Raw genomic sequence first — 58,477 nt, forward strand, 5'->3', positions numbered from 1 at the left:
CCCATTGTCAAGGTTTTCAATGATAGTACCTGTGTCCTTTCACCAAGTTTACTTACAGCTTTCATAATATAATACTAATCCTTGAAATGCTTGGTAAATTTGCCAATTCTGGGTACAAATGAATCCTCCACTTCTGAAGGCTTGGTGTGGACTCCGATTTAGGTCTCCAATACATGTCCAGCGATTTTTGGTGCCCTTTTGGGAAATACACCACTTGGCATGATCCTGATAAGAACTGAAATAAGAGTGTCGTGATAATTTAATTGCTTTTATATTGTAGACATGGTAAGGAAGGGAGCAGTTTGAAGGAAGCTCTTGTCTTTTTCGCTGCCAGGTTTCTGTTAACAAGTGTGTCTTCAGCCGTTGAGCCATCCAGGCTGCAAAGATGTCTAGGGTTTAGGAGGAGAAAGATAGTGAGGTTGGTATTTACACTTAGATTAGTCCCTGAAAATATACTCTGGAATGGAAATCATCTTTCACCCCTGATATGTGGATGTCACGAGCATAATAATAACAACATAATTGAGATAGTGGATGAGAAAACATTTTGTAAATGCTAAAGTGATGTGCAAATGTAAGTTATTATCATCATTACTATGATGATGTTGGTGTTTGCAAACATCTTCTGTTCTATAAAACGAATGAAGCAATATATGTCTTTGTCCTGGAAAGACCTTTGGAAAAAATTAGTCTAGAGAAGGAATCAGGGCCAGTTTCTAGGGAACTTTGTAAATCATGCCAAAGGGTTTGGATTTTCCTGAAATCAGTGGAGAGTTTTTAAAGGAATGTTAGTAAAGAATTAATAGAAACTGGTTTATGATCATAAATATCAGTTGAGAGGCAATGGGCAGGATGAATTGGGAAGGACAGGTTAGAAAGAAGAAAGGAAAAACATAAGGCTGTCATAATAACTTTGTCAATAAACACAGGTGTGACCCATGGCAGTGGCAAAGAGTTTGGAGAAGATACAATACATGTGAGTGTTATTAAGGATCTGGAACTGACTGAATTTGATGGTTTGATAGAAGGGTCAGAAAAAGAAGAGATGGGGAGTGACTGGTTAACTATGCAGAATACAAGAAAAAGTAGATTTGTAGGGGATGATGACGCAGTGAGTTTGGCATGTTGAACTTGATGTGGCTGTACCACCTTCAAGTAGAAATGTCTCACTTGCTGTTAAATACATCAGTCAGTATAGAGGTCTGGGGTAGAGATCAAGACTTGAGAATCATTGGAGGGCTTGCTGGAATTGCCCAGCATGGGTATGTAGAATGAGATAAGGAAGGGTAGGGGCCACATGGCAACCCAGTCACCTAAAGAGTAGTCAGAGGAAAAGGACCTGGCAGAAGAAACTTAGAAGTGGGAGAAAGACCAGGGGACTGCGTATTCCCCAAAATCAGTGAAGGTGAGAGTTTCAAAAAGGAAAGAATTTCAACAGTGCCACATTCTGCAGAGACTGTCTCTGTCCTGTCAAGTTTGAGATCTCTAGTGCCTAACACAGGGCTTGGCTAGTAGTAGGCATTCAGTAAATTTTATTCAATGTATAAAGGAAGGAAGCAAATAAGCAAGGAAGACAGTGAGGTCATCTAAGACAGCCATTGGTGACTGGGGAGAGATTCAAGTGTCTACAGACAGAAGCAAGACTGCAGTGAAGGAACATTGAGCAAGTGAAGGCCCTGATGAGTTTTAAAAAAATAAATCTGAAAGAAAAGGAAAAATAGAGCTATAGATGCTTTTTGAGGGAGGGTTTTTAGGCATGTTTGTATGTTATGAGAAAGTAGCCTGGGGAGTGGGAGAACTGAAATGGAACACAGAGAACAGATCAGGTGGACAAATCAAGGTATGCTGAGGCTGAGATAGGTTTCAGAGCATAGGGGATGCATCACTTCTTTGGGGGTGGGAGAAACCCTGCAAAAAGGAAGGAGAACAGATAAGATTGTTGGAGGGGTGGGGGGGGTAGCATATTGAAGTGGTTTCTCCCTAGTGAACATTGTTCTATTTATGAAGGAAAAAAGGAAGCTATGAGTGAGGGTGCAGAGTAGTGTAAAGGGCTTGAGAGTAAAGAAGGCTTAAAATAACCACTCAGGGAATGGAAGAAATGGAGATGGCTATGGCCCCTTGCCAAGCAGAGGATGGAGACTGTGAGTTTTCACTGGCCTGTGGCTGGATGGTTGTGAGATACTTTTGTGGTTGACTCAGCAACCTGGTTATTCAAGTATAGCCGGCTGATGTTCGAACTGATCCGTGACTTTCCTTTTTCCTTTTCTTTTGCTCCCTTTTTTCATCTCTCTTTCTCTGAATACTCAAAATATTTCTCTAAGCTATCCCTAGTCAGTTCAACAGCAGAATTATATAGCATGTTGTTTGATGATGGTCTTTCATACCGTCAAGAAAAGAATCCGACTTTGCAAAATGGAGGAATTTTTGTCCCTGGGCTGACTGAAGTGTGGTGAGGAGCCTGCCAGGAATCTCTGATGAGCTGGCCCTGGTGCACAGCTGGGGCATGTGAATGAGCTCCTGGTGAAAGGTGGCTGGGATGGAACAGCTATAGACGTTGGGGTTGCAGACCAAGAGCTGAGAATCTGAATCAAGAAACAGTAAAGAAAAGTTGAGAATTAAGACACAAATGGAAATACCTGCTGTTATTAAAGATCTTTTTGTGGATTTAAAAACAAAACAACACAAAAACAAAGGCATTTCTTTCTTTAAACCAATAGCCTTCAAATAACTTTTTGTTTAAATAACTGACACCTGTTAAGCACTTCCTAGTTTCCAGACATGGTCCTATAAGTTGTACATGGGTTTATTCATTTAATCCTCACAGCAAACATATTATCAGGTAAATTCTGTTGTTATCATTATCTTTACTTTATAGATGAATTAACTGAGAATTTACATCACACACCCAGGATTATAAAGTTTGTAATTGATGAAATTGATATTCGAACCCAGGTAATCTGGCCTTGGAGACCATATATTTTTTCTTCTAAATGTACATATACATATACAAAAGTTGAGAACTCCATGTACCAAAAAGCTTTAAGAATCATCAGCTCCTCAGTGTGCATGCCTAATCTCTGTGATATTCGGCATCATTACATGATTTCAACTAGTGAGACTAGAGCTTGACTTGGGTGAGGAGCTCAGTGATCCTTGCCATAAGATGGAAATTTGATGAGAAACATTTTCTAAATCTCCTGTTTCTATAGGCAAGTTGCTTTTCACTACTATTTAGCTACCAACCTGTCCCTACTTCTCCTTTCCCACCACAGTTTGCCAAATCTAAGAATTTTTCACTGAGCTTGAAATCTTAAAAGGAGATTATCTGGCTCAAAGGTGTCATGTTGGTGGCCTACAAAGAACATGTGGCCTGGAAAACTTCAAAAACAAAATTAAGATTGAACTCATATTTGGAAATCAGTTTCTCTCTCTCTCTCTCTCTCTGACACACACACACACACACACACACCCTAGGTTTCCGGTACTTCATGAGAAATAAGGAGATCTGTAATCATTAGGCTTGTATTCCTGTAGAGCCACAGTATGATGGAACTGAGGCTTTAAGGGAAGCTAGGTGAGTCAACACCCCAGTTCGTCACTATCCTCACTTCCCATGTAACATGTCTGTTTCACTCATATATGTTATCTACCAGGCCCCTGAATACATTTGAAACTACTGCCCTGATCAAGTTCAACAACTGCACTGGTAGATTAAGAGCCAAAGCCCAGTAAGCGAGCCTGCCCAAGACCTCACCATGGCAAAGCCAGTATTAGAATCTAGGTATCAGAGGGTCTATGAATAGATTAACAAATGAAGTGACACATTTATGAATATATTTCCAAATCTTTTCTTCAACATAGTTATCTGTTTTTTTTCTCACATACTTTAGTTTTACCTATTGCCTCATACTGGTTGTACTTGAAAGTTATGCAGATGCCACTTTGTCCATTTCGTCTCCCTGTGGGTGGATAATCATAGCCTTCTTCCGGAATTGGAGGAAACTGAGGGATGGAATGAATCAGCCAGAACCCTTGAACTCTGTTCCACAGCAGTAAACCTACCAAAGACACATTTAACAAAGATAAATCAGAAAAACAAAGCTTCTTTTATAATAGGGTTCACAGTGGCAACATTTAAGCCCATTTATGCTTCAGACTAGTGCTTTATTAGGCTAATAATCACAGGATCATGCTTATTTTTCAAAGATTTCAAATACAATTCTGGCACATATCACATTGCCTGATTACTGATAAAAAGCCACCACGAAAAGGGAACCAAGGTAGCCATCCTGTGAAGAGTTAAGAGGAATTTCATTTTGAAATCACAAGGAAAATTTGTTTTGGCAGAATGCAAATTTGCTAAACTGGAATTGGACCTTGTTAAACTATACAGTCACCTAGCAAGATTTAGATAGTGTCTTCACTGCTAAGCAGCTAGGCTCTTTTCAAAAGCTGACTAAAAAACAGAGTTGAAAGAGAAAATATCAAAAATAAATCATGCTGCTATAAAGACACATGCACACGTATGTTTATTGCGGCATTATTCACAATAGCAAAGACTTGGAACCAACCCAAATGTCCAACAATGATAGACTGGATTAAGAAAATGTGGCACATATACACCATGGAATACTATGCAGCCATCAAAAATGATGAGTTCATATCCTTTGTAGGGACATGGATGAAATTGGAAACCATCATTCTCAGTAAACTATCGCAAGAACAAAAAACCAAACACCGCATATTCTCACTCATAGGTGGGAATTGAACAATGAGATCACATGGACACAGGAAGGGGAATATCATACTCTGGGGACTGTGGTGGGGAGGGGGGAGGGGGGAGGGATAGCATTGGGAGATATACCTAATGCTAGATGACGAGTTAGTGGGTGCAGCGCACCAGCATGGCACATGTATACATATGTAACTAACCTGCACAATGTGCACATGTACCCTAAAACTTAAAGTATAATAAAAAAAAAAAGGGAAAAAAAAAAAAAAAAAGAAAGAGAAAATATCAAATGAAGAAATGTACTCACAATAATTTGTTATAAAAAACTGCTGCCCATTTATTGGCAGAAGAGTCACTATTTCTACAAGCCCAATAAAAGAAGCAAAGAGAAAAAAAGGAAGCTGTGCTAAAGCATCCTAGTTAATTACGTTTGTAAAAATCTCTAGAGCAAAATAAACAACTTGAAAGCCAATAAGGAAGAAAATAGAAAGATTTTTATCATTTTGTGACATACCAAAAAGAACTTTGTAAAACAGACATCTGACTATTTTTGTGTTTAGAAATTTATCATGGTAGGTTTGGTATGATAGCTAGACTTTCCAGTTTGCATATGACTATGCAAACATAAGATTCACTCGTGTTTGCCTAATTGTTAGATTAAAAACCAAATGCCTTCTAGTTATTTTTTTTTCAAAGTGCCTATTTTAAGAAAGCATACTGTTGTTCTTTGGGTGGAAATAGAATCAATACCTGTGTCAAGGTGGAAAATATTGAAAGTTCTGTGTGTAACAGAACTGGATAACCTTCAAGAGTTCTCCTCTGTGCAGATGAGTGTGCCAATTTGCTGGAATCCTATCCTCCTGGTACAAATGCCATAGGATATTAGGGCATCTGTTGGCCAAGAGAACCCCTCCACTTGATATTGTGCCCTACTTCTTTAGAGCCATTTCCCCAAAGCCTTGTGGCAGTTAGCAGGGTAGAGCAGGAATGGTGTGGGAGATTGTTGGAGGAGAGGTTGAAGAATGTAGCATGTTATGAAAATTGTTGGGTGGGATCCCAGTAAATAGGGCATTCAGGAGAGCAACTTTGCTAAATAAAAAGCTTTCAAAGTTCATGACCTTTGTCAGCCATTACAAACTATATTCTAAATCAGAGGCTGCAAACTGACATCCTCTGAGCCAAATCCAGCCTGTGGATACATTTTATTGCGCTTGCAGAGTATTTTTTAAACTTTGAATTTAGTGCCAACATTTAAAAACTGGGGAGTTTTTCCACAAATATTAATTTTCAACATCTCCTGGAAAATTGTGTCTGTATCAGGCAAGTTGAATAGTAACTGCCTCCTTTCACTTGCTGACATCATTTGCCTGCTCCCTTGAAGGCATTTGAATTTGGAATCTTCTGAATACTTGTTGCCATGGAAAGTTATTTATGATATATGAAATTGAAAAAAGGTTGAAAAATAGTCATTACAGTAGTTTTGTAAAAATGTTTTAAAATATGTATTTTAGAAAAAGTAGAAAGGATTAAATATGGTTTATCTAATGGGCATTAGGATTATAGATTTTTTTGTTTACCTGTATTTTGAATTTTTCTGTAGTTCACAAACACATATGCAAAGTTTAGAAATAAAAAAATTGTGAAAGGATAATAAAAATTATATGTGATAATGTAAATAACATGATAAAAATTAATATAAAAAGCTATTTAAAATACTTTTTCAAAAATGTATATTTCCAAGGGAACTGTATGTTAAGAAGAGCTTGTTTTACTCTCTATAAATCATACTTCAATAAATCTGACTAAAATGTGTTTGTACATATATACTACATGCACATATACATATATACATATTCATGTGCATATATATATATATATATATATATATATATATATATATAATTGCTGGTGTGTGTGTGTGTCCTCAGTATCAGTACCTGGATTCCTGCTGCTGCAAAGCAAATATTTTTAAATATGTTAAGAAATAAAATGGGATTTCTAAAAATGAGATTGCCAAGTCAAATCATATAATTATATTATAACCAGTGATATAGAAGTCATACATTTCAATAACTCAAATAAACTATTAAGAAGAAAGGCTATCTATTTAGTATGGAATATAAGGATATTCAAGATGAAATATTTAAGAAATTGTTGATTTCCAATAGGAAAGAGAAACCAAGAATCTTTGTCATACCTTTGGTGTGTCCATACTTTCGGCTGTAATTCACAGGTTTAGGGACTCCATCATTGTATATTAGATAGGCTGTGTTGTTACTCTGCAGGAATATATTAGGGTTATAATGGCGTAAATCTTCCACTTACAAACGCCCACAACATTTCTACCAGCTACCCAGCCTGCAATACATTGCTTTCATTAATACACATGAGAAGTCATCTATTCCCCTAATAGGCAGCTTCCCCATCAATATGAAGCCTGTGACATGAAAGACAGGGGAAAGAAAGTCCATTTTTAACTGTGCATGATTTTTACTCATGTGACAGGAGCCCTGTGCATTGTGATCTGTGTGTGAGGGCAATGTTCCTATTTCTCTTGGTTGTTTTGGAACCAAGTTTCTGATTAAGCAACCAGTGTATAATAAAGGAGTACTGAATTATTTGTTCAGGAAATGAAGTAGGAACAACCAACCAAGGATTACATCTGAGGTTTTTTCCATTGATATTATAGGCACAGTGCAGAACTGGCTGTCAGGATCTGATTTTCTCTGCACACTTTGTGCTTCACTTCACTGCTGGGTAGTAGCGTTGTGTTTAATCAGGATTCCTCATTATCTGCTCTCCCTTCCTCCCATTATGAGAGGATTTTTCTGCAATCCATTTTTCAGTGTCACTTCACCTTTCCAACTTGATATTTTCCTGCTTAAAAAAAGTGGTGAAATTTACTGTGTGATATTGGATTTCCTCTGTTAAGGCCAAATATGAGTCAATTTTCAAACAGCCAAATCTTAGAGCCAAAATAAAGCTATTATTTTGATAGTGTCTATTTTTCATGTTTTAGAAACTTGCTAATATTTGTTCTAGGTGGTTCCATTTAATTTGTGTGATGATACAACTTTAATTGAAGCCAATAATGTCAATATTAAAAAAATCTGAGTGACATAATTAAAAGCAGGAAAGGATAACCTATGTCCTTAAAAAAGGCCCTTGCTTTTTTCTTAGAAAACAAAGTCAATAAAGAAGCCTCTCATAGTTGCTTAATTATATGATGTGATAAAATTTTTTTTCAATGCACAACATAGTCTGTTGGAGCATTCTTGTCTACTGTGCTTAGGAATGCCCCGAAAAGTAAGCTGTTTTCTTACCTTCATTTTCCATAATTGATCATAGCTACTGAATGGCATTCATATCATCATTTGGAGAACTCTGAAGAGTTAGTTACTCTGTGAACCTGCATTGAATGTGGTAAGGAGGCCATTTGTGTGCCTTTGGGGTACAACATGGAGGAATTCTGGGATGATCCAGTGAGGAATTTATTTTTTATGATAAATGAAGTTTATTGTTCTAACTGAGTGTAACTGCCAGCTGAGGTTAAGTGGATTGTAGCCTTAGTTGGAAGAGAGGCTATTGATAAAGGGAAAAGATCATGGACTTAAGAGTAGGTAGATGTAGGCATGTGCCTTTGAATAGCTTTATTCCTTTAACACATATGTTCAGTATTGTTTTGACTATTGAGTGTTGAACAAGAGGGGTACAGTCTGTGCCCCCTGTCTAGCAGAAAATATAGTCACACAAGTGCAGGCAATATAGTTTGATACATGTTTATGAAGGTACACGGAAGATTCTTATTTGTAAAGGCAAGAGAAGGGAAACAATTCCAAATGTAACCCAGCTATTGGCCTTGGTCACCTTCACATTTGAGATTTAAACCAGTCGGTCTAATCTTGCATTTCACTCTCTGTCAGAGGTTCAATTCCAGGTCAGGGGGTGGAGGAGTAATATTCTCACAGTCACTTCTGGCACATAATTCCAGCTTCCAAAGAACACTGAGTCATACCTGGATATCACCAACTGCTGTTGCTCTCTTCTTTTGGCTCTATGCCAATCAGGCATGGAAATCAGTCCCTTTCCTGTCATTTTCCCCCCAGAACCAATCACTCAAGACATTGCATGTGGCAGGTTTTACTAAAGGTAAGAAATATTGAATGGTTTTACATCACCATAAGGCCTTACCCCAGTCTTTCTCCATGTTTCTTATGCTTTTTAATCCCTGGCTTCTTTCTGTCCCTTTTTTGTTTAGCAGAGCAGTTTAACTGTGTCTCCCTGCTAGGGTGTGGGGCTACCTTTGCACCTTCAAAGATCATTATTGTATTCGGCCAAGTGAAGGCCTATCTACTCCAACTAAGGCAAATGATAGAGGCTTTACAATGTTGCTCTTTCCTTCTTCCTCCCCTAGCAGTCTCGTTGATGTGGAAAGGAACAATGTAGGCATTATTTTCCCACTAATAGATATGCTCCTGGTCCCCATCCCCAACCTGGAAAGCAGAAGCAGCTGCAGGCGTTTTCATTTTATATAATACAGTTGGCCCTTGGGTTTGAACTGCATGGGTCTATATGTATGCAGGCCTTTAAAAACATATGTTGGAAAATTTAGGGGGAGATTTTTGACAATTTGAGAAAAAAAACTCACAGATGAACCACATAGCCTAGAAATATTTTTAAAAATTAAGAAAAAGTTAGATACGTTATGAATGCATACAATATATGTAGATACTAGTCTATTTTATCATTTGCTGCCCTAAACTGTGCACAAATCTATTATAAAAAGTTAAAATTCATCAAAATTTACATATACAAACATAGACCAAACATGGTGCCATTCACAGTCAAGAAATATAAACAAACATAAATATGCAGTACTAAGTCATAACTGCATTAAATTAACTGTAGTAATACTATACTACTGTAATAATTGGATAGCCACCTTTTGTCACCATTGAGGTGAGCTCAAGTCTTGTGAATATCTGCTGAAAATGCCACATGACACTAACAACCTCCACGTGAGCAGTTCTCTCCAGTAAATTGCATACTCTAGTCAAAAGTGATCTCTCACAGCTCTTGCATATTTTTCATCATGTTTGGGGCAATATCAGAAACCTTGAATAAAACCATAAGACCTATACTGAGTGCCACTGCTGTTGCTGGAAATGCTTCTAACAAGCAAAGACAAGTCACGACATTATAAGAAGATGTTGAATTGCTTGATATGTACTGCGGATTGAGGTCTGCAGCTTCAGTTGCCTGCCATTTCAAGTTAAGTGAATCCAGCATAAGAGCCATTGTGAAAAAAGAAAAGGAAATTTGTGAAGCCCTCACTGCAGCTATGCCAGTAGGCATGAAAACCTTGCACTTTTTACAAAATACATTTATAGCTCATACTTAAAATTAAAATGCAGCTTTTCTATGGGTGCAAGATTGCTATAAGAAAGGAATACCATAGACTCTAATATGATTTGAGAAAAAGTGAAGTCACTATATGACAAAGCAGAAGGAAGGTAGATCATCTAAAGCTGGAGAATTTAATACCAGCAAAGGATGGTTTGACAATTTTAGAAAGAGGTTTGGCCTAAAAAAAAAAAAATTAAGATAACAGGAGAAGCAGCTTTTGCTGACCAAGAGGCAGCAGATGAATTCCCAGATGCCATCAAGAAAATCATTGAGGGGAAAGAATTTCTTCCTGAGCAGGTTTTTAATGCAGATGAAAACTCCTTATTCTGGAAAAAAGTGCCACAAAGGACATTTATTGGTAAGAAAGAGAAGCAAGCATCAGGATTTAAGGCAGGAAGGGACAGACTAACTCTACTGTTTTGTGCAAATGCAGTTGGGTTGATAATCAGGACTACGCCTATCTATAAAGCTGCTAACTCTTGAGCCTTGAAGGGAAAAGATACATATCAGCTGCCAGTTGTACAATAAGAAGGCCTGGGCAACAAAACCCTTTTTCTGTATTGGTTCCAGTGATGCTTTGTCTCTAAAGTTAGAAGGTACCTTGCCAGTAAGGAACTGCCTTTTAAAGTTCTTTTGGTATTGGATAGTGCCACCGGGCACTAAAAGTCCCATGAGTTCAACACCAAAGGTGTCAAAGTTGTCCACCTGCCCCCAAACATAATGTCTCTGATTCAGCCTCTAAATCAGGTTCATAAGAACCTTTAAGGCTCATTACATATGGTGCTCTCTGGAAAGGATTGTCAGTGCTATGGAACACATGATAGAACACATGAAAGGATTACAGCGTTGAAGATGCCATTTCTGTTATAGGAAAAGCCATGAAAGCCATCAAGCCCAAAACAATACGCTCCTGCTGGAAAAATCTGTGTTCAGATGTTGAGCATGACTTCACAGGATTTATGACAGAGTCAATCAAGAAAGTCATGAAAGAGATTGTGGATATGGCAAGAAAGGTTGGGGGTGATGGATTTCAAGATATGATTCTTGGAGAAATTCCAAAGCTAATAGACACCACACTAGAGAAATTAACAGAACATAACTCAGTGGAACCAGAGCCAGATGATGAGCAAGAAGACATGGAAGAGATGGTGCAAGAACACAAATCAATATTAGACGCATTCTGATCATTCAAGACTGCTTTTAGGCTGGGTGCAGTGTCTCATGTGTATAATCCCAGCACTTCAGAGGCCAATATGGGTGGATTGCTTGAGTCCAGGAGTTTGAGACCAGCCTGGGTAACATCATGAAACCCTATCTTTACCCGCCCCCTCCGCCAAAAAAAAAAAAAATTAGCCAGGCATGGTGGTGCATGCCTGTAGTCCCAGCTACTCCAGAGGCTGAGGTGGGAGGGTCACCTGGGCCTGGGAGGTCGAGGCAACAGATAGCTCTTATGGTGCCACTGCACTGCAGCCTGGGTGTCGAATGAGAGCCTGTCTCAAAAGAAAAAAATAAAAAGATTGCTTTTAACTTCTTTTACAACATGAATCCTTCTGTGATACGGGCACTGAAACTAAAGCAAATGGTGAAAAAAGGATTACTACTGTATAGAAACATTTTTGGAGAAATGAAAAAGCAAATAGATAGAATTCATTATGTATTTTCATGTGAAAGTTACACTGAATATGCCTGCCTCTCTTGCTTCCCCTTCCACCTTCCCCACCTCTCCCATCTCTGCCACCCCCGAGATAGCAAGTCCAGCCCTTCCCCTTCTTCCTTCTGCTCAGCTGACTCAACAGGAAGATGACAAGGATGAAGACACTTATGATGATCCATTTCCACTTAATGAAGAGTGAATATATTCTCTCTTCCTTAATGATTTTCTTAATAACATTTTCCTTTCTCTAGCTTACTTTATTGTAAGAATATAGTATATAAGATATATAACATAAAAAATACATGTTATTCGACTATTGATGTTATCAGTAAGGCATCCAGTCAAACAGTAGGCTGTTAGTAGATAAATTTTTAGGAAGTCAAAAGTTATACATAAATTTTTGACGGCATGAGGGCCGGCACCCCTACCCCAGCATGGTTCAAGGGTCAGCTGTCGTCTGTTTATTCAAAGCAGGTTTGTTGAGACAAATAATTTTGAAAAGCATCTAGAAAAGTGCTTGGCACATCACATGTTCTCAAATAGCCTACAGATAAGCTTTAACTTTGTAGCTTGGCTCTGAAGGCTAGTCTTAATGGCAGGTAAATAACATGAATATTACCACAGACCATGACAGTTCCGTGTGTATTTTGAGTAAATACTCAGATACACATGTGCAGTGCCAGAGGCTAAAACAGGATTGTTGTGGGCATTAAATTACTTGACATATGTAAAGGCCCAGCATACAGTCCAGCATATTATAGGAACAGAGTCATGTTATATATTTACTTGTCTATAAGTTATTGTTAGGAAATGCATACATGAGTATAATTGGATGTTAATCATGGCTTGATTTTACTTGTCACTCCTGGTTGGAAAGCAGTATCTTGAAACTAAGCAACAGATGATGCCTAGAATATTGGGAGCATGCCCATAATAAGCCAGCAGGCCTACTTACCTGTGTCTCTTTGGCTGATTAGCTCATTGCCTGATAAAGTCCAGATATAGCAGGGATAATCTCCATCCAGGCAAGTTAGTTCTAGGGCCTTGAACTAGAGTCCTAGTTTTCAACATATCATTTTGAAAACAATTAATTAAAAGGAAGATCAAGTAGAACCCTTTACTGAGCTCACCACCACTGATCAACACCATGATATAAACAATCCATAACTCATAGCATGTTAATCACAGTTCTGTATTGCCCTGTAACAGCAGAGGCTCCTCTCCCTATTTCTATTAGATGAATAAGCAAACTGACAGACATTTTGGCAGCCAGAAGACTTCAATATACAATTAATTCACACCTTGCCTAGTGACACCACTGGACATGGTGCCAAGTAAATTTGGCATTGCTGTAGAGTATGATGACATGTTTCCTCAGGTCTTAGTCAGATTGACTCAGATAGTTGTCTTGAGCTGGTCCTGAGCTAGCTCACTTCAAGGTGCTAGGATTGGGGGTTGTTGGGTGGGTGAACAGAAAACTCTGGTGAAGTCTTTGGATTCAGTTTTATGCTTTTTATATTATTCAAGTGAACAATTAACTATATAACATACCTTAGAGGCATATGCTTCATATAGCTGTTGTAATGTCCTTCCCAAAACACTCTTGGTGTCATTCATTAGTTGCTCACTCTTCCTCCAGCTTCTAGTTGTAGAGTCTAGGTACAGGTACTCTAACCCAGTCTCTCCACTTTCCTTGTTTTGTCTTTTAGGTAACTTATAAAAAGTAAACCTAACAGACAAAATGATTGTGAATTACTAACATTTATTGACTGTTTTCCTGTGGCAGTTATTGTATTACACACTGTAATATATCTCTCATTTATGTTTCACGGAAGGCCTCTAAGGAAAGGGATTTGCTCAAGCTCTTTGCCTCTTTCTTCACTCTTATCTTTGCTCCTCCAGAGAAGAAAATAAAAATCTGATTGGATATGTTCTAAGACCTTGGTTATACTGGTGGGTGGAGTCCCTGAAGTGGAAGTCCATATACATTGAGAGTGGCTCTTTCTGTTGCTTCCATGATCCATGTGGCTACAGTGGAGAGAAGGCCAAGGCCCAGACCATGCAGTTGGCTGACTGGATATGAGATTTGGGTTTGGGCTTCAGGAGAGGTGGAAGGTACTTTGAGCCCCTGTCGTAAGCTGCATTCCTCAGCTCAGTTTATCAGAATACTCTGCCTTGATGATTCAGGGCTAAAACCAAGTAATTAAGTAGGCCCTTTCCTTCTTTTACTATTGTTTTCCATTTGTATATCTCCCTTGGATATCTCACAGGGAGGAGAGGTAGCTCAGCCAAGACAGCATTAAGGCATTATTGGATTACCTAGCTCAGCGTCTCTCAGTGTGCTCTATTCACATTTTCGGCCGATCATTCTTTGTCGTGGGAGCTGTCCTGTGCATTGTAAGATCCCTGCCCTCTACCTATTAGATGCCGGTAGCACTGCCAAGTTGTGACAATCAAAATTATCTCCAGACATTATCAAAAATCCTCTGAGGGCAAAATTACCCTCGGTTGAGAACCACTGATCTAGCCAAATACTTTCTAATAGCATGAACCCCACCATTAACTCCTAAACACTCACAGTGCACCAAACATTATAATATATACACTATTACCATACAACAGTGTCACAAACCCGTAAAAGCTGCACACTCTTCACTTGGTCCCCTTTGGTCTTATACTTAATTTAAGTGAACTCTTTCCTGCCCTGCTTATGCTTTCTTACAGGGTCAGGTCCTCACATGTGGCAGGAAACATGAAATTATTCTTTGGTGCTGACTTGATGGTCTCTTTCCTTACCTTTCTCAATAAATGTTAGCAGCTTGGCAACAAGTTGCTTATATTCTCTCTAACAGACATTGCTAAGTAATATGTCCATTCACTTGTGGCAAAAATGATTTTCCATATCAATCACAATTTGGTGGCCCACCAGTGAAGGGTTTGTGAACTATCAGTGTGCCGTGGCACACCAGTTGAGAGCTAGTACTTTTAAACATTTTTCCTGGGTGACTGTCTCTAATTATGTACTCAAGAGTCCTCAATCTGTTTCTAGCCCAGACCTTTCTGCTGAGGTCCAGAGAAACCTAAACTCAAAGATGTCCCATTAACCCCCAACTCCGTACTTTTGAAACCAAATTTATAATATTTTGCTCCAAATCTGCTCATCCCACACTATTAGGGAACATATTCATGCAGTCACAGAAGCAGAAGCCTAAAATTATTTCTTTCTTGTTTTTTTTTTTTTTTTTTTTTTTTTGAGACAGAGTCTCATTCTTGTTATTCAGGCTGGAGTGCAATGGCACGATCTTGGTTCACCACAACTTCCGCCTCCTGGGTTCAAGCAATTCTCCTGCCTCAGCTTCCCATGTAGCTGGGATTACAGGCATGCGTCACCATGCCTGGCTAATTTTGTATTTTTAGTAAAGATGGGATTTCTCCATGTTGGTCAGGCTGGTCTTGAACTCCTGACCTCAGGTGATCTGTCTGCCTAGGCCTCCTAAAGTGCTGGGCTTACAGGCGTGAGCCACCACGCCTGGCCAACCTAAAATTATTTCTTAACATCTCCCTTTCTCCTACCGGCTGCAGCCCATCCATCACCAAGTCTTCTCAGCATGTCCTTCTTTCTATTTCCATGACCGCTTCTTTAACTCAGGTCCACACCTCTTCTCACCTGTAATGCTGCAAAAGTGCTCCTGGTCTCAGTGATTCTAGGCTGCTCCCCATCCATCCAGCCCTCATAGTACTGCCAATGGGTTCCCTAAAGTGCAAATCTGACCATTCACACCCCTGCGTGAAGTCTCCAATAGCTCCCTTTCAATGTCAAGTTCAAACCTTGTAGCTCAGCACACAGACCCCTTGGCCGTCCCCATCTTTCTAACCTCACCTCCGGTCATCTTCCTGTATTCTGAAGTTCCAGCAATACCAAACTACTTTGCAACTCCCAAATTTCCATGTTGCTTCTTGCCTCTCTACCTCCTCATTGCTCCTTCATTGGCCTGAGATGCTCTTGCACATCCCTTCTTTTTCCAGCTACTTCTTAATTGTTCTTAAAACTTAGCTCAAAAATTACATCCTTAGAGAAGTTTTCTGGGCTCTCTGTTCCCCAGTGTTCCACCTATGCCCTTACCACATAACTGTGAGGTCCTTGAGGGTAGGAACCATGTTTCGTTCATATTTATATTTTCGAAACTCCACACAGACCTCTGTTGAGCTCAGTAACTGAGGAAAGACTGACTACTGCCTTGAGTATATCTGTGTTCTCTAGCCTGAAGTTTACACAAAAAGCTTGACACCAACCATTATGGCACACCTAAATATCCCAATTAAAGAGTGAAAAAGTAGTTAAAGCTTTAGGAGAACCCATGACTATAATGCAACACAGCATTTAATGTCTTTGACGCTGTACAACAGGCCAGTGGCCTACCTACCAATCATGGCAACAGCTGCCTCTGCTTCCAAACAAACCGAGGTTAGGCAAACAGTGCTGTGTGTGACCAGGTCCCCCTTCTCTTTCTCATAAGGAGCAGCACATGCTCCATTTTCAGAAAAAAATAATCTGCCTTCTTTACTCTGTCAGTCTTTCAAAGGATGTTGGAAATGTTCTGTTAGGAAAAGCCATGATGTAATTGAAAGAAATTGCCAGCTGACAGAAGCTGTCAGCTCAATCCCACTTCTGTGGCTACCAGCCTTGCCCCGCTGAGAACAGTGAATCAGGCCCAAGAGGGGCTGCTCAGCTCTTTTTCAGGGGGAAACTCCGTCACTCAGAAGCCTACCCCTGCCTGGGAGTTTGGCCGATTTGCACACTTTAACTTCCTTTATTTATAAAGGGAGGAAAGAGAGTGGACATTCCCCTTAGGAACTTCGCAGTGAGCCAGGCCAACTCTGTACCGAGGCTGTTTGCATGCAGCAGTCCTTCCATTTCATTTACCTACCAGTCCACAGCTTTCCCTTCTTCATTTCTGCATGAAATTGTTGCTGCCCCCAGCACCCCAAAGAGGCCAAGGAAGAGCAAAGCAAAGGATGTTCTTAGCAGTCTTGCCATCATTTTCTGTTTCATTTATTTCATGCCACAGCAGGACACTTTCCCCATAGATTGTGGAGTCTGAGTTTCAAGGCACTCTCAGGCTGTGCTGGCTCTGATGTTTGATTTGATTTACCTGTTCTGTTCGCTGTTCGGGGCATTTTCAGAATGGGATGGATCCCATGTAATTGTGCGATTCTGTCACAACATGCCAGCGTGACTCTGGATGCCTTTGTGCTGAATTGTTGACTGGTTTGCAAAGTCATCAAAAAGTTCTGCAGAAAAAAAGGGAAAGATAGTTAACCCTTTGGAGTGAACATTGTTGTATGAAATTCAGTGGGCAGGGGGACTTCATTTTAATAAGTAGATGTTAAATATATTTCATGTCTTCTCCTCCTGTTTGACTCAATGAATGAGAGCAAATGCAGGTGGTTCATACATTAAACAGAAATGATAAAACCTTGTGTCTTAGTAATAATTAGGATCTGTCACTTATAATAATCTCTGTCTTAAGGAACCAGTTGCTAAGGGATACTTCAAAGGGTTGCTTCAAAGTAACAGTAAATTTAACTGTATTTTACCAAAGATGTTTACATATTCTCTCCATCTTCCTGGTTTTAGCCACTCAATGTGGTGCTTCACTTCAAAGAGGCTTTGGTGTCCAGTTGGCTGCTATGCAATAGGTAAACATATTGATCACCCACTCTTCAGGTTAATAAAAAATGTTACAAACATCTATTTTGCCCAAACTATGCTTTCTCATTCTCGAAGCTGAATCTGAGTAGAAAACCAAAATAAAATGGCCCACTACCATAACAACTATAAAAAGGTGAGACCAATTTCTTTGTGAATCAGGGAAGGAGTAGATAGACATATGAAAATAATTTCTTTAATGCATACTTTTGCATCAATTATTAAAGCTGCCATCATAATAAATAGCAGTTTACATCATGCCTGGAAATAATGCTGCCCCTAATCTGTCTCTCTGATAATCACAATGATAACTATAATAGTTCCAGATCGGAGGATCCAGACCAAACTGAACCCTTGTAAATCAGATTACCTCTGTGGTTGCACTAGAACTGTTCACAATTCTCAGGATTCATAGAAAAGGGGAAGGCTTGTGTCTCTATCCTAAGACAGAGTTTTGGGAGGAGGACTCTGTACCACCTGCCCAATTACCTGTGGTGCCTGCAAAAAAGGCAGAATTCTAGGACTTATTCCAAACCTGCTACATCAGAATTCTTCCAGTTGGGCTCAAGAATCTATATTTTTAATAAGCTTATTGGTGATGCTGGTGTACCCTAAAGTTTGAAACTCACTGCCCTGAGGCCAAGACTGTGCTGTATTTGGTAGATTCACAGCTTTCTGCAGGTTAAATGAAGAAATATTTTTCTTACCCATTCCTCCATTGGTATTATTATTATTATTATTATTTTGAGATGAAGTTTTGCTCTTGTTGCCCAGGCTGGAGTGTACCCACCTCGGCCTGGGAATCCATCCACCTTGGCCTCCCAAAGTGCTGGGATTACAGGCATGAACCACTGTGCCTGTTCTCATTTTGTTTTATATATTTTCTTCCTGTGTTCAGAAAAAAGGATTTCAACAACCCCAACCTTTTTGTCAATTTTTAAAAGTTTTTAAAAAAATTATCAGCTAGACGCAGTGGCTTATGCCTGTAATCCCAAAACTTTGGGAGGCTAAGGCAGGAGGATTGCTTGAGCCCGGGAGTTCAAGACCAGCTGGGGCAACATAGCAAGAACGTATCTCTACAAACAATAAAAAAAAAATTAGTTGGGCATGGTGGCACATGCCTGTAGTCCCAGCTGTTCAGGAGGCTGAGGTGGGAGGATTGCTTGAGCCCAGGAAGTGGAGGCTGCAGTGAGCCATGATGGCACCATTGCACTTTAGCCTGGGCGACAGAGTGAGATTGTCTCAAATATATATATATATATGTATGTATACTCAGAGAGAGAGAGAGAGAGAGAGAGAGAGAGAGAGATTACTCTTCTCTGTTAAAGTAAAAACAGAGTCTTGCTGTGTCGCCCAGGCTGGAGTGCGGTGGTGCAATCTCAGCTCACTGCAACCTCCGCCTCCCACGTTCAAGTGATTCTCCCACCTCAGCTTCCTGGGTAGCTGGGATTACAGGTGCCCACCACCAGGCCCGGCTAATTTTTGTATTTTTAGTAGAGATGGGGTTTCACCTTTGGCCAGGCTGGTCTCAAATTCCTGACCTCAGATGATCTACCCGCCTCAGCTTCCCAAAGTGCTGGGATTACTGGTGTGAGCCACTGCACCCGGCCAAAATAATTTTATTTATTTACTTATTTATTTATCTGTGGGACTTTTTGGTATTACAACTAATAATAGAAACATACCAGTAGGATTCACTGATGCATTTAGAGAATGTAAGCAAATTGTTTTCAGTTATGTAGGGCTAAAGACAGTTTGTTGAGTAGGATTTAAAATCATTCCTATTTTCTTCTCCTTATTACACTTAGCACAGTGCCTGGTAATAGTAAGTGATTCATAAATGTTAGCTAAGATTATTCTTACTACAACCTGAGCTTTTCCTGTAAGGTGGTTGGGGGACATCTGTATTAGAATGATATTTGCTAAATCCAATTTTATTTCAAGGTCTGGAAAGACACTGTTAGGTTGGTTTCTTTCAGATGTCACTTTCAATAAACTTCCTTATCTCCCATTATTGCTAACCTGATCATGCTGGTTGTCAGTCAACAACCTTTCTTATGCAATCACTACTGTGTCTAATATTGTACCAGACACTGAAGATCTCCAGGGATTTCAATGTTACCTAAAACCTAGAGTCCAGTCTGTTTCAGTTTTTACTAAAAACAGTGAAGTAATTTGGAAAAAAAACCTATGAATTTGGTGAGTGAGGAAAATGCAAACTGTGCAGAATGTTTTTCATAATATTATCTGCTTTTGAAGCCCAAGAAGTATAATGTTATGCAAGTGCCATAGTTCCTTCATAACCTGATTGCCTCTAAAAACAGTAGAAAACGCCTTCATTGTAACTTGGCCAAGTACTATATAGTGTACAAGTAAGAATTCTTTCTAGGTAATGGGCTTTTAATTTCATGATTGAAGTTTCGTAGTCACCCAATTATTCTGGAAAATCTCAGTCTTGAGCTCTTCAAATAGTGCCTTTTCCACATTCTCTTTATTATATCTTTCTAGTACATTTTATGTGTTGTTCATATATTCTAGCTCCTTGTATGTCTGCATTAATCCTTATGATTATTTATTTAGATCTGTCTTCCAGTTCTCTAATTCGCTCTTTGGCAGCATTAATCTGTTACCTAATTTATCTCTTCCAAATAACTAATTCTTTTAAAAAATATTTTCTTGAAAAATCTTATTTTCTATTTGTACATTGACAAACTATACTTACATATATTTTAATTCTTTTTTTGAGTTATGTTTAATGTGTTTCTTAATCCACTTATTAATGCATTTTTACAAGTTCTATTTTTTTTTTTCAAATTCGCTTGGTCTTTCTTATGGTCTTTTTTCTTGCTCGTACACCCAATCTTTTCTTTTATTTCTGTAAAAATATTAAATATATTATTTTATATTTTTGTATCTTATTCAAATACCTGAAGTCTTTGCAGGTCAGACTTTGCTATATGTTATTTCTGAAGCTCTTTGTTATAATACCTTGCTATTGTATGTACTTTTGATTTTTGGCTATGAGTTCACATTCTGTGAGGATTTTTGGGGGTTGAGATAAAGTTGGGTTTCTCAAGAACCTGGTCTCTACTGGCTTCATCAAAGTTCAGTTGTCCTTTGAGGACTCCTGGGAGTCAGGATGCTGGCTTTATTTATTTATTTCCAATAGCTTTTTGAAGTATTATTTACACACCATAAAATTTATCTGTTAAAGTTCAGCTTATTTTTGTTCAGATTTTTAGAAGACTGTTGATGGATTGAGTAAAATCTAGAAGTTGACATACTGAAGGAAAAAGCTGATGTACTTGTTGTGGGAGGATGGGGAGAGGACTTGAATTATTTTGATGAAAAGGAATGAGACAAGCAAATGATTCAAGTATTTATAGATTAAAGAATTTGAAGATTAAAAGAATTGTTACCGAGAAATGCAGTTAAAGGAAAACATAAATACAGTAAGTGGAAGAGGACCAGAAAATTATGTCTGGTTAATTCCTACTCATCCTTCAGGTTGCTTTGAGGATGCCAATTCTTCCTGGAAGCCATCCTTGATCTCTCCCAATCTGACTTAGGTGACCCTCCAATATATTCCCAGATCTCACTATTTTCTCAATTAGAGTAATTATTACAACGTGTTGTTAATTACTTGCTTACCTTTCTGAGTCTTCCTCTAGAGAGCAGGGGTCAGAAAACTCCTGTGCCTATTTTTGTAAAGTTTTATTGGAATACATCCACACCCATTCATTTATGTATTACTTATAGATGCTTTTATGCTACAATGGCAGAGTTTAGTTGCAACAGAGACCCCACAACCTAAAAAGCATACAAATTAACTTCTGATTCTTTACAGAAGAAGTTTATTCTAGTCTATGAAGGCAAAACAGTGCCTGGCTTGTTTACTGTTGCATCTCCAGCACATACCACAGTGCTTGTCACCTAGAAGGAGCTAAATAAATACAAGTGAAGATACTGATTGAATGAAAAAGTTTTCAGATCCTGCTGTGATTGAGTCGGGGAAAAAAACAAGAAAAAGTTTTCAGAGACATCTATTTTGGGGTTATATGGAACTTAGAATGAATTTAATCAGAAGATATATAAAAGTGGGTATATAGTAGGTAAAAATCCCATTAGAAAGAATTTTAATACAATGTTTATAAGTCAGAGAGGCAGCTAAGCATAGTAAGAAGAATCAGCCAGACCTGGGGTCCATGGCTGCCTCTCACTCGCCATGTGGTTTCCATCAAATAATCAACCATGTTGAGCTTCAGCTTCCTTTTCTAAGGGTGGGGCTTATGATTTCTACCTTCATAGAGTGCTCTCAGGATTCAGTGAGAGGCTATGTGCACAGTCCCTGTCACATAACTGACTCTCATAAATGCTGGTTCCTTCTCACTTGTTTCCTTTCCTTCCATGACAAAGTAACTTTCTTTTCCTTGCAGATAGACTGGAATCAGTCCTTTGGTGAGGTTTTAAATGACCTCAAGCCCAACGTTATTTGCGTTTTCAATGCTCTTTATCAGATAAAAGTCTGTGTTCCACTCAAATGAGTGCCATGTTGTTGAAGGCATGAAGCCAAAGGGGCAACCACCCTAAGATTTTCCTCCTGTTTCACAGCTTAAACCTTCCCACCATAAACACAGAATTCATCTGAGTTCAGGATCCTCTGTAATTAAAAAAAAGAAATGACTGAAGTGCTAGAAAAAGGGATGGTTTGTGCAGGGGCAGCTCTTGGTGTGGGGTAAGTTCTGCCTAGCATAGTGTCTTTTCCATCTCAGCAGGACTTTTTCCACTGTATCAGTCTGCCTGTCATCTGTGTGACTTTGGATAGCTCACTTAACATCTCTGGGCTAGTTTCTTTCTTCCTTTTTTTTTTTTTTTTTGGAGATAGAGTCTCTCTCTGTTGGCCAGGCTGGAGAGCAATGGTGCTATCTCGGCTCACTGCAACATCCACCTCCTGGGTTCAAGTGATTCTCCTGCCTCAGCCTCCCAAGTAGCTGGGATTACAGGCATGCGCCACCACATCTGGCTAATTTTTTTTTTTTTTTGAGACAGTCTCGTTTTGTTGCCAGGCTGGAGTGCAGTGGCGCAATCTCGGCCCACTGCAACCTCTGGCTCCTGGGTTCAAGCGATTCTCCTGCCTCAGCCTCCTGAGTAGTTGGGACTACAGGTGTGTGCCACCATGCCCAGCCAATTTTTGTGTTTTTAGTAGAGACGGGGTTTTGCCATGTTGGCCAGGCTGGTCTCCTGGCCTCAAGTGATCTACCCGCCTTGGCCTCCCAAAGTGCTGGGATTACAGGAGTGAACCACCGTGCCTGACCTCTCTGGGCTAGTTTATTTTCAAATAGAATCTCTCTACCAAATCACAGGGTGCTTGTGAGGTAGATAAGGTAATATCGATCCCAGAGGGTGGAAATTTTAAAAATGGTAAAGTGGTATAGAAATGCAACTTTCTGCAGCAGCATGGCCAATTCCCTGCTTTGCTGGAATCAGAATAAATGCTTCCTTTCTTTCCCTAATGAATGCAGGAGCCAGCCATCAAAGTGGGTGTAGGGCCTATGATGTAGTGGGAAAGAACATGTCATCTAGGGGCACATGGGCTGAGCTCTCATCCTGTCTCTGTCACCTAGTAACTATGTGACCTTGGGATATTACCTAACCCTACTGTCTTTTTTGGTCAAAGTTGGATAATAATACATATTTTACAGGGCTTGTCAAGAAGTAGAGGAAATAATATATGCTAATTTCTTGACATATCAAACTCTTAATAAATGGTTGTTGCTATTTTATTTTCAAGACATACATTAGGAAACAGACATCTTTCAATGTATGAATTTCAGCAAAATGTTCTTTCAGCTGCGTTTTGGTGGTCTCCATCAATTCTTTATTGTGGGATCTTCTGCCCCTAATCCTAGAAGCTCCTGTGGGCCTTGTTCCAGGTTCAGTGTCCTAAGCCTGTTGGTGCTGTGGAAAGGCTGGCAAGAAAATTAGTATTTCTCCCGGCAATTAGCGATGAGTTTCTCTTTCTTAGTAGTAGGTGAAAGAATGAAAAGAAGACTCCTGTAAACGGAGTCTTTATTAGGTAACAGGTTACCGTTTCTGCCATAGTTATGCAGATGAGTTGTTATACTGTTCTTGAAACATCTGCTTGACAAATCCCTTTAGAGTCACTCTTTGAACATAACATATATCTTCCCCCATGATAGCAATAATAGGCCACTCTGCAGGTTAAAGCAACATGCCATTCCCTACTGGATATCAATATTTTCTCATCAACATTTAGTAGATCCTAGGCAATCAAAAAGATACCAGCTGTCACTAAGATTAGCTACCATTATTGTTCTTATCATTATTGTGTATTGTTAAAATCTACCAAAGTGATATTAAGATTGTCCACATGAGTGCTCATTTTTCTCATGTTAGCTCAGCATTTTTCTCTGAAGTCTTTTTGTTCGTGAATGCCCAAAAAATAGCAGGCAAAGGAGAAACCTGGGAAAATAATTGGAAGAACTTCTCTACCACATTCCAAAGACAAAAGAGGCTGTCACCATGAATAATTTTTCCTTCTATCATGGCACACTGCAACTGAATTGATATTTATCTATATGTGATGGGTCCTACATAGCTAGTATTTTTGTATTTCTCTCTATTATATAGAAGAGAGATGATGCTTTAGAAGCTAAGACTTGAGAGAAAATTCTAGTCATTTTAAAATTTACATTTATAAGTTTCCCCTTATCTTTCCTAATATTTTTCCAGTCATTTTTCTCTAATTAAAACTACATACATAAACACACATTTGGTGAACATACACATACACCAAATGAAAATTCATATGTAAGTATTGGGAAAAGCTAAAATTAAACACAACAATAACCTTTAATATCTGCCTTTGCCAGCAGAGTAGAGAAATTTGATGTTGAAGAATGACATGCTAGAATCAAAAACATAAGACTATAGCTAAAAGAAGCCTCTAAAATGAGGCAGTTCTGTGCAAAAAATAAATGAATATGTGCCAAAGGCTTAGGTAGTTGGAAACTGTGTTATAATATTACTACCTCTGCTAATATTTAATAATATAGAGGCCCATGGATGGTTTCACAAGGATTTTTATTTTCTGAGAATGATTTTGAGCTCACAAGCCACAAAAATCAACCTTATTTCTTTTCCCTATAAGAGTTATTGTAGGAAAATATGTACTGATATAGGCTGAATCTCCTTATACCCCTCCACCTCATCCTGTAACTTGAAAATATGAACCTGAGGCTCCATTGATGAATGACTTAGAGCTGAAAACCATGTTTTTCCTGCCAAAATAAAAATGACCTAAATTTTCTGAACTAATCTGCAAAATGAGGAAGCTTGTTTCTTGGACAAATAATTTATGACAATTTTCAAAGCACTGTCAAGTGCTATGGGCAAATATAAAGATGACTCAATCTTGCCTTCAAGACATTGATATTGGGAATACTAAGACATGTACACACATGAGAATAATAAAGAGTGACCTCAGCAGCTAGTAACTCTTCACCTAAAGTGCACTGGAAGTTCAAAGGCAAGAGGTGTCATTTCCTCTTGGGGGCATTGGGAAAGTTTTATGGAGAAGGTCCAATGTGGAATGAACCATGCTCTGCGGAGAGAGGGCATTCTAGGCTGAGGGTAAGAGTGTTGGTTGGTGGTTAAAATCACAGAGACTTGAAGTCAAATCTTGGTAGTTTGGCCAGAGAAATGTACTTCTTTCTGCCTCAGAGTTTAACTAGAAAATGGAGAAATTCATTTGGTACCTGGTACATGTAAGTACAAATGTGTGAGTGCTATTATTAAAAGGAAGCATGCATAAATACGCACATAGCTAAAAAGTATGGCCCATGGGTGGAGAAGAATATTAGCTTTATATAATGATTTGCCCTCAATGTGTATAAGCAGCTAGGATTCATTTAAAATACAATTAGTATTGACAAGGATTTGTTTTATTAGTTGTACATCTATAGCACAAAACAGTGTGCACCTGTGTGGGATCCTCAGTCTTCTTTATCAAAAAGAGATGAAACTCCTGTACTAATCAGTAGTGGGATCACACCTGTGAATAACCACTATGCTCCAGCCTGGGCAACATAGTAAGATCCTGTTTCTAAAAATGAAAAAAAAAGAAACAGATAAACAAGGATGTCTCCCTACCACTTACTGATGGAACTGATTTGAAATATCCTTTTTTTTTTTTTTTTTTGGTCAAATTGGCAGGTCAGATAATAATAAGAGCTAACATTTACTGACACCATGTACAAGTCACTTTCAACCTCATGACAATTGTGGGAAACAGCTGCTGTCATTACCATATTTTACAGATCCAAAGGGGAGGGAACAAAAAAAATTAAGTAACTTGCCTAGGGCCATACAGCTAGCAGGTGGTGGAGGCAGAAATTAAACTCAGGCAATCAGACATTAGAGCCTTCACCTTTACAATACTGTTCCATTGCAGTTGTACACTGAAATGACCAAGTCTTCTCCCTCCTGCCGCCTCATGGCTAGTTGTCAGACCATGGCAAAGTCAGTTTGATCAAAGTGATCCTAACAATTTGGACACCAATTACACAGAGCAATGGTTCTTAAACTTTTATAAGTCATGAGGCCTTTTGGAATCTAATGAAATTCTACGAATGCTCTCCCCAGAAAGATTCACCTCTCCCCTCCCCTAAACAAATAAACTTTTAGTTACAACTTCATGGACTGCACAGTTCCAACCCAAATCCATCTACTGAGACTTCTGGAGGCTAAAAGACTCTAAGGTAAGAACCCCTAGACCTGTAGTGACATCTATATCACTTTCATTATGGCCTGAAAATAAGAGAACACTTACTATCTTATTGCAGAAGTGAAAATACATGAGTCATTTAAAATCCCTGAGAGCTCTCCCCAACATTACTTGCAGACAAGTAATCCCTTTACATTTTAAGACATGTGTAGAAAGGGGATTTTTCTTCTGTAGAGCCAGGTAAAGATTTATTCCTGGCTGGGCATGGTGGCTCACGCCTATAATTCCAGCACTTTGGGAGGCCAAGGTGGGAGGATCACTTGAGCCCAGGAGTTTGAGACCAGCCTAAGCAACATAGTGAAATCCCATCTCTAAAAAAAAACTACAAAAGTTAGCCAGATGTGGTGGTGTACACCTGTAGTTCCAGCTTCTTGGGAGGCTGATGTGAGAGGATCGCTCAAGTCCTGGAGGTTGAGGCTGCAGTGAGCTGTGATTATGCTACTGCACTCTGGCTTGGGTGACAGAGCAAGACCCTGAAAAAAAAGAAAGAAAGAAAGAAAGGAAGAAAAGAAAAAAGAAAGAAAGAAAGAAAGGGAAAGAAACAACAAAGAAACAAAGAGAAAGAATGAAATTATTGCTGCTAATATTTTTTCCAGAGTATTATTCTAGGAAATCGATTCACTTTTATAACTTCTCAAACCATACAAGCCTGAGGAAGGACAATCAAAGGGGTGAGTGTCAGTAATCATGAACATTTAAAGAAGGCCAATGTACCTGAGGGTAGGCAGGCAGAAGTAGGCCTTATCATAGCAGCAGCCCTTTGATTTGACCACTCCAGCTCTCGATTGGTGTGCACTCTAGGTATTTATCTCTGTCAGTAACTTTATCCTTTAATGCAAAATTTGACGAGTGATTATTATTTATCAATGATAATTATGGCTAATAAGTGCTGATTAATCAAGTGCTGATTATTGGTAAAACACTTTTCTAAGTTCTTTATATTTTTTCTCATCCTCACATCAATCCTCAGAGATGGGCACTACTATTATTCCCATTTTATAGATGGAGAAATTTGCCTCTGTTCAGAGCTAATTTGTGGCAGAACAAGGATTCCGCCTGGGCTGCCTGACTGCAGAGCCCAAAGCCTGTCCTTTCAGCCACCTGCCCACTCTCCAGAAGAGAGCACCCTTTGTATTTTACCGTATGAGATCTCTGCACCATTCCCTACATTCTACACAATGGGGCTCTGACACCTACTTCTGATTTATCTGATTAGAGAACTGGGGGAGAACAGCCTCGGTTATGGTCCAGGCCATTATCTGCTCTTTGGGTGCAGAGACGCTTTTGGGTGTCCCACGCCAGGCTTGTTCCACCTGCTCCAGGATCAGATGATTGGTTCCCTTCATACAGACTCATTGCCAGTAAACTTGATTACTCAAACTTTGCTCAAGGGCCAACTCTGCTTAGTCCAGTCAGGGTCCTGCAAAGGAGCGCTGACCTGTCCCGCACACGTCTTGCATGATCTCCGGTCTGGGATGGCTGTGCTGCACTGGAAGGCTGTCTTATTAGCCATGTGAACACTTTGTGCTGCCTTACCGACTCTATACTCAATTCTGCCCTTCCTCGGCTTTTTGTTCTTTGGCCAGCTGTGCCTGTGATCTCCAGGCTGTGGTGATCATTGGGCATAAATTCCTTGCCCCACTTTCCCAGGAAAAGGACTTCCTAATTGGGGTCTGAGCTGAAGTGGCTCTTCCTGTATTGAAATCCTTTGTGTGTTTTCATTAACTATGCTGTGTCATCACACAAGCAGTGGAGGTGGTGGTGGCACCATCCATTCATTCATGACACATTTATTAAGCACCTACTTATGTTCCAGGCATTGTGCTGAGTGCTGAGGTTGCCATGGTGACCAAGATCAAACTTGTTCCTGCTTTCATAGTTTACTGTTTTTGAAGGAATCAGACACATAAAGAAGCAGGTGCAATACAATTTGATAAATATTCTGATAAGGCAATAACAAATATTTTGAGAGCACCTAAAAGGGGCAGCTATTCCAGACTTGAAGGGCTGGGGTGGACCCTGGGAGAAGTGGCATCTGAGACCTGAAGGGTATCTAGAAGAAGCTAGGCAGGCAAAGAGGTTGGTAGTTGGGTAGTAAGGAGGAGAAAGTGTTCAAGAAAGACGGAATAGCAAATCCAAAGGCCAACAGACAGAAAAAGCATGTAACACCTGGGTAGCCGTGATTAGATCAGCATAGCTAAAGCAGAGTTTGCAATGACGTGTGGCCAGATATTATGCTGGTGAGCTGAACAGGAATGGGGATAAGAAGGGTGGCTATCATTTAATCTTTCTATGTACCATGTAGGTACCACTTGCCTTCATAGGCTAAACTACTGTTGCTTGAATATATAGGGGCAGGGGTGAGGCTAAGGGGTAACATTTGTCGAGTCCTGGTACATGTTGGGGATGATGGATGATCTCAGAGACCTTTCATTCCAGACTCCAGCCCATACCACTCAAGGTCCCCAACCCAGCCAAATGCCTTCCTCCTTCAGGTAGAGTCCCTTGTGGCTCAATATATACCAGAGTCTTCCACCTGTTACTGCCCCCAGTGCTGTCCACTCTGAAAACTGGTGCCCTTAATCAAGGTCCCCTCTGCTACCTCTGCTGCTGCTGCTTCCACAGCCAGGCCTGGCCTCTATTGCTGGGATAAACCTCAGTGTACCACTAGCTACTGGGAACTAAGCCAGGCCTTTGACATTCACCAGCAGCCCTACAAGGTAGAGGTGCTTCTTTCCATTTGCACAAATGGGGAAACTGAGGCTCAGAAACATTAAATTACTTGTTGCAAGCCACAAAGCTTTAAGTGGCAGGGTTGAATTTGAACTTCGTTTAATCCCAAAGCCACTACCACACAACAGTTTCTCTTTCCCCGACAGTCTTGTAGTTCTTACTGAGATCCCTTGAGTCTGCTCCTTTGGTTTTCTTATTGACCCTTTTCTTCAGCATGAGTCCCCAAATGTTGGGCCAGAGGCTTTTCAGAGGCCTCTCCAAGAGTTTTCCTTAACCTCTCACAAGAAAGAACTGAATTCAGACATCTCAACCCCCGAGGGCATGTTCAATGACCAACAATAGCCTGCCCTGCCCAGCTCTATCTCCAAGATTGGAGGCAGCCTCCCACCCCCTACTTTAAGAACAGCAGTACTTTCTGACTTTGGCTAGTATTCTTAAATTCCCCTCAGAGGGTCTGGTGATTTTTTATTCAAATAGATATTTAGGCAGCCCTTGGTACACCTGAACATCCTTAGTGTGATTTGCAGATGAGGTTCCTTCTTTGTCTCCTACCCAGACTCTCACTGCATGCTGTTTTTCATTTACTTTTATTTTTGTCACCTTCTTTCATTATCATTTTAATGTTCAATTTCTGTGCTAAATAAAATAAGGTTTTTCTGTTCTTCTGCTCCCTCCTGCCTCTTTCCTCAAACACCAGTAAAGCTCAGGGACAAATCTTATGGATTCTACCAGTGGAGATGAATGTGTTCACTAGCCAAGGCTCCAGCTTCAGACAAGAGTAGTAATGAATCAATCACCAGGCTTTTATTAAGTGTCTCTTCACTAAAAGCATAGCTCTTCCTGCAGCCAGACAGCCTTGGCTCTGCACTCCTGAAGGTAATCTGGACCCTGTCACTAATTACTCTTCTTCCCGGCAGCAAGTAGAAAAGGCAATTTTCAAATTGTTTCTATTGATCACAGGGCATTTTCTCCAGAATATCACTCTCTATAAAAAGGGCATGCAATTATTTCCAGGTCAAGATATTTTATAGAAGAAAAGCAGTTCACCTACTGGCCATTCTACAATTTAGAGTCAATAGACTTGAGTGCAAATCCTGGCTCTGTCCTTTACTAGCCGTATGAACTAGGGCAAATCACTTAATATCTTTGAAACTCACCTTCTCCCTCCATAAATGGGAATATTAATTCCCATTTTACACTGGGATTATAAAGATTTTACAGTGCTATTACAAGGATTAGGTTAGTGGGGATTAAATAAAACAGTATAGTTTTGACCCAGGAGGTCCTATTAATGTATTTATTATTATTATCAAAGAAGCCCTGTACCTGTCAGTCTTCAGAACAATCTGATATATTTTCATTTGCTGCTTGGGATTCTCTTTTTCCTATACAAGTTCTCATTCTTCTTCAAAAGCAGAATGTGATATTGCTTCCATATATACTCTGAATCTCATCTTTTATAATTGTATGATATAATGAAGGTTTAAATAAATTTCACCTAACTTTTGGCTTTCATTGAGCCTTCTTCAATAAGATGCCTGTGTTTTCGTTGCAGAATGATGAGGTGGAGTTTGTCCGAACTGGCTATGGGAAGGATATGGTAAAAGTTCTCCATATTCAGTGAGATGGAAAATATCACAGCATTAAAGAGGTGGCAATTTCAGTGCAACTTACTCTAAGTTCCAAAAAAGATTACCTGCATGGAGATAATTCAGACATCATCCCTACAGACACCATCAAGAACACAGTTCATGTCTTGGCAAAGTTTAAAGAAGTATATGTCATTCTTCTTAGATGCCGCCTATCTTGATGCAGAATTTGCTATAAAACAGCATGAAGTGTTACTTGCTTATTTCCAGTTCCCTTTGCATTTTAATCTATTTTTACATTTAAGCCATTTTTAAAAAAACTGTTCTTTTCTAGCCTAAAGGTCTCAAGATTGAAGAAAACTTTGCAGAAAAACAAACAAAGACACAAACCTCACATCTTTGTTTCCTTGGCTCTTATCTCACTGCAATCTTTTAGGCAGAGAATCTTATTGGACAAAATACATGTTATCTCTAATTAGAATCAAAGGAAAATCAAGGTCCTGAAAGAATTTCAGAATAGAATTTTACACATTTTTGTCATGCATTTCTTTGATTCTTACCATTTAGTTTTTATTTTTTTTAGAATGGTGTGCATTTATAGAAGAAAGTATCGTTTCACTTCTTGTTATTAATACAGAAGAATATCTTGAGTATGAGATACATTTATTTTTATTGTTGAAATCTATTTTCCAAATTTTAAGGCCATTCTAACTTTCCCAACTCTATTATCGCTTACTGTTCATATACAGTGGTTATTAGGACTTTTCAAGAGAGACTTAGATCTGATAGAACTGATATTTTAGCATTTCCAGCTTTGGTTTCTTTTTTCTTTTTCTTTTTTTTTTTTTTTTTTTGAGACAGTCTCGCTCTGTCACTAGGCTGGAGTGCAGTGGCGTGATCTCGGCTTACTGCAACCTCCGCCTCCTGGGTTCAAGTGATTGTCCTGTCTCAGCCTCCCAAGTAACTGGGACTACAGGCACCTGTCACCACGCCCAGCTAATTTTTTTTTTTTTTTTTTTTGCATTTTTAGTAGAGATGGGGGTTTCACCATGTTGGCCAGGATGGTCTCGATCTCCTGACCTTGTGATCCACCTGCCTCGGCCTCCCAAAGTGCTGGGATTACAGGCATGAGCCACCGTGCCTGACCCCACCTATGGTTTCTGTAAGTGTGAGTGAAGCTATGCTGGGTCACCCAGATTTCTGGGCAATTCAAGCTGATTTATTTTTTTTTTTTTTTTACTTGCCACGAAGTCTAAAAAGACAAGAAATGTAGACTGGAAAGCTTCTTTTCTCATGTTTTTTCGTGAAATCCATACCCATAATTCATTAAATGAACAAACATTGCAATATAATTTCTGCAACTCCTATTTTTACCCTGAATCTTTCTCTTGCTAATCAGAATGAACCAGCAAACATAGATGGGGCTATGGAAAAAGGTACTGCATTCTTTAAAAAAATCGTTTGAAAGTAGACCTGTGCTGTGATATGGACAAGGGCCAGGTACAACAGATTCTTTTATTTCCTGTACTGTGTAGGAGTTTGCAGAAAAGTGAAGAATGGACCTGAATGTTAAAAACTACTTAAAGTCATTCATTATGGATAGAGTGATTGTATAGCTTCTTATCCAAACCAGGACAATTTTGAGCTCAAAATAGGATGCTATTCGTAATTATTCTGGGCCAACAGGTATAAAACAGAACTATACTGGGGAAGCCTGTACAAATACTTCACTTTAATTATAGGCAAAGCCATTAATAATTTCCAGACTGTGCTAAGACCATAAAATATTACCTAGGGATTAATATGGAAGCTGCATTATGGGGGTGGAGAGCTGGGATCAATAGAAGGCCTGTGTGCAAGGTAAGGAGTGACGTGGCCCTTCATTAACATTTTTCCTTGGGAAAATGGGAAGCCTCATAGAGTTTAGAGTGTTATGGTGTGCTGTGGTTGATACAAGTGATGACTGAACGCACTGTGAGAAGAATCTGAATGTTAAGTTATTTTTTGCTCATCCACTGACACATCCTCTCCTGCAAAATGGGTTTCTTTTAAAAACGAGAGTCTCACCTGGTGATGGTGATTATTAACTTCATTTGGGAGCTCTAGTAAAAAAGTGAGATAAACACCTTTTTCTCTTGAGGTAGACTCTATTCTCTGCTTGTCTAGTTCTAAAAAGCAATTCATCAGGAAAGAGAACATCATGAGTAATATCAAAAGACAAAATTACAACAAGTTTAGTTATAGAGTGAATTGGTTTTTATTTACCATTGGGGCAGCTTCTGTTCTACAAAAAAGAGTAAGAGCTTCCACTGGGCAAGAACAGAACATTGGGTTTTGTAAGGTGGGAACAAGAAACAGAACAAAGGAAAAAAAAAAAACTGATTGGTTAACATCAGGTTTCAGATTACTTTTTTAGTAAGAGTTAAAGCAGAGGGGACTTCCTTATCGCACTGACTCAGATAGACTGGAATCTCCTGTTTTCAGGAAAAACTGATCTGTTTTGGTATCTATCTGCTTCCTTAAAGCTTCAATTTGATTATGTGGAATTTAGCATAAGTGACTCCATTTTGGTCTGGTCTGTTGGGGTCTAATGCAGGAGCTTAGTCCAAAGCAATGTCCTCCCATCATTTCATTTAACAGTATTTATAAATTATTTTTAAATGGGACAATTATTTCTGCTTTGAAGCATTTTGTTTCTTTTTACAAATCAAAAGCATAGAAGCCTTTGGTGTGAATATTTGTGAGCATTTTCTTTCTTCTTTTAACCATGTAATCCGAGCTCAAGTCTACGTGGAAGAAATCCCTTGGAAGCATCTTGAAAAGGTTAACTCACTTATTTGTGCTCTCAGTTTAATTAAAGAAATTGGCTTTATGGCATGAACTGAAATTTTCCTGGAAATAATTTGTTTCCCTAATTTTCAGAATGGAGTTAAGCATGTCCATGCATTTATTCACACTCCCACTGGAACACACTTCGGTGAAGTTGAACAGCTGAGAAGTGGTAAGAAACAATTTTTCATGCTTTGATTATATAGTAGCAACTTCAGGGTGGCTTTGTTTTCTTTTTTCTTCCTTTCTTCTAAACAATGCTGTTTACTAACATGGAGGAAAACTGTAGAGACTTTTTAAGGCTTTTAAATCTGAGATAGAAATGAATATTGTGACTTTGAATTACATTAAAGAATTATCTACTTTTTGTCTTAAAAATATAAAAATGAAATAATTCATTTTGCAACAACCCTGGGGATTGAGTCAGGTGAATCATTTTTATTACCAGATTTTGAGGTAAGGCAAAATAAAAAAAGGCCCAGCCTGAAAAGAACGCAAATCTCTGAATTTTCTGACCAATATTTTTTGTGCCACATCATGTTACAATTATAGTAACCTTCATAGGAAATATTTACTAAATAATAGTCAAGTTTTCCTGAAATTTTATTTGTGTAATAAAACCACTAATACTGTAATTCCTATAAAATGCATCTCATTTAAGATAGCAATGGCAATTATATAATTCTATTTCCTAAGAAATTTCCAAATTAATTATGAAACATAATTATATCATAGGTGTTATTAGTACTGATAACTGAACTTAGCAAATATTAAAATTTCCACAGCTTGTATTCCACAGATTTGTTGAGCTTGTCAGAGCAGAGTTCAATAATTGGCTAAGAGTTAGGCTAGAGGACCTCTAAGAACCATGGAGACAAAGCTGGTAATAATGTCTTTATCCCAGTAAAAAAATAAACTTTACTGATTGTTATAAAATGAAAGGGTGGACTCTAAAATTTTTCTATTTTCTTTCCCTCCCCTCCTTTACTCTTCCCTTTTCTTCTTTGCTGTTGCCTTCCCTTCCCTTCCCTTCCCTTCCCTTCCCTTCCCTTCCCTTCCCTTCCCTTCCCTTCCCTTCCTCCTTAGTAGGAATTTGAAGTGGCATCTAATGAATATCAGATTTATTATAAGGTTAATAAAATATAAGATCCCTTCTCATTCTGAGTTCTTTTGGATAATGCCCTCCTTAGAAAGTTCTAGTGTATTAGCTATTTTTAAATATTTTCCACTATCTGAATTAAAGTCTATACATAACTAGGGCCTTCTCAACGTTTGATAAACAGTTATAAAGTTAATGTTATATAAAAGAGACTAAATAGCTGTTGTATTTGGTTAAAAAGATGATCTTTTTCGCCCAGATGTGTAGTCATATGCTATATTAGCTTTCTGAGCTGTTTGTTAAGTTAAATTGGAACTAACTTCTTTCTTTCCCTCCCTCCTTTCCTTAGCCCTTCCTTCCTTCCTTTCTGTCTCTCTGGTTCCTTCCTTCTTTCCCTCTCCTTTCTCTTCCTCCCTCCCTCCCTTCTTCCTTCTTTTCTTTCTTCCTTCCTTCTTGTCTTAGATATGTGGCTTTGGAGGAGAAAGAAAAGTTTCCTGACTCAATGTTATCCTACCCAAGCCTCATTAACTACCCTCATAAAACTAGAAACTCGAAATCAGCTCTGCCCAACTGAAATATAATGCAAGCCATATATATAATTTAAAATTTTTTTCATAACCACATTAGAAAAGCAAAAAGAAATTAGGGAAATTAATTTTAATAATATATTTTATTTAAATAACATCAAAAATATTTCAGTATGTAATAAGTATAAAAATTACTAATGAAGTATTTTACATTCTTTTTACAAAATTGTCTTTAAAATTCTGTATTTTATATGTGTAGCTTATCTCAAGTTATGCTAGCCATAATTCAAGTGCTTAATAGCCACATGTGGCTTAGTGGCTACTGTATAGATCAGCATAACTCGAAACTGCTTTTCGGTGACGTTTGGGATGCTTTTTTACATTTTTCACATTTTTCAATAATGTAAAATAATAACAGCAGCTAGGATTAGGCCTCAAGAGAGCTAATTAACAATGAGAGCATTTATGAAAAGTGCTTATGTCATTCATTCATATACTATTCATTCAACAACCAGATTTCGAGGACCTATTATGTATGCAAAGGGCTGTAGGTAAAGAGGGGAATAAGATGTTCCCTGACCCTAGTGAGACAGATTGACTGCAGTATGAGAGGCTAAAGACTATGATGAAGGGATAAAAGGCATGCTATGGGAACTGAGAAGTGAGGAAACTCTTTCCAGAGCAGTCTGTCTGGAAGGCTTGACAAGGGAGGAAAAAATATTCCAATTGACTTTTGAAAACTGATTCAGAATATGCTGCGCATTGAAGGAGGAAAGGGAATTACACGCAGAAGAAACAGGATACATATGAGTACAGTCCATGAGGAGTGAAAGAGGGGAAGTAAAATATTTTGAGCACTTGCTTCATGCTGAAGACTATGCCAGGCAAGTAATTTATTTAACTGTGGAAAGGGCAAAGCATTTGGGGGACAGTAACAAATTCAGTGGGTCTGATTTCTAGAATGTAAGAAGGGAGATGAAGATAAATAAGTTGGTGGTTTGGGCTGGAATCTGAAGGGCCTCATGTGTTATACACAAGTTTAGTATAAGATGAAGGCAGTTTTGCACAGTGGTTAAGCAAGAGGCCTTGAGGTCAGAATGAATCATATTTGAATTTGAGCTCCACTACTTAATAACTTTGTGATTAAGAGCAAGGTTACTTATACTACATTGGTGGGTTTTAATTTGTAAAACAAGGATACCAGTGCCCACTTCAACAACTATCCAGAGAAACAAAGGAGATAAATGCTAATTTATTTTATTAAGGCATTTAGCATAGTACTTAGCATAGTACTTGGCACACTAAGCTCTCCTTAACTAATAGCTATAGTTATTGTTTAGAATGACAACAGAGAACCAGAGAAAGTCTCTAATGGTCAGATTACAATGTGCATGTTTTTGTTCAGAAACTCTGAACAAGGTATGGTGACAGATTAAAGAAACAGGCAGTAGTGAGACATTTGGAGACTTGCAAAGATGAAGTGATGGGGTCTAAACTAAAGCAGTAGAAATAGAGCTGGAGAGACTGAGAGGTTGTGGGAAGCATTATGTGAGACATTTTTGAAGTGTAATCAATAGGTCTTAGTGGTTGATTAGAGATGGAAGATTGGAGAGAAAGAGGAGTTAAAATTGACCCTAATCTGGGAGGACTGGGCAACTGACTAAGGAGATTACACACAAGGGGAAGTTTTCAGGTGGGAAGCTGGTGAATGTGGGACTATGTGATGGAGATAGATTTGGGGCCCATCAGCAGATTGGTGGCAGGTGAAGCTACAGCAGATTGGTGTTAGGTAAAGCCACAGGGAAGAAGGACCATTCCAGAAAAACACACAAAGTGAGAAGAGTTTGAAAGAGGAGATGGCCTGGGAAAAATTCCCCACTGTAAGGGTTGGGCAGTTTAAAAACTGAGACGGAAGAATGTTTAGAGAGATAGAAGGAAGACGAGGGATGATAGTGTCATGGAAGCAGAAGAAAAAGACATTTCAAGAAATTAGGGATTTCTGAATTACTGGGGAACAAAGATGCATAACAAATAGACCCATGTGCAGTGGCTCAGCACTAGAAGTTTACTTCTTTTTGCAGAAGTCCAGTTCAGTGTCTGTGTGGGGGGCTAGGGGGGTCAGGGGGATGCTGTGCTCCATGAAGTTCTTCAGGAACCCAGGTTGATGGCAACTTTATATTTTTAGTCCTTACTTTTTGGTGTCACCTTGAAAGTAGACCCTCATACCAGACAACCAAAGAAAGAGCTTAGAGGAGCAAAAGGAGGGGCAAAGTCCTTGAAGCATAAGCTCCCGACCTGGAAACAGCATGGATCATTTCTTCTGGAGAGAGCTCAGTCACATAGTCACACCTCACTGCAAGGGACACTGTGAAATGTCGTCTAGCTGAGTGCCAGGAGGAAGAGCAAGTAGATTTAGCCTCCACCATAGGAGAGTTAAGAAGTTGGGGTTCTGAGAGGACTGATGAGAAACTATGTAGTCAGTAAATAGGCGTCATTGGTGACTTCCCAGAATACTTTTAGCAGAGCCAGGGAGGTGGAAGTCAAGTGGCCAAGTATAGGGCTGTGCTGATCATGAAAGGAAAACGGACTTCTCTTTATATCCTGTTCTTTCCAGGAATGACCAAGAGTTGCTATCAGCTTGAATTCTAATCACCTGGCTGCAGCTGAGTGGAAAAACTAGCCACCATAATCAGGTTAAAACTTTTTCTTTCTGCAGAAAGCTGCAAAGCTTCAGGGTATTGAGATCATTGTGGCAGTGTTCCCAGAAGGTCCAGCTTGACTCATCTAGAGTCCAGCCCCCAACTCCCCCTCTGATTTCATGCAGGGCTGGCAGGGATTGGGGTAGCAGAAGAGATATCTGTTGCCTTAAGTGTATACAGGTATGTGTGTGCACATGTTTATGGGTGTGTGTATCTTTCAGTGTTGTGTATATGAAGATGACATTTCTACTCTGTCCCTCTTTGGAGAGTAGGGATGTATGCTCTTTTGGTAGCAAAGTTTAATTCTTTATTTGCTTATTATCCAAGAGCTGAAACTGTAGGAATCGTAATGTGAGAGAATGTTACAATCATTGTCATAAGAAATGCCCTTGTAAAGGCTTAACTAAAGAAAATAGTAATTATATTATACACACACCACTCACAAATTCACATGGTGAAGGCTGTTGTTACAAACACCTGAGTAGTGCCTTTGGTGGGGGACTGGCTAGAATGGTAAGACTTTTGCCCCCTCAAACACATGTGCTTATTCACACGTTCAGTCACGCCGCTCCCAAAAGGACTCTTCCCAGGAGGAGGTGTGACTGAGTTTCTCCCGATGGACTATATTCATTCTTACTTAGCAAATGAACAAACATTTCTAGAAATCCTGCTGAACCTCAAGCACCACTTTAACCCCTGGGAATTGCTCTAAAACTCCCATTACACTGTTTCTTCCTAGTGGATCTTTTACAGCTACATCACTAGGCTGTATTTTAGTTGTTTCAAAGCCTACTGATTCCACAGGAGAATCTGGAAGAGAGAAAGAAATTTGTTTGCCCAAAGGAATGAGGGCTGGTTTTATGTTTGTGACTTCTCAAGCCCTGAGAGGAGAACTAGGCCCTATGTGTATGAAGCAGGCTGTTGGTTTAGGTATCATATGGCATTGAATCTTCAGAACTCTTTCTATCAAGTATCAGTGAGAAACTACAAGCTTAAACAAGCTGTAAGTCATTGGTATGATTGAGTCACTAATTTGAACTAAATTGACCCCCAAACCTCTGCACTATTTGAATTATAACTCACAATTTCTTCAGCATCAAATTTCTCCCATTTGATACTAATTATGAAATTCAGCTAAAGCATAGCTAAATAGAGGAATGGAAGATGGAGAAGAGACCTCAAATACTAGATTGTGTCTTCTGATAGTGAAAAATACTTCCTATATATCTATTGATATGAAGGGTAGTGAGGGTAGGGGGATGGTTGTAAGGAAGGCAACTGATGAAATCCGACCTGGAGGAGAACAGATTTAAGAGGTGACAAGATGGGCAGATGGAAGAAGTGAAATGGGAGAAGTGGGAGATCCAGGACAGAGATGGCTACTGCCAAGAAGTCTGTTTATGTCGTTTTGATATCAAGACTGAAGTGCTCTTCGGTTCCTCTGTAAGAAAAGTTCTTGGCAGATTCGTGGTCTTTTAAAATGTTCTTGGTCATTACCTGATTGTACAAAAGCCCAGTTAATTTCCTACCATCTGGATGATGTCATCTCTTTCCATCCACAATTGCACAGAGGGAGCTTTCGCTCTTCCTGTGTGAGCTAAATGGACTCTCCAAGGCAAATATTTAATTGATCTTTACTTTTTCTGGCACTTTACAAGTTTGAGATTTTCTACTAGAATGATTTAATATGGTTTTAAAATATCTGCCTTTCAGCTATTTGTGTCCTTTTTGGAGGTGTTAAATGTGGAAGCAATTATCCTCTTATGACAAGATCTTTTTCTTGGCTCAATAAAGCTTTGTGCTTTGTGACACCTGATGCGTAGGTAAGGAATTGGGCTTATTTTCTATTAATTCGCAGTGAGTTTCTTTCCCTTAGATAGCTAAAGGGTAGGATGTATGATTCTCTGAGAGATAAGCCACAATCTGCTAAGTGTGTAGGAGGACACTAAAAGCTGGAAAAGATTATGTTCTAGCAAAGTGAAATGTGAAAAATCTTTCTTTTGCATTACTCCATAACCAAGGCAGAAAAACAAAACAAAACAAAGCTGATTAAGTGATTTCATGGGGTGTAACCTAGAAAAGGACAGTTTTTGAATTACTTCTTGTTGGTCTAAATGGGAATCTTTTTTAGAGTGTGTTAGGCATCATATTTTTAGTTGATGGGCCCATGATTTTGAAAGCCTCAGGTTCTTACCAATGTTCAGAAAGCTGGGGCACCGCCAACAGAGAAGATAAAATAAGCTCTCTGATTTCATCCAGCATGTCTAATGTGTGCCAGGGAAAAATTCTTTTAACATTCAGAGAGAATAGTTTTTGTTGTTGTTGTTGTTGTTTTTAATAGAATGATGAGAGCACCAGAGTAGATGGTTTGTGTTCTGCCAAAACTGTGGCAATAGTTAATTGTCTTGGGGAACATGAGACATTTTATTCTGTGTGAAACTGATGCCAAGACACATTTTAAAAATACAACTGCTGTCTCCGTTTTTAGATTCCAGTGAGAAAGCAGATCATTTCAAAGTGGCCTAGTAGGACTGACATTCCCTTAAGGTCAATAAATCTTATCCCAGGGCTGGAGATGGATAGGACGGCACATTAGAAGTAGTTTTCAGAACCCAGTAAGACTTTGTGAAACATGGGAAATATTTATAAGTTGTTGAAGTCATAGGGAAAAAGTCAATTATGGCAAAATCATCATCATCACATTTGTAGAGCACTTTCGTAGGTCAGCAATTCCACTAAGTTCTTTATGTGTATCCTCTTAGACATGTGGCAACTCTAGGAAATATGTATGATTATCGTCTCCATTTTACAGATGACAAAATCAAGGTAGAGAGGGGTTAAATAATTCCCTCAGGAGCATAGAGCTCATAAAAATGGGGGTTGAGGATGCAGGGAGAGCACTGGGATTTGAGTTCTAGGAATCTGAGTCTCAAAGCTGTAGATTCAACCACTATGCAACATTGCATCCAGGAATCCTTTTATGGTTAACACCTTTGGAGGAGCCAAAGTTTGACTGGCTTACATGGATGCCAGCAGTCAAGGCCAGATGAATAGGAAGAAAACAATGTAGATAAAGTTTGTCTTTCGTTCTTTTTCACCTTCTTTTTATTCTCCTGCAAGGGTTTCTGCTACTCATTTTAACCCCACTCCTGATTGCAAACCCATGTTTCATTTCTATAGGATTTTGTTTTCTAGAAAGGCTCACCATGGGAAGTAGATTATCATAGTACCTTACAAAGGCTTAAGGAGTCACTTCTTTAAGGGATATTTATTTGCATTTCAATAGGAAATGTTTAAGGAATACAAAGGTTTTTAGATACATAGGAGCCAACTCTAAAAATGATTATTCAGTCTCCGTTTCTGACCAATGGAGATGGTATTTTTCAGGCAGGGGGCTCTATCTGAGGTCCTTAAAGCACGCTGTGAATAGAAGGTGGCAACCTTGTCTCCTGGAAAGGCCACGTATAGAACACAAATGGGGAAAGGGTCAAAGGAAGGAGGAAACATTGCATAGATGGGAAGTGATCCAAAAAGCAGGAAGAAAAGCATGGGATCTCATAATGTGGTGCTGAGTTTAAATTCCACCTCTGACAGTTTCTAGCCATGTGACTATGGGCAAATGATTAAAAGTCACCTACATTAAAATAACTGCTTTATAGAGTTTTGAGAACTAAGTAAGATAAAGACTGAAAACTGCAGCAACCAAAGTCATGTCTACAGAGAGGAGGTTCTTAGCCAAGGTTGACACCCTTCCTTTCACCCCCTGCCACACTATGTGTGAGTTGGAGGGGACCAGAAAGGGAAATGGTAAAGACTGATGGGGCTGAACTGTCTAGAAAAGAAAGATACTAAATTGTGCAATGCTTATTCCTTGACATGAATCAATCTTGCTAAACTCATTCATTCATTCATTCATTCAACAGATACTTATTGATTGTTTCTGTAGTTCTGCTGGGTTTGAGGCTTCCACTCACTGCATGTAGCAATGCTGACTTTGTGAGATCATGACTTTACACATTTAGAATCTGATGAACCCAGCCAGCTGAAGGCGTTAAGGCATTATTGTTGGTATCCTTCTCTTGCTCCTTCTTCAGATGTAGCTTCCAGTAAGTACTTCAGAAAGTTAAACAAGGATCATTTCCTGTTTCACCGCATTATCCTGGGACACTCTGCACAGAATATCTTCTTTAATCAGGACATATTTAATCAGCAGATCTACCATTAACCACTGGCTATTGTTCTCTCTGATAGGAGTATACTGAAGCATGGAAAAACAGAAATACAGACTTTATTTACCTACTTTTGAAACTCCACAGCTCCTGAGTTAACTGTAGCAATAGAAACCACATAGGTGATGTAAACCATTGGATTTTTAAGAGCTTCCTTGGATTTTAATTGAGGATCATGAGTTATATTCTTGTCCTTCAACTAAGACCATGTGTGTGGTGATACCTGACATCTCTGTCCCTTGATTTTTAGACTAAACAGTCCAAGAAGCGTACATATTGGTTGGAACTAACAAAGAGACTGAAAAGAGGTGATCTTAATAATCATGCCATGGCACTTTGCTATTAGCGTTTGCCAAGTGCTCCCGGAATGTCCCCAATCCTTGCCAGCCTGTGCAGACAAATAAAGTCATAGTGATGTTAATATTGTTCTTTTTTAGATGATGCCTGTCACCCTTCCACCTGCCCCCATTACCTTATGAAAGCGCAGCAGAGACAGAAGGAGAGCCATATCATTCCCTCCATTGTTTTCAACTCTCCCCTCTCTCCCCCAGGTACCCATGAACCAAGTTCGTCCCTTCTCCTTCAGCAGAAAAAACAAAAGCCTTTGTAGATATCAACTTAGGCAGATCTATCCCTTGTGAGTCACCAACTCCATCTTCCCTGTCTTATTTAGGCTCAGCCAGGCCCACGCTGCTACCCATTTATGAAGTTGCCTGGTTTTGCTGAGCTGATAACCGTAAGGGAACTGGGATGCTGGGATGCCATCAGGGCTTAGTGGAGATTGGGATCATCGGCTACTGTAGATGATCAGCATGAGGACTACCCCCAGTAAAGGGGTCACAGTAGCAGGTAGAGGAATGGCTCTTAAGGGCCGTATTAACACATTTCAGCATGATCACCTGTTGGAGGAGATGGAGCTCAAAATACATAAGGTGAGTTGGCCAAGAAGACACTCCCGCTTATAGTTGAGAGGAATGTATTCATTTCTGTGGCCTTCAATATGGAATGGAGGTTATTCTTAGACCTTCAGATTTTCTAGGGCAAGACAGGGCAGGGAGTCATGGAATCCGGATGGAAGCAAAGGCACACCATCCTCTTCACTTGGACTTCAGAGGAAATAGGATGACAGAAAACACGGGCGGTGATGTAGTTTTTGTACAGAATGTGTCATGTTTTAATGACCAGGATCCTCTGTGCTAGGTATCAGCAACAACACACTGTTTGTTTATGACCTCAGCCACTCTTGACTTTCTACTTGAAACAGGACCCCAAGTCATTCATTCTGGAATCAAAGACCTCAAGGTCTTGAAAACAACACAGTCTGGATTTGAAGGTTTCATCAAGGACCAGTTCACTACCCTCCCTGAGGTGAAGGACTGATGCTTTGCCACCCAAGTGTACTGCAAGTGACGCTACCACCAGTGCAGGGATGTGGACTTCAAGGCTACCTGGTATGAACACATGCATGTAGTGTCTACCCTTGTCCCAGGGGCCCAGACTTCATAGAATCTTAGATGTAAAAGAGAAACTTAGAGGCCATTCAACTCAACCTCCCACTATTCAGAAATCCCTTCTGTTTATTCCATTTATTAAATTGGTGGTTCTCAAACATGCATGTGCATCAGAATCACACAGAATCAGAAAATGAAGCTTGCTAGGCCCATCCCCAGAGACTCTGATTCTGTAGGACTGAGGTGGGGCCCAAGAACATGCATTTCTTGCAAACTCCCAGGGGATGCAGATGATGCCACTGGACCAGGGACCACAGTTGAAGAAACACGGCATCAAATGAAGAGAATATCTGGCCTTACTACCTCATAGTGATGCAGAGAGGGCTAAACGAGGGTGACCAACTCGTTGTAGTTTGTCACGGACTTCCTGGTTTTAACACTGAAAGTCCCATGTCTCAGGAAACCTCTTGGTTCCGGGCAAACTGGGATAATTGGTCAATCTAGGCTAAACTCAAAATGATTATGTTGTTCACAAAAGCATTTTATAAGTTATAAATGCCTTAAAAATATTGTTAACTGAAATAACAGGGAGAGATTCTACAAAGATAATGAATTTATTTAGGAACACACAGGGAATCTGCAAATTTGTGGGCTGCAGGAACCATAGGCATATCCTAAGAGGTTGAAGCAAGGGGAAGCTTTTAAAAGCAAAAGGAAAAAGTGTATGTAATTTGTTTTCAGACAAAGAGAACACTGGTTATAGTGGCTATCGCAGGAATTGACGCCAGCTCATTAGTGAAGACTGTGGCAGGCAAATGTTCTTGTACATCTGGCTAGCTGTCCTTGTGACTCATGTCGCGAGCCACTGTTTGAAAAGTCCTTTGCAAAATTCTTGTTACAGGCATATGTACATAAGAGCCCTTCAGAGAGTCTTTGCAATAGTTCTTACAGGCATCTGTGCATGAGGGCCCTCCCTCAGCTTCCTGGCTTTATTTATTTATTTATTTCATTAGCATCTGACACAAGTGACTCCATTTTGATTCTGACAACTCACAATATAAAGGTATGATTATTGTTATATCCTGACAGGGAGTAATTAGGCCTCTGAACTTTCAGAACTTGCTTTTTGATTAGGTATCTCATTCCTTTGCTAAAGCTCTTTTAGAAATTTCTACCCTACCATAAGCTAGAATCTGCATGCATACCCTTCCCCCACCACCCACTCCCACAGCGCTCCCTCCCACTAGTGTAGTTTTTCTCTGCTTCTTTTATTATGTGATAGGTTTTTAAATGCATGATGAGAACGTTACCTCAGTCTTCTTTCCCTTTATTTCAAGTGCTCTCCATGGGCAGCAGCCTGATGTATTTATGTTGAAAAGAGCTTGAAATTGAACATGCCAGAGGCAGGATAGTACTGTAGGCTGGGCCTCCTTCTAAAGAGAGGGACTTAGAGCATATCACGTAACTTTTAAGCTCAGGTTCTTCTTCTCTAATTGGGGATAATAATAGTACCTACTTCAGCTATATTGAGAGAATTCAATGACATCATCACATAAAATGCTTAGCACAGAAAAATCTGTCTAACCTAAAAAACACAGAGTCTGGCACAGAGCAAACCCCCAAATGTAACAATTCAATGAGCCAGCCAAGCAGAGCAGCAAGATGGTGAGAATACTTGGGAGTCTTCTTCTTAGGTTCTTCAAACATGATGGGAAATTTACCCTAAAATGCCCACTGGGCCCTGGTGCCAAACTATGAAGACAGTCTAGTGATGCTCAATATGTTTGTTGAATGGTGTGTGTGTGTGTGTGTGTGTGTGTGTGTGTGTGTGTGTGTGTAGGGGAATGGGAAGTGAGGTGTTTTGTTTTTGGCATTGCAAGATACTAATATCTTCTAAAAACATCAATAACATTGTTTTCTGGGGGACAGACACGTCGCTGCTTCTTAGCTTCCTAACACATTACTAAAATTCCTTTCAGGATCCTCAGTGACCTTCTCTGTGTTTTAGGGACACCATTCGGGACCTTGTCATGGAGAAATCTGCTGGGCCCTATGACAAAGATGAATACTCGCCCTCTGTGCAGAAGACCCTCTGTGATATCCAGGTGCTCTCCCTGAGCCGAGTTCCTGCGGTAAGTTCTGTCAGTTGCCATTCTGAGGATTGGGAGAACGTGTGTCTTCTGTCAGCTCTGAGAAAGAGTTGAGAGTTAAAATAAGAAAGTGGAAGACACATGAAAAATGACATCTGTTGTTGTTCAAAAGCTTGTTATAGCAAGTGAAAAGAGAGCAAAAATGGAAAAATCTGTCTAACCTGAAAACACAGGCCCCTGTTGTAGTCCTTGAGTTTTGTTGAAAATTCTTTGAGTCCCTTCAACCTGCCACTGATTTAAGCCTCATAGTCAGGACACTTGAATGCCTTGAGGGAGAGGGGGTAATTAGACAAAGGTTCTGTGTTTCAGAAGAACCAGACAATGAAAGATAGATGTAGAGAGATTTCATCCATCCATCCATCCATCCATCTGTCCATCTACCCACGTCCCCACCCATTCATTCATTCATTCATTCATTGAATGGTGATTATGTCTCTGGCAGCATACGAAGGATACAAAGATAAATTAGATAGTCACTACCCTCAAAGAGCTCATCATTCAGTGAATGAACAAAATAAGTAAATGAACAATACAATAGAGAAAAGAGTATTATGAAAGTACAGAGCAAAGCACCTAACTCAGGTAAAGGAGATGGGTTCAGCCAGGTTTTCTAGAGGGAAGGGTGTTTGAGTCTAGAGGTTATCTGAGTTTACTCTCAAGGGTGAGGGAGCAGTGTAGGTATGGAGACAAGAGATAGCATGATACAGTCGTTTACTGTTGAGGGTCTACCACGTGTGACTGAATATATATGCATGAATTATAGTCATTCCATGTGCCTGGAAATGAGGCAGGAACCACAGGAGCCAGTCAAGAGGGCCTTTTTAGGCTTATTTATAGAGTCTGTACCTTATCCTGAAGGCTTCTGGGAGCCACCAAGGGGTTTAAGCCGGATGTTTTGTGCCAGATTTGTACTCTAGAAAAATCACGCTGACAGAAATGTGATGAATGAAAAGGTTGATGGACCATAGGCAAGGAGACATGTTGGGATCTATTTCAGAATCTGGCAAAGAGAGTCTGGGCCATGGTGGGGCTGGAGAGGAGGAGTATCACTCAGACCTGGACAAGAGGGACTCTGACCATGGCTCAGCATTCTACAGGCCCCCTTCAGGCCTTCCTCTGGCTGTGCCAGAGGAGGCTGTGCCTCCCTCCACTAGGTGAAGAATCAGTGGGGCCACAGCAACATACTCTGCAGAGGCCCATGCATTCCCCAGAATTTCCTGTCCAAATAGCCCTGAGACTACTCGGGAACCTGGGCAAATCTCTTCTCGAGATCTGTCTTCCAGAGGGCGAATCATGCTATTGGTGTTCACGCTTAGGCCTGAGAGTAGGCAAAGGGGCAGATGTTTGCAGGAGGTATGGATGGCACTTGACATGCAAGCTGGAGTGTCTACCCCTGTGAGTCCAAGAAAGAAGGTGGGATGGGCCAGGGGCGAGGGGCTGGCTCTTCCCATGCTGCCGTGCCCTGGCATGGTACTCCATGCCAGGCAATGAGGAGAAAAAAAGATTCTATTTTCACTTTCTTCCATCATTCCTACCTTTTGATTAACTAGTCAATTCAGTGGCATAAAATACACACAGGAAAACATGAAAGAGTATTTATGTTTCTAATTGCAATCACAGTTAGAGAATTTTAAATTAATGCTTGGCCTTCCAGGTTGTTATGAAGGGTATATTTGTCAAGTTAGAAGAGTAGAACATATTTCACTTAAAAAAATTTTGGCTTGATTAATAGAACTTTAAAGTTTTTATACCTTTGGTATGTGGGTCTCCAATTATACTCTTACTGCAGGGCCTATAAATGTTAGATACAGGCCTGGAAAGGAAGGAGTGGAATGAGGAGGAATTTAGAAGGTTGACTGACCAGCACCTGGAGGCCAGTTGGATGTTGAAGAGGTCTCCCAGATTTCTGACCCGAGGAGCCCTTTCTTTTCAGAGAAACAGATTTTGTACACTGAGGGGAGAAGAGCAGACCCACCGTCTAATCACAGAACTAGCAGGAGAGAACAGTGTCGGGCAGTGGAGGAACATCAGAGGGTGTCTCCAAGTCAGAGAGAGAACCTGAGTAATGGGTGCGAGGTTAGGGGAGGTGAGGGTAGCTGGAGTGACGGAGATGGAGGCTCGCAGCTCCTAATGTGATGCATACCACTGTGGTTTCCAGATAGAAGATATGGAAATCAGCCTGCCAAACATTCACTACTTCAACATAGACATGTCCAAAATGGGTCTGATCAACAAGGAAGAGGTAAGAGAACTTTAAATATATTTAAAGCACATCTCTGTCCCACCCCCTTTTGCCCCTTTATAAGCCTGGGATGATAATGTCACTGAATAAAACTCTTAAGCAACTGTTGCTTTGGGGAATATTTATAGTTGCCAGTGATTACAGCCCTCTTCAATTCTGGGCCTTTCCATGCCTGAGGTTGGAGTGCCTTCGAAGTGGATGAGTGATTATAGAAGGTTGGAAGTCCAAGAGAGAAAGACAGAGAAGGAACAGAGTGTGCCCAAGGAAACAGCTCTGAGATCTGCTTCTCTGAAAGTGCCATGCAAGGACACAGCTTCATTATTCTTCCATCATGAGGCAATGAGGAGAAAAAAAGATTCTATTTTCACTTTCTTCCATCATTCCTACCTTTTGATTAACTAGTCAATTCAGTGGCATAAAATACACACAGGAAAACATGAAAGAGTATTTATGTTTCTAATTGCAATTACAGAGGTAAGATGCGGAAATTAATTCTTTGAAAACAACCGTTTGTCTTGGAGAAACATTTCTCCTGTTTTTTTTTTTTTTTTAAAGCCATGGCAGAATGTTAAACCACTCAGTGTGTCTGACTAGACAGCTTGAAGTACTGACTGGTGGGTTGGTGTGGTCAGTTCTTGGGAGATCAGAACCATTCTTCCCTCTTGGACCACATTCAAAATAAGATTTCTCAATTTGCTCCAGCTCCCCACACATTTCTATTAACTAGAAAACATTGTTTTGAGTAACTTCTTTTAGTATGTGTTGGGGAGTAAGATAGGGAAGGAGCCATCTATTAGCATGGCTCTGCTCCCGTAGACTCATATCCTTTGGCGGATAAGGGATAATGAAGGGGTTAAAGGTCCCACATTCTGCACCTGCTGGCCCAGAAGCCTCACAATCCTTTGGGCCAGGTACCTCCTTTCTGTTTTGCAAGTAATGTGAGTGGCCTCTAGCAGGCTTTGACCACCATCAGCTGCAGGTGGAGGCTCGGGAGTCGCATCTGGAAACAAAGGTCATGCTTAGGTGCCTGGCAAAGGTGATCTAGATTCTGAAAGCCTCCAGGGATTCAGTTCCAGTTCTCTGGGAAGCAGAGCTGCCCTTACCTTGGTCCCACATGCTGTACATCCAGCCACAAGGAGAGGCAGCAGTATTTACTTTAGAGGAAGGAAAGGACATGGCTACCAGAATGCCATTAATTAGAATCTGAAGCCTTTTTAAAGCCTTCTAACGGGCAGGAGAGTGACCTGAAAGTAATCCTGGCCAAGTCCACCAGAGGCAAAACAAATGGACCCTACATAGAAAAAAGGATCAGGTGTCATGGCTCAAGCAGTGCTTAGCTCAGGACCCCAGGCAGAGAGAGGAGGGCTCCTGAGGGCCCCCGACACCTCAGGTCTGCACTAATCCCAGCATGCTGGGGGGCTGCGCCCACAGGATTCTTCCCTCTAGGAAGTCAGACTCGCAGCTCCCTCATGGAGCCCAGCTGGGGACTTGGAGTCAGGAAGGCCTAAGTTCCTTTGGGTCAGGGCTCTACATAAAGGTACCTGAGTGGCTGAACAAGCTGTCCTTGTGTCTGTACTTTGAGGATGGCTGGAGCCACTCTTGGACTGTCACACAGCAGATGTGTACAAAGTGAACATAACACATGAGAAACAGGAAGTTGGACACATTAACACTAGCAGAGAAGTGACAAATGACAGGGTGGGAGGGTGGAAGAACTCTAAAAGCACCGCTATCTGGAGCCATTTAGAATTGAGTGAACAGCCCTGCAGACCTCAGACACTTCTGAGGGCATGGTGATCTTACAGCATTGGACAATGACTCATGGATGAGGTGAGTCACCAAGGAAAGGTCAATTGTGTTCAATACACTGCATTTACAAAGCAGGGATATGGAATGCATCTTAGAAACATTTATATCTCAATGATTAACATTTTTCAAAAGCTTTTAAATTTTCTAGGAAATTGACTCATCTCTCAACTATTGCCAGAATAATAAGGCATTACCATGCTTGAAGTAACTTTAGTGGAGGACATACACATTTTCCTGTTTAGTAAGTTGTTGTTTTTGTTTTTAATATTGAGTCATAGAAAGGAGGAGAGAGCTATTTTAATGTCCTTTAAATTACCATGTGGGTTTTCTACAGGTCTTGCTGCCATTAGACAATCCATATGGAAAAATTACTGGTACAGTCAAGAGGAAGTTGTCTTCAAGACTGTGACATTGTGGCCACCAATAGGAGTCCACTCTCAGCTGAGGAATTCCTTAAGTCATTTGTGATGCTGGAGATGATAGCATGTAGCCATGCAAAATTTCACACTAGTATATTGATTTATAGTGTTCACTTTCCTCCAATATGAAACAGTTTATTTCTTCTACACCTAGCTCAGCAAGGCATTCTGTGGATTACCTTATTAGTAATTATAACAGGCTTTATGGCTATAATTTACTTTAAAAATGCTGAGCAGTATTAGAACAGTTATAAATCAATATTTCTTTTTGGTTGTCTTATGCCTTCCTATCTTAGAGAAGCTTTAGAATCAATTCATTAAGAAAATAATCATGAATTAATGAGTGTGTCACATCAATTAATTTGTGCACAGGTTTAAGAAACAAATATTGTTTTCATCCTACTGATGCTTCTAAGTAATGCAGAAAATGAAATAAAATTTTATTGAAAAATATCACCATTGTTACTTCATTTGACTGAATATTTGATTTTAAGAATGCTCTAGCATATGTATCATTGATTATTTATTTCCACTCTGATAGTACTTCTGTGATCTTAATGTTTTATTTTAAACTTTTTCAATCCTTAGAGAATATTTAGTACATATGAGGGTACTGAAAAAGAGTAGAAATTGTTTTTCTTTGAATAATGCATCCCTTATGTGCACAAAACGTCACATTTAATAAATGTTAAGCCAATATACAGATGGGTGGATGTACATTTAGAAAGAAGACTAGAGAGTATAGATGTGAAAATATCAGCAATGACAATTTCTGGATGATGAGATTATAAGTGATTTTTATTTTTCACCATGTACTTTTCTGAATCTTCCAAATATGAACAATTATTCCTTTTATAGCCAGAGAAACAAATATAGTTGATGATTTAAAGATGTGTACAGATTTGAGGGCTGATTATATCAATTGACTAACACTACCATTGTATACATGTAATAAAGCTTCACAAATTACAGCTTTAGAAACCCATGATGAAAACTTGTCCACGTTAACATTCTGGGTAACCTTTTCCATTTTAAAAAATCTTCATTTAAAAAATAAAATCAAATCTCCATTTTTAAGAATTGCTTACATATGAGCCCTTAGTATTATTTGTTAATACGGCTTCATTCACCTTTATGATACTACTACTTAGGGTTGCATGGTATAGTGGTTAATTGCACACTCATTTAAATCCTGGCTCCCCCTCTCAGTAAATATAAGACAAGTTTCTTCATCTGTAAAATGGAGGTGAGAAGAGAACCTACCTTACAGGTCTTTTGAGGATTAAATGGGTTAATGCTTGTAAAGTGCTATGGTAGTATTTGGCCTGACACATAGAAATTTCTATATACGTGTGTGTTGAATGTAATAAATGTCCTGTCTTCTTTTCGTTTGTTATTAGGCCCACATAGAAAAGCTGTCATTGGCCTCCGGGTCAGGCAAGAGATGGGAGGTGTTCAGAGCAGCAAACCCTACAAGATGTTGGAGGCCATTCACAAGCAAGCGCCTGCTTGGAAAATAACGTGGGATAAGAACAATGAAATAATTTGATGAGGAAAGTGTTGTGCTACATTGAATACTCACGTCACAAAATGTGCTTCTACATTATGTAACTTACATGGTCAAATGACTGGTACATTTTATTCCTGTGCTAATTTGTCAATTCTGTTCCAAGAGGAAAGAGTCTAACATGACTTTTCAAAAACAAAACAAGACAAAACAAAACAAAAACCCCGACTTAATTAGGCCTTTCTTACTTGATGTTCTCTTATTCTTGTAAGTTTTAGAAACACTGTATTTGCTTCAGAGAAGAAACCCATGTTAGAGCAGAATCCTTAGAAATTGTGGCCCATTTATACATATGTGCATTTTGCTTCTCCTTAGCTCTTAGCACATTTACTGCAATCGATTGCAAATGAGCTACTGGATGTTATATCCCAGGTATGTGGCAGGAAAGCCTGTAGTATGTGAAATTTTCAAGGACAAAGTTCCTGTTTTGTGAAGGATGTTTCCTTCTTAGAATTGTGAACGATGGGGCTGAAAACCAGCTTTGGGTTTCACCTGTTCCTTTCAGTTCGGCAGACAGGCAGGCAGAACTGAACTGTAAACACTTGTGAGGTAATTTGTTTTAAAAACACTAGGAAGCCTCCAGGGATTCAGTTCCAGTTCTCTGGGAAGCAGAGCTGCCCTTACAACACTCTTCTGTCTCCTCACTCACTCTCTCTGCTTACCCCAACCCTATCTCAAGTACTTTCATGGAGGAATCGTGCAGGTGGTTCCAAGCCCACGTGCTGCCGGGGAGGCAGTTTCCATGGCATTCAATGGAGCAGGCTGTCATGTGGGGCTTGTGGTTTTGGTAGCCAAGATTCTGCCTGAGGTTTGTTTCATATTCTTTAAATTTCATCTCATAATTTTCATAGTGATAGACTCAGAAAATATATCTCCTTCCTTTTCCTTTTCCTTTTTAGAGTCAGACTTAAGTTCATACCATTTCTTATTTTTAGACACCAATGTTTTCCCTCTCTTTTTTCTACCCCAATATAGAAGCGTAATAAGTCTTTTGAGACAGCATTTTATTGATTTGTCATTGTAACAGAATTTACCTTCTTCAATACCGGCAGATTTTAACTAGAGAAATTTGAAATTTTCCTAACCTCTTTATACTTTGTCCAGAAGGAGCGTTTCCTTTCCTCCGGACTCTGAGCTGTGTGGAGTTGGCCCTTTGCAGTCGCCTTTGCTAGACCTTTACAAGTTATGCTTTCTTGTCTGAACTCATGAGGAAGCCAAAGCTTCTTTCCCAAAGAGATTGACTTGAAGCCTTCTAACCAGACACACAGGACCTTCCGGCTTCCGCATACTTGAAACTTATTCTATGTTTCACAGTCTTAGCACTTGTTTCTCTTAGAGCTTAGCTACCTGTCATTCTTCCATTTGCCCAGGCTCCCTCTCAGAAATTCTTAGTTTTGTGGAGCCTATCAAGACCCTATTGAGAATATGATGGCTATGGACCTTCTTCCCAGAAAAATGCTCATTCATGTCTCTACAGGTGCCTCTACCTCTGCTAAGGAAGTAGTTCACACATTATCTTTAAAGTATAAAGGATTCCAACAGAAATTTGCCACATGAGGAATATATTCAATCAAACTTAGAAAGTATACTGCTCACCTTTACATAAGAAAGAAATAAACGTAGTATTAGTTTCCTGAGGCTGCCATAACAAATTACCATAAACTTGGTGGTGTAAAACAATAGAGATTTATTCCCTCATAGTTCTGGAGGCCAGAGTCCAAAATCAAGGTGTGGGCCGGGTGCTACTTCCAAAGACTCCAGGGGAGATTCTGTTTTTGCCTCTTCCAACCTCTCATGCCTTCAGGGGTTCCTTGACTCGCAGCTGCATCACTCTAGTCTCTGCCTCCATGGCCGCATTGCTTCCTCCTTTTTCTGTCTGGCAGGTTTTCCCTGTATGACTCTTATAAGGACACTGGTCACTGGATTTGGGGCCCACCTGGATAACCTTAAGACAAGATCCTCAAGATCCTTAATGACATCTGCAAAGATCTTTTTTCCACGTAAGGTCACATTTGCAGGTTCTGACAGTGAAGGCATGGTCTCTGTTTTGAGACCCATTCAACCCAATACACCAAGTAAGAGGTCAGTGAGCTGTTTAAGGGCAGCTCTTCTGGTGTATGTGGATCTTAGCTATACATAAGCTACTCTTCCCTTCAGATCTGGGGGATGGTGCCATACCCCTCCTGGTTTGATCACTTGTCACATAGATTTTTATAAAAGGGTAAAGAGCACGGACTTTGGATGCAGATAGTACTAAGGTTTAGACTGGGCTCCACCAATTTCTAGTTGCGTGATCTCGAGCAAGTAATCTCTAAGCTTAAGCTCTCTTGTTTATGAAATGGGAATAATAATAACACCTACCTCACAGCACAGGGTAGTGAAGCATTAACTGAGATTAGAGCTAGAATGCCTTTGGCTGCAAGTAACTGAATACCTAAGAGTGTCTTAAACAGAAAGGACATCGTGCTTGCTTCAGAAGTTTAAGAAGTAGGCTATCCCAGGATGGAATTGCTAATTCAGTCATGGCATCAGGACTCAGGCTCATTCCACCCTTTGCCCTGCTATCCTCAGTATATGGTAATGTTTTCTCTATGGCCACAAAATGGGGGATAAAGCTCCTGTTAAAGATGCTCTGGTGCCTTCTGCATGACAATCTCAGGGTCTTACTGTATTTTTCATGGGGAAGCTGACCTGTGATACTAAGAGTTCCAGGAAGGAGACTCGAAAATGGGATTTTGGAGCTGGATCACCCGCTGGCTCACTAGCAATGAGCCTTTGTAATACTGTAATCACGCAATTGGTAAAACCGTCTGCAGAGGTGAATTGGGATAAGATACTGGAGAAAGGAATACATTGGCAGGGGCAAAATCTCAAATGCTTGAGAGGTGTGGGGGAAACGGTTATTATAAGCACTATGGAATTTGAATGGGTGTCACTGGGGACCATTAGTAAAGAAAGGCAATGAAAAATTGAGGATGATTAATAACTAATATAAAGTAGAGCATGAAAGCAAGAGGGCCTCCTTGGCAACATATAAAGACAGTATACATCTAGATGGCAGAAAAAGCTTAGGAGACCCAGGTCTTAATTATTAGAATAGCAGAGCTCCAAGGAAAATTGAATTCTCCACCCTTGACAGCTCTGTCACACTAAGGTCAGGGTCCAGATTGATGCACTTGAAATCTTGAATCCTCAGCTTTACCTGAATTCTCTGTGCCTGCAGAACTGGCCTATTTCTCCTTGTTAAAAGCTAGCACTGCCCCTCTTGCTTGAAGACAATGCAGAAGCTTCTGCCTACAAGGAAACACATGCCTCCTTGTGATATATCCCCACCTCCTGACCACCAGATCTATAAATAGGGTAAGTCACATCGTACACCAGCTAGACATATGCTGGGCTTGTTAAGGAAGGAAGGAGACCACAGGCCAAAAGAGTGGCAAAGGCCCAGCTAATATATATAAAAGCTGGAAGATTATACATGGGTGCTGGATAAAGCCCATCTAATTTTCAAATCAAGAAGCAAGAAGAGAAGCAGTTTCCATTCACATGGATGGACAGTTGCATACATTTATGGTCTTGCCCCAGGATGACATTAAATTTTCTAGCCTTTGTATATGGGACCACGATCATCAGGACATTCCCTGGGACATTAAATTGGTCCATTATACCCATGAGACTATGTTAATTGGACTGAATGACCAAGAAGTGACACTTGTACTCTGGAGAATGGTAGATAAACCCATCAAAGGCCCACCACATTAGTGACATTTTTAGCAGTCTGGTGGTCTAGGACAAGGATTGGTGAAATCTGTCCCACCACTTGTTTTTGTAAATAAAGTTTTATTGGAATACAGCCATGCACATTTGCTTATATATTGCCTATGACTGTTTTCATGTTATAATGGCAAAGTTAGTAGTTGAAACAAAGACTATTTGGTACACAAAGCCTAAAATTTTTTACCCTTTGACCCTTTATAGGAAAAGTTTGATGAGGGTATTATAGGACATCCCTTCCCAAATAAAGGACACATTATTGCATCTCAAGTTTTCTACCACTAGGAAGAAAGCACAGTGCTTGGTATTCTCTTTGGTTTTGGAAGACTCATATTCCACACATGGTAATACTGCTCCAACACATTTACTGGGTGGCAAGGAAGGCTTCCAACTTTGTGTGGGGCCCAGAGAAGTAAAAGGCACTGGAGTAGGTCCAGACTGGATACAAATATTCCTTCTGCTTGAACCACGTGAATCAGCAAATTCTATGCTATTAGAGATGTCTCTGATTGGGGAAGATGCTGTGTGGGTCCGTGAATGGACAAAAACACACTCACAAGTATTTATTCTCTCAGTCAACAATAACAATCAACATAGAACACTTCTGTGACCAAATGTTTGGGGATTTCTCTCCACCAACAAGCAAGCAATCAATTCTGCAGCAGGCACCCTTTAAGTATCCTCTAATTCCATTCTATTCTTACTCTATCTACCTAGAGATAGCATCAGATCCCACAGGTTAAGGAATTAATGCCCAAGACTGCCACCACCGCCCCACTCCATGCAGCTTTCAGACACCAATCTCAAGCTCCAGGTTGTTTTACCTGTGCTTCTGACCAACTGGCTATAAATCAGGGATCCCACACACACCCCTCCTTGGGTTAGATTAATTTGCTAGAGCAGCTCCTGAAACTCAGGGAAACACCTACTTACATTCAGCAATCTATTATAAAGGATATTACAAAGGGTTCAGATGAAAAGATGCATACGGTTAGGTATGGGGGAAGAGGCACAGAGTTTCCATGCTCCCTCCAACCCCCAGGTGCACCATCCTCTAAGAGCCTCCATAGGTTCAGCTATTTGAAAGCTTTTCGAACCATGCCCTTTTGGGTTTTTATGGAGGCCCCACTACATAGGATTGATTGATTATATCATTGGCCATTGGTGATCAACTTAACCTTCAGTCCCTTTCTCTTTCCCAGTGGTTGAGAGTGGACTGAAAGTCCCAACCCTCTAATCAAGCCTTGGTGTTTCCAGTGACCAGACCTCATCCTGAAGCTACCTAGGGACTGCTTGCCATCAGTCAATTATTAGCATACAAAAAGATATCACTTTAGAGATTCTAAGGATTTGAGGAGTTGTATGCCAGGAAGTTGGGTGAAGACCAAATATATGTTTTACATATATCTGCCAAGACCCAATGGGAAATTTACAACATAAACTCTCAGGGTTCTGGAGTAAGGCTATGCTATCGGTAGCAGGGAATCATTCACCATTTGAAAAATAGCTCCTGGTGTGTTACTGGGTTTTAGTAAACACTAAAGTCTGACCATGGAACTTCAACAGATTTTGTGGCCAGAGCTGCTCATCATAAGCTGGTTTCTATCAAACCCACCAAGTATTAGGGTCTGGCAGGCCCAGCAGCAATCCATAGCAATATGGAAATGAGAGAGCCAGGAGTAGGTAGAGGTAGGGCTAGAGGGCACAAGAAAGGCACATGAGCAGGTGGCCCAGATCCCCATGTTACCCACTGCTGTTTCTCCAGTGCCTCTCACACTATGGCCATTAAGGAGAAGGTGGTTCTTATGACAGTGGTGAAGGAAAATCCTCCCAATGAATACAGTTTTAGGAAATACACCAAAGAATCATCTACTTTGTGTGTAATGTGTTTCTAGGTAATAATATATACAAACTTGTGGGCAGTGGCAATTGGCTTGGTTGGTTGGTTAGACACTTGGAATGAGAAAGATTAGGAGATTAGTCAGAGGAAAGGAGCTTGTAAAGGGGCCTGTGTGGGTGGACATGAAATGTGAAGATTTTTGCTTTGCATCTTAATGTCCACCGAAGAGCATCAACCATGGATGAGACACTAAACAATCAAGCAGACAGATTGATTTTGCCAGTGGATGTCAGTCGGCCTTTGTCATTGGCAATCCCAGTGCTGGTACAAGGAACTCATGAATAGCCATGGTGGCAGAGGTAGAGGACATACACGGGCCCAAAAGCCAGGGATCTGGCTTTCCATTACTAATAATAATGGTTGCTAACAAATATCCAAACTTCCAGCAGTAGAGACCAATAATGAGGGAGACCTTGATATGGCACCTACTTGGCAGCAAGTTAAACACATTGGGCCCCTTTTACTTTGAAAAGGTCAGTGATTAATCCTGACTAAAATGTATACATATTTTGGATACGGCTTTGTCTTTCCTGCCCGCAGGGTCTCAGTCAGCACCACTATCCAAGGGCTTACAGAATTCCACATAACGTCACTCAGACCAAGGGACAAAGAGACCCTCTTTAAAGTAAAGGCAAGCTGTAAGTGATCACATAGTCCTATCACATACTTTACTATCCCAAAGCTGCTGGCCTGAGAGAGCGATGGAATAATCTCTTAAAGGCACAACTGAGATGTCAGCTTGGAGATAATACCCTGTGATGATGGGTTACTGTCCTCCAGGATGCAGTGCATTCCCTAAATACTTGGCTCTTGTATTGTGTTATGTCCCCAATAGGTAGAACATGTGGATCTGGTAACCAAGATGTAGAAATAGGAATGGTCCCACTTGCTATCACTCCCAGTGATCTACCAGGGATATCTGTGCTTCCCCTACCCACTGAACTCTAAGCTCTGATTGTGTAGAGGGCGTATTCCTGGGGGATACTTCTACCATGGAACACAGTGAGAGTGATTTAAACTTAAAGCTATAGGGTTATGCAATCAGCCAACTTGACAATTCTCAAGATAAAACAGCTGTTCCAGCTTACTGCACAGAGAGAACCATAATCAGACCAAAACTTTAGAACATTTATGAAAGGGAAATGACGTTGT

General features: G+C 40.0%; 1 protein-coding gene and 1 pseudogene across 1 annotated transcript in view; one reads left to right on the forward strand and one right to left on the reverse strand.

Moving 5' to 3' along the window:
- DNASE2B (deoxyribonuclease 2 beta) overlaps nt 1–16,845 on the reverse strand; it is a 16,933-nt gene extending 88 nt beyond the window's left edge. Inside the window, exons 1-6 of the mRNA XM_003805278.5 lie at nt 16,721–16,845; nt 13,344–13,521; nt 6,930–7,011; nt 3,897–4,058; nt 2,385–2,582; nt 1–389 (exon numbers count right to left, since the gene is read on the reverse strand). The exon at nt 1–389 is cut by the window's left edge and continues 88 nt beyond it. Of these exons, the coding sequence (XP_003805326.2) occupies nt 49–389; nt 2,385–2,582; nt 3,897–4,058; nt 6,930–7,011; nt 13,344–13,521; nt 16,721–16,845 (1,086 nt within the window). The 3' untranslated portion in view covers nt 1–48. The remainder of the gene's footprint in view (nt 390–2,384; nt 2,583–3,896; nt 4,059–6,929; nt 7,012–13,343; nt 13,522–16,720) is intronic.
- Nucleotides 16,846–30,575: 13,730 nt separating this feature from the next.
- Nucleotides 30,576–51,214, forward strand: LOC100985922 (uricase-like; annotated as a pseudogene).
- The last annotated feature ends 7,263 nt before the right edge of the window (nt 51,215–58,477 follow it).

This window comes from Pan paniscus, chromosome 1, assembly GCF_029289425.2.
Source record: "Pan paniscus chromosome 1, NHGRI_mPanPan1-v2.0_pri, whole genome shotgun sequence".
Lineage (NCBI taxonomy): Eukaryota > Metazoa > Chordata > Mammalia > Primates > Hominidae > Pan > Pan paniscus.